The sequence below is a fragment of the Dermacentor albipictus genome, unplaced genomic scaffold, assembly GCF_038994185.2.
Source record: "Dermacentor albipictus isolate Rhodes 1998 colony unplaced genomic scaffold, USDA_Dalb.pri_finalv2 scaffold_11, whole genome shotgun sequence".
NCBI lineage: Eukaryota > Metazoa > Arthropoda > Arachnida > Ixodida > Ixodidae > Dermacentor > Dermacentor albipictus.
Window position 1 is genome coordinate 12,330,984 of NW_027225565.1, and position 65,217 is coordinate 12,396,200.

The 65,217-nt window shown below is 47.0% G+C and overlaps 1 protein-coding gene across 2 annotated transcripts; it reads right to left on the reverse strand.

Annotated features, from left to right (window-relative positions):
• Positions 1–17,012: 17,012 nt before the first annotated feature.
• On the reverse strand, positions 17,013–60,364 carry LOC139051327 (uncharacterized). 2 transcript variants are annotated; one of them, XM_070528338.1, is made up of 5 exons: positions 60,015–60,364; positions 57,108–57,307; positions 26,771–27,255; positions 24,059–24,301; positions 17,013–17,537 (listed from the first exon to the last, which is right to left on the reverse strand). In XM_070528338.1, exons 3-5 carry the CDS (start codon positions 27,190–27,192, stop codon positions 17,354–17,356), a joined length of 849 nt encoding a protein of 282 aa, XP_070384439.1. In that variant the 5' UTR covers positions 27,193–27,255; positions 57,108–57,307; positions 60,015–60,364; the 3' UTR covers positions 17,013–17,353. The 2 variants fall into 2 exon arrangements, with proteins under 2 accessions (XP_070384439.1, XP_070384440.1); XM_070528339.1 differs by lacking the exons at positions 57,108–57,307; positions 60,015–60,364 and adding an exon at positions 28,365–28,509.
• Between the last annotated feature and the right edge of the window lie 4,853 nt (positions 60,365–65,217).

Consider the following 65,217-nt stretch of genomic DNA (forward strand, 5'->3'; position numbering starts at 1 on the left):
ATAGGAGTGTCTCAAAACCGGCAGCCAGTAAAAAAAAAAAAGGGGGGGGGGGAGGGCAACACAATGGCGCGCATGTTGACTATTCGGATTTCCGTATTGAGAGACATGTAAAGCGCTGAAATTCTTTTATGTGACAGCCGCTGTACAGATTAGGGCAATATTTGTTGCATTTGATAGATAAAGTTACAGACTATCTAGTTCGGGAAGCACAATATCAAATTACGGCTGTGCATATTTCTCAAAATCATTCATAAGAACGGGTAAGTCGAAAAAATATGCACATGCAAATTTTACACATCTACAATTCTAAAGCAAAAACGGACAACGCACTTCTATCATGTGCATTCTTTAGAGCACATAAAGCGGGCAAACGGGATATGTGAAATAATAGTCTACGTGAAATTGTTACAGTGTTTACAAGTATCTTGCGAAACTCATTATAAAAATAGTAGTACAGTTTAGAAACGTGTGTCATAGATCACGTTTATTTGCTCTAGTCGTACTATCAGAAGTAGTTTAGTGATTGGAAATATTGTTTTTCCTTGCTGAATTACACAGTTGTAAACGCGGCGCTTGGCGTTCTTGCATTTTGAAAATATTGAACTTTAATATAAGAACACTGGCGGAGTAAGTAAGAAATGTGACTACTGCACTTGATGTTACCTTTCTCTTTGAAATGCAAGAAACCACATCGATATTACTGTTATGGTAGCAGAGTAAAAAGCAATCTGGCAGTTTCGCACGAGGCGGAGCATCGATTGCGATAGCAAATTATTAGGCTGCTAACGGAGGGAGGATAGTACATTTATCGGCCGTAAACTTGTAAACATTCGCGTATAAACTAAATCAACGAGAATGGTTTTATGCGCGCATAGGTAAACATGAACACATCTCACTCGATGACCGCGGACACTCGCTGTCAAAATGTTGGTGTCAAGAAGAGCGGCATATGCAGCGAGCTAATTGACTTTCGTGCCGTCTCTCACTTCAAGGCGTACTAAGCAGGGCAAGCACCGCGCACACTAAACCATCAGCCAACGGCACACCTACGACTATGTACCGACCGCCTGTCGCTTTCACGATAGGGCCGGCGCGACCGCGCACTTCCGTGCCATACGCAGACGCCGTCCGAGGAGAACGTGCCTTCTCCTCCATTCGCCCCTCTCTCGGGGCCTTGCGCACGATGAAAGACTGCGCGCTTGCTCCCCGTCTTCCACCCTTGAGCGAGCGAGATCGAGCAACCATCTCCGGCGCATCCTCGCACGCTCTCACTCGCACCTACAGAATGCAGCTCGCGACCACGCGGTTATCGCACCTTGGCTTTATACGGAATATCATGGCGACGATGACGGCGCAAATGCGCCTGGAAGTGTCTATATAATTGCTTTTGCAATGAAACGATCAGGGCTCCCGAGCCAAAGCTTAGGCATGCCACACATACTGTTAGCAGAGGTAAAGCGCTTGCAAAGGTGCGAAATCGTCAGGGCAGTCAATAATGCAAGATGTCAACATGAATTCCTCCTTGACTATCTGCAGACTCCGCGAAGCGCCTGCTGCCTCCACCTTCGAATGCGTATCACCTCTTTCTAGCGACTTGTATCGTTGTATCATTCTTTTCTTGTTGACTCGTATCAATCCCCGACCAGAAGGCAAGAAATGCCCACTCTGGCACTACGCAAACATCGTTGTGCAGGAAAGCGTGCCGTCTGCTTCTCCTTCATCATCATCATCATAATCATCATCATCCGAAGCATTTATCGGTTTCTGTTTACAGGGTCTTCTGTGGCAGTCTGTCTGGGTCTTTTTTGACGCTCTTTACTGGGTTTAGCTGGGCTGGGACCCTTTGTCCAGTACTCGAGTGGTTTCAGCTGCCATGCGTGCTCGCTGGACGAGACTAATTTGGTCCTAGAGGCCGTCGCCGGACTGCAGTGCTGCCATTGCTCCCCGCATGTATTTATGATTTTGGGGACTACTGTCATATGTTGGCATTCCCATGTCATCTGATACATGGGTATCAGGGGTATTCATGGGAATCTCCGGGTATTTAGCTGCGCATCTGGCTTGTTACACGTCTTACTGGGCACATTTGGGTTGGGCAAGGTTCCTGTCTGGAGCTGTCTCGAATCAGTTACCTCCGCCCTCGTGAGTGGTTTATGTGGGGGAGGATATCGTATCCTGTTTCCCCTGCAGTAGTGTGGCAATAAATCCGAGTATTCACTTGGAACAGACGGTGGACTTTCGAGTTGGGATTCTTCTGGTACACGGATTCTATACCGTTGAGCCACCCTGTCCGTCATCGTTCCCCGCCACTCCTGCATGTCCCCGCAGCCACGGGATCTTGTGTTCGATCGGTTGCGGTTGTGTTGTGGGGAGTGTTACGCCGCCTCTCATCTCAAGGACTACACGGAGTGTGCGGTGACCTGTTCTGCTGTTCAGGAAATGTTGGCAGACGTCTTGTGAATCAGTTGGAATGGTTATTGACTTGCTGGTTCTGAAGCCCTCCGCCGCAGCTAGAGCGACGGGTCCTTAGCTTGAGTCACGCTTGTTCAGTTTATATAGCCGCTTGTAAATGCGGAAAGGCTTGCGTTGATGATCATGTCCATTCTGAATCCTCGTTCGGGATTTTGTACGGCTGCGTCCACGTAGGCTAAGCCTTTTTGGTGGAGAACGTGCGTTTGATGTCAGTGCGTTGGTTGTCTTCAGCTGATGTCGCGTCCGTTGGGTTCCCTTTCTTTTTAATTATGTTTCGCAACTTTCGCAAAGCTTGTAACAGAACTTACAAAACATATTTCTTGTTAATAATTTTTGCACGGCATATCTGTGGAACGATAAACAAATGAAAGAAGGCTCCCTACTATTTGACCAAGTGAGACTGTCTTTGCCGTCCGCCCATGAGATGACGTGCAAGTGATGTTAACCAATAATTATAGATGTATCCCTGGGGCTAAATGTCATGTCTCTACACGACTAGTTCATTTATGAGACGGGGTTGGCACTGCTCACGAAGAGTACAAGCTTGGCCGGACTCCAGGCCTTCCTTCATAGCGCCCCTCCTCTTTGATGTCTCCTCGGACTTTATTCTAGCACTTTGACGGTACCCTACCACATACGTAATCAACAGATAATCAAAACAAGAAAGGATAGGGGAAATATTTCTTGTTTTACTTGGATTGTATAATTGACAAGCTAAAGGAAAATCAAAGTCGACGAAAAAACACGTAGTACGGTTAGAGTGTGTAGTGCAAATATTCAAGCGGTAGGCTGCAGTCTGGGCCAGGCGTTTTCACTCCCTTTCTCGTGATGCCTAAATCGCTTCAGCATTTTGAAGGTCGCGCTTATTTCATGATGTTTCATTGTGAAAAAAATATTTTTTCATAGCGTTCTCGTTTAAACTACTGCGCTCATATTTAATTCTCGAGCTCTCAGAGAAGTTCTGAGGATACTTTAGCGCATCCTAAGGTGCTATGAAGACGAAGGCATAACCGTGGCAGGACAGTACCGAAATAGTGAAGATAGTATAACGAGGACTGTGCGACGACGAAGACATGATGATAAAGGGATGACGGCCGAGCGTATGACGATGTTGCCTTGACGACAACAACATGACGATGACGGTATGTTGAGAATCGGATGAAGAATCTGCAATGACGACAATGGAAGGGCCATCAGGGCTTCACTATGACGATATGACAAGGACTGCATCACAATGAATGTATGTCAACGACGAAATGACGGCGATGGCATAGCGCTGGAATGTTCGCGACTGAATGACGACGGCGTCATTGCGGTGAAATGACGAAGGAATGACGTCGATTAAACGACAAAAGAGGTGTGACAAAAGGATGACGACGAGTGCATGATGATGATGGCATCATGACATCTGTATAATGAGGATCATGGGGAGAAGACCGCGTGACGAGCCTTGTTTGACGACGTTGTAGGACGATGATGGCGTGACAATGACAGCGTGACATCAATTGTATAAGAATTGGATGACGGCGATTACGTGAGATAGCTTGGCGACGACTTTGTGTGACGACGCTGATGAGAAAATGGCGGCGTCACAAGCACGGGGAGGCGACGACGGCCCACAACCAGTGGCACACACCCCTGGAAACTGCAGACTGCACAATCTCTGGGTACGGCGCGCTTGTGCGGACCGCGCCAACGACACAAAACATAGAAACGAGCTAAGCAAAACTAACGCTTAGAGATAACTTGCCGATTGTTATGCCCGAACCCACGCCCTCCGCAGAGAGCATGGGTACGGCTCATACCGCTCCTAGTGACCCGCTTTTTCATTTTACACTGTCTCTAATTACAACGGACCTGTATGCAACTATGATGCCATAGAATTTTCGTGTCCGCATACAAAAATTATCATCATCAATGGCTCGTACGCCCATAAGTAAGTAAAAAATGCAGTGGCTTATAGCCTCATCAGCGAGAGGCTACAAACACTCAGCAAAGTGAAGCGAACAGTTTTACATTCTTTCTAACCACGCGTGCAACCTACACAATGGCATGTCGAAAATGTCATCATGAATAGCTCATACCCCGTAGGCAATGGCTCATATCCCAGTTAGTAAGCAAGCAAATTCAATGGCTCATAGCCGCGTAAGGTAAATGGCTACTCACTTGCGATGCTACTATCTGTGAGTTCGTTGTGGGTGATTTCAATATGTATGTTTCTGGACGGAAAAGGTAGTGGTTTACCCGTTTCGTGTTGTAGGAATATTGCTTGCGATGCCAAACTGATCCGGCCCAACCGACCAACCAGTGGCGTAAGTGCATCAATTTGACATAATCATAGCACGTGTTTGCAGTTGTGAGTATACGCAGAGCAGTCTACATCACAGTGACTACAAAGCCATTGTGACCATCGTTATTAAGTGACAATCAAATATTATTCCAGCGCAGTGGTTCTCGGAGAGAGTAGACATTATTCGAAATTTCGAATATTTAAAAAAAACTTATCGAATACTTCACGTTGACCACTGTACACTGCTGGAAAAAAGAAAAATAAGTGTTTGCACTAACTGTTAAAGCGAAAATCTTGTTCTGTGAAGCTAAAGTCATGATAAAGGATTATCGTGACATTCGCGAAGAAGTAATGCCGATGTGACGCTGGTGGGGCCCGTATCTCAGAGGCCTCAGGAGTCCTCCGAGTCCACGCATAGTGGTCCCGCCGTGACCCCTGCCGCCTCCATGGTGGAAGCAGCAAGTGCTGTTCCATCGCCTTCAAGGGCCCTATAGACAGCAGACCAGCAGGCCGCCAAAATCACCCAAAACCCAAGGCCTGAGACACGTGTTTCGGTGTGCAACTCTCGGTTCTCCAGCGCCTCAGAGATAGCGATGCTAGTCGACGCAAAAACCCAGTGTTATCAACGCCGAACGACAAGCGCTCCCTCGAGCGCGGAAACAGGGACAAGGTCCCTATAACCACGTTAAATAAGAAAGCGATAACTTGAAAGTCATCGATATTTTCTTTCAGTCTTCCTCAGAACTACGTCACCGTACATAATTCTTATCTCTTATTCCCTCGTATTGCCATTTTTTACGTTTTACTTTCAAAATGGATTTTATTATCCAGGGGAATACCAGGGGGCTCTTACGGCACTTAGGTGGCATCAAGTCCATGTTAAGTACATTCTCTCCTGTGGCGTTGTGCTTATAGGAAACAAACCTAAGCGAAAAACATAAGATTCTTTTAAAAGGCTGTACGGTGCGACCGTATTCAGGCGAACCGGCTTTCGGGGGCTGTAGCCATTGTTCTGCAGGGTGGTTTCACAGCTAGAGAAGCTGTCATAAATAGCCACGTAGAAGCCGTTGCTATCGCAGTATTAGCACACAAAACCATCCCCATTTGCTCAATATACATTCCACCAAATTCTTGCTATTATACTGCCTTATATACTAACCAGGTTAAAAAAGAAAAAAAAAAGAAAAAAACCCTATGAACTCCCACAACCACGTTTTCTGTCTCCCTATTGCGAACTTTGCTTTTGTACGTCTGCGTTTCTGGCAGTTTCCCTATATTTCTTCCACGAATCTTCCAATCGCCTCTTACTAATCTCTATTGTTGACATGTTTACTTTTCCCCTGCTCTCGCTGAACCCAAGGGCTTCAAGGAGGCCAGTGCTGCCTACATCGACTTCTGGGAAGCCGTCTTCACGTTGTTCTAATAAAACATGCTCCATCGTTTCCCCAGCTTGACTGCAGCCAAACACACGCCTATTTTTCCTTGTTATATCTCGAATTATAGGTACCTGTTCTAAGCATCCTGATCTTGCCTCTAAAATTAATGAATTTCCCTTTGAGTTATCATAAGTTGTTTCGTTTGGTATTTGATAATTTGGTACCCAGCACGCCCCCTGACGCCGTCACCTTTCACTATCGCCACATGAAAACGCTGGTGGAAATACTTTTTATTTTCACTGCAAAATTAAGCGGTGGGATGGGCTACCACAGCATGGTAAAGTTTATATTGAAACTGCACATAGTCTTCTAGGACATGGCTACCGGTTCCAAGAATAATGTATATGTAGAAATACTATGCACGTTGTTAGTGACAGGCATTTTCTGTCCTCTTTAAAAAATGAGCTTTCGAATATGAAATTATAATAAATTCCGGGGTCCTATGAGCCTTAACCACGTTCTCATTATGAGGCACGCCACAGTGACTCTAAGAGGTGGATAAATTTTGAGCGCCTGCGGTTCCTCAACGTGCACCCAATGCGCGGTGCACGGGCGTTCTTGCATTTTGCTCCCATCGGAAACTGTGTATGTCAACTGGCAGTGATATACGTAGTAGTTGGAACGTGGAAGCATAGTGACCACCGCACTATGAAAAGAAGCACGTGCAGGTGAATTTGCCTTAAGATTAATTACTCGGTGGCCTGGGATCCATAGTTAGTGAACTAAACAGAAATTACGTGAATCTTGTGAATAACATGTGTTCAAAGGGGTCGAATTTGTGGACTTGTCCACTGCACTGCATACAGAAGTAGAATCAGTGGCAGTGATTATTCTTGCAGCTTTTATGGGGAATTTTCAGAAGCTAAAACTATATAACCAAGTGTTCTGCCTAGAAAAGAGCGCGTGTAGTCTGGAAGACGAAGCTTATTCGATGGGCTAGTGTAGAGAAGCCGAGTAGAATCCTGCGACTGCCTGCTCTTCACATGACGAAGCTTCGGTCGCTTTCTCAGGCGGTTTGAGCCGCTATAGAAAGCACTTTCATAAGGTTTGGTGGCGCTGGCCTGAGCTGAAATCAATCCAATCTTCCAATCACGGATGCTTGAGACATCGGGAGAATTCTTCACGTTGATATAAGACTCATCTTTGCGTCAGACCTGAAATTTCCATCCAAACCTCGTCTTTGCTGATGTATGTTCAGGAAACCAAAGAAGCCAAAACTTGAATGTGCTGACAGGATCACCAGGAGAGGAAATTTCCCTGGCCATTATTTCAGCGCTTTTTGGAGACGATAGAAAATGAAAGCTTTCCTTCATCCACTCCCGACTCCATTTAACGCGTTGAGGCGGTTCAGACTACGCCTACTGAGAGCGAATAGAGACACGTCAGCGCAGTATAACGTTGCAACAGCAATTGACGTTTATGGCCGCAGCCAAGGGTGCTTTATTTAAAAATGTGGGAGCGGAAGTTTTGTCGCAAAACGGAAGTCCCACCGCCGCCATCTTGGGAGGAGATAGTGAAACATTGTCTTATAGTGAAGAAAACAAATAGCTTTCGTCACTGTCCCTAGGAGTTTAATATGATTAATTTTCCAATGCAGGTAGAGGTCAATGTGCATATCTCCGTTGCTGGTTTCGCGATAAATTCTGAGTCTCGTGACAAATTCTATTGGGGTTCGTGCATCATCACTCAGCAGAAGATAATGCTTTACTCGAGAATAGCCAGCTTTTATTTCATAAACAACCTCGCATTAAATGAAGAGCCAATTCACTTGATCTGTATGTGGACATCACCCAACATTGCAGGGCTCTAAATGTTTTAACCTCTTAATGTTTAACGTGTCTAGAGATAAGCCGGAACCATGTAGTACCAAAATGTCAGTCTTTTTGCTCATTCTGGGCAATAATTTTGCATCCTTGCGGTCCTACAAACTACATAGAAGTAAACGCGGACAGCAAGGTTTTTCTACGTAAGCCCTACATACTAATTGCAACGAAAGCAGGCAGAAGCACCTCATTATGAACATCGGACGAGCTATGTTCGCATCAGCATAAATTTTGCTGACTTAAACTACGATGGCAAATAAATGCGAAGGTAAAATGTAGCCGGTTTTTTGCACAAAACACGTTCACTGGCAGCGCGGTAGCAAAAGAAAGGCGTTTGACGTTGCAGTTTCAATATTGGCGAGGTCCAAGCTGCAGAATGGCAGGATGCATGAGCTGGGTGGGTGGGGGGGGGGGGGGGGGGGGCAGAATATGACCACAAGGTATAAATGCTGGGCATAAAAGCAATCGCGCTGTGCACCCCTTTCACTACGCCACAGTTCTCTTTGTTTTGGACACTTAAGGAAATTTGCTTGAGGTAGACAAATATTCCATACCAAAATATCCCACGCTCCTTATATGACCCCATGCTCAAAGCTTCACATGTGTTTATTTGCCATCGATTTTCTGCTACCTGGGTTGATCCCAAGTTGTCTTATGGAAGGGATACTTGAAGTTCTTAAGTTTGTGAAAAAAGCTGCAATACTGAAAATTTTTACCTGTTGCAGAAAAGTCCCATAGGCGATACCAATGCGCACAAAAGGCAGCAGGCTTCGTTGATAAAAGACAGACAGTTCATACTACGAAAAGTGCAGTGACGTATTTGGTGATAAATAATTTATGCTGAACCCTTCGTTAAGCTACTGCGAGGGAGTTGGTTTAGTTCCCTTCGATGCAGTGAACTTGTGATTTCTGACAGGACGAACAAAATGACAAATTCCCTTCAGGTGACAAACTTTCCTATTACTTTATCGCCACTCCCATCAATCCGATCACACCGATTCAAATGTATACGGCTGCATTGGCGCACTTCGTTTTTGTGAATGGGGACGTAACAATATGGACTGCCGCGCACGCTGGTCTTGCCAGAAATGTAGCGGCTCACGCCAGCGCCCGAGGATTTACGGTCCGGGCGCAGACATTAGGTGAGCCAGATTCCGTTGCGGCAACGGCTACATTAACTGCGCGCTATCGCCTTCCAACTTTTCACGACATCTGTCCCCACTGCCGCTTAGAAAGTTTAATCTTGCCGCAGCTAATAAACAAATCCTCGCGCAGGTGCGAGGTGCTGTGGTGACAGCGCCACTCACACCTTACCCTCTCCTTCACCTCATCGACTCCTCTCCCTACCCTTCATCTAGCTGTTTATTTTTCTCCACAACCAAAGCCAGTTTTAATCACATCATGTGGGGGTAACCGAAGCACCCCCCACCCTTGTTCCTCCGTAAATTAATAGGCAGTGAAGAGCCTGGGGAGGCTGCCTTGCGATGCTCCTGGCGCGATATCGTGGGCTCGTTGAGAATGTTGCGAGGGACTACCATGCGTAGCACCCTCCCCCTTTTATCCCTCTGCCCCTTTTCTTCAAAAAAAAAAAAGTTTTCAGCCTCCCCTCCCCCTCCCACCACCACCACGTCGACGTCAATGCAGTATAAGCCGCACTTAAGCGGAAGTGCAAGATATATATAGGCGGATTAAGAGCTCTCCTTATCGGTATGACGAGCATACCCAAAAGTGTGCGCTTAGAAGTTGACGAGTTTTTATGTTCTCCTATATGTCATGAATTACAACTGAAAGAAATCATGGATGCATGCTCCAAGTTGCGCACAGGGTTACTTAAAGTGAAGTAAGAGTATCGACCTCCCCTGCTGGCACCGTTTAACCCAAGTTAAAGAATTCTGTAGATCGCAGGCACTGTGTGAATTCATGTAAGGAAGGTTTCTGTGGTTTCTGAAGGTTTCGTGCCTCATAATCAGAAAGTGGTTTTGGCACGTAAAACCCAATAATAAAAAAAAGGTTTCTGTGCTGGATGCTTTGATTGATGATAATTAGCGGTAATCTTTACTGTTAAGCGTAATTTCTTCGACGTTTAGTCCAACACGACATGGGTGAGTTGACGTTAAACATTACCTTGCGGCCACCGGTGCTGTTTTTCTGCTTAGTACACAGAACACGCATGGAGAGGTGTTTGCTTGAGACGTTGTTCTGCGCCATATCCTCCGTGAAGGTTAGCATTGTCATTGCCTCACACGGAAAATAGCATAGTGGCAGAAGTGTTAAACTGTATTTGAATTATGGGGCTGTAGCTGCAAAAACCATTATCGGATTATGAGGCACGCCTGAGTGGCAAACGCTGAAGTAATTTTGACCCCCTAGAATCTTTAATGTAACCTTTAACCTTAGTGTGCGAGCGTGTTTGTGTATCACTTCCGTGGAAAGGTGGATGCCGCGGACGGAATGGACCCCGCGATCTTGCACAATGTCATAGGCGTACAACTGCAGAGGCGGGCACAGCAGTGCAGGTTTCACTTGCGACGGTTTCTGTAGTTTCGCCCTGACGCCAGAGTACTTCACTGCGGCTTTGCGTCAGTACGCCGTGTGTCATTTGTCCGCTTGACATATTTGCGTGGTGTTTAGTTTTCAGAAGTAGGAGAAACCGTGCCGGACCTTGAACCTCAACTTACCAGTTTGGCCGCAAGGGCTGTCGTGTGAAGTAGTAGCGCTTCCTCGCCTTCTCACTTCGCCTTTTCCTTCTCCCACCCGCCCCCCATATATATACGTACATATGGGTACCGCGAGCGAAGAGTGTCAACGCAGTCATTCACTCATTTCGCGGCTGCGTCGTTTCTACCAATACCACCTGGAAGAAGCTAACGTCGAAGCACTGCCTGATGTCTGCGACCCTACCTCATCGAATGGAGCCGATCCAAATAACACGCCTCACCTTGGCCGTCAGGCTCGTCAAATAGTGCACCCAGTAGCTTTTGTGTGTTAGATGAGCCATAGTAAAATATTCTTGCGCGCACAATTGACAAGGACACAGTGAAGGAGACACACGAGCGCTTACTCACAACTATTTTATTTTCGGAAAGATACAGAACATATATACCCTAGCTATCAGCGCTGAGCATGTGCAACAAGAGTGGTCAGTAAAACATAAACAGATTAAACATAGATTAAGAAGGTTCAACCAGTATTTAAAAAAGCGAATTCATTTTCAGTGATCATGTTCATGTTCTGATGTTCATGTTCTGATGTTCTGATCATGTTCATGATCACGTTCATGTTCTTTTGGACGGGTGTTTATGCACCGACCGGTTTGTCCTATGTACATGTTGCCACAGGTCAATGGAAGCCGGTACACAACACCTATTCACAACACCGTTCTCTTGGTAAAGAAATTCATTCGCACTTATCGAACCACTGCATTCTATGTCATTGTGATCCGATATTTTTTAACACTGACGTTTTGTTTACAGATAAAAATAAACTAACGCGTGAAATCGCAGAAGCATTTCATATCAAAAAGTGCGCTGAAAGATGCATAAGCCAACCATCGGTTGTAATCACTGAAAACGAATTCGCTTTTTTAAATACTGGTTGAACCTTCTTAATCTATGTTTAATCTGTTTATTTTTTACTGACCACTCTTGTTGCACATGCTCAGCGCTGATAGCTAGGGTATATATGTTCTGTATCTTTCCGAAAATAAAATAGTTGTGAGTAAGCGCTCGTGTGTCCCCTTCACTGTGTCCTTGTCAATTGTGCGCGCAAGAATATTTCACTATGAATTCGTACCAACTCGCCCAACTATCAGTTCTGCTATAGATGAGCCAGTTCCCTTGTTGGATCAAGTTGTCTACAATTTCTCGTGCTCTCCAAAATCGCGTCACTGCGCATCTCTCCATCTAATATGAAAAAAGGTCCACATTTTATTAATGGCGTTATATAAACATCGGCGTGCCTAAGAAGTGTTGTGTTCCCAACAATCGGGGTAAAGCACGACGCAAAATGCTAGGTGCGTGCGTTCAGCTTTCCTCGCCATAATCGTCTGTGCTCTAAGTGGATACGCTGTATATACCACAAGATCTCATTACATTTCAGCACTACAGGGCGAGTATTGTCAAACCTTTTAATTCTTGTTCACCCGAACGCTCTCTAAAAATATGTCGTTCGCAGGGTATTTAACCACTACGAAAGAATGACTTCTAGCGAAAGTATTACCGTGTGTCAAGCAGACATATGTTACTTACATTCAGGCAGGCACGTACCCAGGGTGGGGAGGCCCGGGGGGGCCCGCCCCCCCCCCGAAGTCAAGTGGCACCCCCCCCCTCCCCCACCCACGCCACCACTCCTCACACATTCCTAAAGCACCGCCAGATCAATGTTGAGACTTGGCGGCTGTTCATCGGTCAGCATTATGCTGCCTTTTTCACACCTTTTAGATGGCGGTAGTTATCGGCATCTCTTGTAATGTGAAGGACAGTTTTCTCATACATTCGGCACCCACGCGATTACCTCGAGATGCATTCAGTTGTCACCATCTATTCAACCGTCACGCGCATAGTTGCTTTTGTTAGTTCAACCTTCTTTGTTTAGGCTGATCCTGGGACCAGGAGAGGGATGAGGCTGTTACTCAGCTGGTCTGTACTCTCATGGAACGAGTTGCGGCTGGAGAAAACGCCAATTGCGTTTAACTTATCCCTTTGCTTCATTATTTCCTTGAGTTACGGCTCGCCGCGACGCTGGCAGATGCCCGGAACCATATACACGTGATATAGGTTAGATAAGGTGGGAAATGAAATAATGTGAAAGAGCGTCCATCATGAAACCCTGCAATAACCCTTAAACCCATAAGCAAGATGACTGTCGCCCGTTACCTCGTCTGCTTTTCCCTAATTGTATAGCACTTTTCGTGCGAAATCTGCAACTGGAAACAAAAATCGCAAGGAGTTGAGAAATTAAGCGATCTACTAAGGGAGAGAGCGAAGGCAATAGCCAAACGGCAAGCAAAAACGAATAATAAAAAAGTTAACCGTTGTTTATGAGAATATTTATGGATCAACATCTTTTTATTTGAAAAATTGGCTGAGACTTAGATTGGTTAAGCCTAGTCAGATGCGAAGCATATTGGTGGCTAAACTTGTTAAGTAACTTGTCGCCGAGCCGCATACTGAGCACGTTGCTTGGCCAGACGTTCTTCCCGCTCTTCATCAGTCTCTGTAGCACGCCGCAACCTTCGCTTCTCATTCCAACGAGCAGCTCTGTCTCCAGGAGGCATCTCACCTCGTGAGTGTCTAGCAGAGGCAAGCGAAGCTGCTTATATACCGCCGCGACGCCGCGAGCGACGGCGCGAGTTGGAGCCCCCTTTCTCCTCTGTCGTGACGTCCCGGTCTCACGTGGTATGACATGAGTACTCAAGGTCATTGAAGGCGACACCGCCGCGCCTGAGGAGCTGGGTTGAGCTCTAGTAATATGCTTCGCATAAAAAGGAAGTAGAGAAAACGCCGCCGAAAGTGGAGAACAATTACTTGTTTTGAATGACGCTTCTACAGTTATCGGTCGAACCGCCTCACATAGCCACTTCTCTGCTGTGCTTATGTGGGTGTTTTTCTAACCTTTCGCGGTGAGCGCAGTACGTCTAGAATCGCAGAGTCCTGCGCTCTACGCGGTTGTATGGGACTGGCGGCCACACAGCGTTACGAAATTCGCGGAACTGTCAAAACTGATCAACAAGGCGAAAATAACTGATATTCGAAACTATAACATGAGAAAGAGTGAAGAAGCCGCAAAAAATGAAATTAGCCTGAAATCAGTAAAAAAGAAACCTGGCATAGGACAAACCATGATGTATGCACTAAAAGGTAAGAAGGATAATATCATCAGCAATCTCGAAGATATAGTAAAAGCAACGGAAGAATTCTAAGCTGACCTGTACACAGTACCCAGAGGAGTCACGATACATCACTTAGAAACAGTAATGAACGGGATACAGAAACTCTCCTATAACAAGCGATGAGGTCAGAAGGGTCCTGCAAGACATGAAACGATGAAGAGCGGAAGGAGAAGGTGGAATAACAGTAGATTTAATCAGAGATGGAGGAGACATAATGCTTGGAAAACTGGCGGCTCTTTATACGAAGTGTCTATCGACTGCAAGGGTCCCAGAAAACTGGAAGAATGCAGATATTATCCTAATCCACAAAAAAAGAGACGTTAAAGAATTGAAAAATTATAGGACCATTAGCTTGCTCCCAGTATTATAGAAATATTTACCAAAATAATCTCCAATAGAATAAGGGCAACAGTGGATTTTGTCAACCAAGAGAACAGGCTGGCTTCAGGAAGATATACATTACAATGGATCACATCCATGCCATCAATCAGGTTATCGCGAAATCTGCATAGTACAATAAGCCTCTCTATTTGGCTTATATAGATTACGAAAAGGCATTTGATTCAGTAGAGATACCAGCAATCATAGAGGCACTACGTAATCAAGGAGTACAGAACGCTTACGTAAAAAGCTTGGAAAATATTGCTACATGCGTGTGGTATTTGTTTGTTTGAACGAGGCGCGTAGGCGCCATCACTCCAGAAAACAGGAGGAAGAACGAACTGGGCTCACCCTGTGAATCTAACCAGTAAGCGCTGCAACCGTTGTTGTAGATATAACCTGTAAATAGTTGACTCGTCCTTCGCGCGACAATATCTACAGAGGTTCTACAGCTACCTTAATTCTACACAAGAAAAGCAGGGAGATACCTATAAAGAAAGGGGTCAGACAGGGAGACACAATTTATCCGAAGCTATTCACTGCGTGCTTAGAAGAATTCAAGCTGTTAAACTGGGAAGGCTTAGGCGTAAAGATCGACGGCAAATATCTCAGCAACCTTAGGTTTGCCGATGACATTGTCCTATTCAACAACAATGCAGACGAGTCACAACAAATGATTAGAGACCTTAACAGAGAGAGTGTAAGAGTGGGGTTGAATATTAATATGCAGAAGCTGAAGATAATAGCTGGGCAAAGGAACAAGAGATCAGAATCGCAGTCGGCCACTAGCGACTGTGAAGGAGTACGTTTACCTAGGTCAATTAATCACAGGGAACCCTGATCATGAGAAGAAAATTCACAGAAGAATAAGAATAGGTTGGATCGCATACGACAGGCATTGCCAGCTCCTGACTGGAAGCTTACCATTATTATTGAAAAGTAAGGTGTGCAAGTAGTGCATTTTGCCAGTGCTGACATATGGGGCAGAGACTTGAGAATGAGTTAAGGACCGCGCAAAGAGCGATCGAACGAAGATTGCTAGGCATAACGTTAAGAGAGAGAAAGAGAGTGGTTTAGATCAGAGAGCGAACGGGTATAGACGATATTCTAATTGACATTAAGAGGAAAAATTTAGCCGGGCAGGTCATGTAATGCGCCGGTTAGATAACCGTTGGACCATCAGGGTTACAGAATGGGTACCAAGAGAAAGGAAACGCAATCGAGGACGACAAAACACTAGGTGGAGCGATGAAATTCGGAAATTCGCGGGCGCTAGTTGGAATCGGCTGTTCGCAGGACTAGGGTTATTGGAGATCGCAGGGAGAGGCCTTCGTCCTGCAGTGGCCATAAAACAGGCTGATTATTATTATTATTATTATTATTATTATTATTATTATTATTATTATTATTATTATTATTATTATTATTATTATTATTATTATTATTATTATTATTATTATTATTATTATTATTATTATTATTATTATTATTATTATTATTATTATTATTATTATGGACGTGGTGGGCCCTCCCCGAAAAAAAAATCCTGGGTACGTGCCCGCATTCAGGTAACATCCCATACACACGAACACACGGTACCAGAATGAGAATGAAGGTTATTTGATGCAGAAGCATATTTAGACCAAATACAGAAGATAAATGTTTTGCAAAGGCATCAGCAGTGTTCGAGACATCCCCATTTTCATCATTATTACACACCTCTTGGGCGCTCTTTTTTCAAGAGTGAGAGCGCACGTAGCTCCAAAATATTTTGGTTTATCTATCTTGCTGGCTTCAGCACATTCAATGTGGATGAAGTGACGATTGTTACAATTACATTGCAAAGGTAATGACAGCGCCTAAATTCAAGCTTCTACATATCTAGGCCTCATTTGCCTCGCTTTTCTGTGTGTGCGGTCTTTCAGATTTATTGTCGTTTATAGTACTTCACAAAAGCAGTGAATGAATTTTGAGCCGTTTTCTAGGTAGGAATATGCGCAAGTCAAGTTTAATGACCTGCGTAAACCAAATAAATCAACGTCAGCTGTCACATCTACTAACGACCAGTACAAGTTTTAAAGATAGTGGTACAAGCCGAGGCAAAAGTTGACGCTGCGCTTTGTGTTCTTTAGGTAACGGAGACTGCGTTTGTGAGCTACCAGAGTTAAAGGAAAACTTAAGCAGGGGTCAAACTTATAATAGTAATAATAATAATAATAATAATAATAATAATAATAATAATAATTCGGGTAATCATATCCTTGTTGTTCTACTTCATCTTCATAATCACTACCCCGTGAGGAGTTGCCGTCTGCAAGTCCCTCTTAAGTGTGAGCGACACGAACACATTTCTCTGTATGCATGAGAGTATGCGTTCGTATCCTCCAAGGAATCCTTAAAAAGGAAGGCTGAATCCTGGCGCCTTTAGAAGGAACTCGTTTGGAGCAACGCGGCGTGCAATTCCAGCGAGCCCTTTGCTTCCGTGGATTAGATTACATTGCAGGATATTATAGCTGAGCACACGAACAGAACCACTTGTCTGCTCTGGCCACCATGTAACGAAGCAGGCTTCTCGAGATAACGTCCTAGTTTTTTGAACGGCATAATTATGGGGAAAAAAAAGTAGAAGCATAGTGAGAAATAGAGTGCCGGGCTCCTACAATTTCGCCTATTACCATCGCCCACATATAGCATGCTCAAGGAATGAAGATAGCTACGCATTTCGATCGCAAAAAACTGTATTTTAAGCTCATATCACGATACTACTTTCACACAAATACACCGAAAAAAATATAAAATGTTACGAAAGAAAAGTGCACCCACTCCCGGCAAGCGGCGCCACAGTTTCGTTGCACAATCGTCGCGGGATAGTGACACGGCGACTAGCTCGCAGCGGTTGCCGAGTACGTCGTCGCCAAGCCTTGCGCAAGGTGGCCATCCCGTGAACGCAGTGCAGCCGGCAGTGCGCCCGCATACGTCTATTGTAGCCATCGTGCCAGCGAACGCAGTGCACTTTGATGTCGCTGGTCACGTGGTCAGCAGAGAACGCACGGCCAGCGACTCAGCTTGGATCAGCACAGCTGAGGAGGCTTGATTGCCGCCTGCTGAGCTTGGGGTTGTTGTGCCGCTGCAGCTGTGACGAGGTGCAACCGAGCAGACGGTAGCCACAAGTGCGGCGATCCACGATACGACGGGCGACTCCTGTCGGGATTGTCGCACTGCCGTCTACTCTGTTCGCGGCGAACCTGATAGAAGAAGGGAAAAGATGCAATTGTGTGTGACTCAGCCACGAGGAGAGTCAATGTCCTCTTAGCAAATGAAAAAGTTAAAGAATTGTCACAGCAGGTGAACGAATACTCTATCGAGTTAAACAACATTTTGATGGTTTGAGCTTGTGTGAAGCTGCTAATGATGTCTTCTGCGCAGCTAATCCAATATAGTTCAAAGCAGCTACCATCCGTTGAATGTCTTCAGAACGAGTAAAGGACAGATTTATATTTTACACATCTAGGAAAGAAGGTTCACTATATGAAGGAGCTCTGCCATAGGAGCAGTTATGTGCTGATGAAGCTGTTATGTGCTGAAGAGACGGGGCTTGCAATACACAACAGCAGCATACGCGAACATGGATGAGTACGTATAATATTCGAATTACTTCAACCACTCTGCCCCTAACCGTAAACGGTGAAATCGAACGCTATGTCTAATGCTTTCTGCGATATGTATTACGTATTTGCAGTGGAAGTGAAATCGGCGTTGTAGAGCTTTGCGGACATGGAAACTCAGTTGTCGGAAGCACGCAAGGTAGAGGAAGGCTCATGAAAGAGAAAATTGTCATCCACCTGAAATTTCACATTTTTCTCAGAATTTTAAAAAGTGGTAGGTAAATAAAAATTCACTTTTTGAAATCTCGTTTTCACTGTTTCTTTTAAGTTCAACTGTAGCATGACGCTTTAAAGGAGACCCCTCACCGTTCTTCAGAAACAAAACTTCTCAGCTTATGAAAAAAATTCGACCTAGTCCGGAGAGATTGACCTCGTGACCTACGCCTTTTATTGGCGGTATTTCTACCGTCTGAGTTAACGAGGAAGTTAACAGATCGCAGCAGGAAGGTGAATTAATCGACATCTCCAAGCACGTAGTCACTGAACATCGGAAATCAGTTCTACTGAAGCGTGCAAGGTGGAGGAAGGTTCATGAAAGGGAGAATTGCCACCAACCCAAATCCATGTGTTTTGATTTGTCGATTGATTAGCCTTCATGCTGCGTGCATTTAAGCTAGCCTCCTGGTTATCTCAGATGGGCGAAAGACCATCCCAGAAAGGCGTTGGTACCTGCTTCGATCCGAGAACCTGGACAAATTTATCTTGAATTGTGAAGCTTTCTTTTATTGGCAGCTCATATGGACACGTAGCCGCCAGCGTCCCAAACGGCCGCTGGGCGAAGCTTGCGCATTTTCTTCAGAATGAGCGGGTTTCTCACGAATGCCTGAAGTACAGGGCAAATACTGGAAAAGGCAAGTGACAGAGACGTTCTAGAAAACAAGCCACACGAGAGAAATGCAATGATTAGGCTGTGGAAAGCTGGAATTTTGTTCACACAGGGGTTAAAGATCCAGCTTTGGAAGCATACGGAAATGACGAAACGTTTCGCTCGATTTTCGAGGCAAAAACTGGCACTGCATTAAAACTAGGGCAGGTGTCGATATAGTCGGTAAATCATCATCATCATCATCATCATCGTCGTCGTCGTCGTCGTCGTCGTTGTCGTCGTCGTGATCATCGTCATCATCATCATCATCATCATCCTTTTTTTGTCAACTGCAGGAGGATGGCCTCTCCCTGTGATCTCCAACCGATTCCAACTAGCACCCGCGAATTCCCTCATTTCATCACTTCACCTATTTACTTGGCTCGGAGGATCTACCCCCTCCCACACTACAAACTTAATAGACCTCTGGCTATGACACTAAGGCTTCTACAGACGGGGGCTTACCCAAACCCCCTACTTCTTCACAAGGTGTACCCCGAAATTCAGACAACAAATGCATGTGCACTATGCAATGACTTAGCGAATTTACCTCGCATGCTCTGGCAATGTCCCGCGTTACGCGGTGATGAAAACAACACTTCTTCACGTTGGGATGCGGTCCTACACAGTCCCAACCTCAAAGAACAGTTATGGGCTGTCCTACGGGCCCGCGACGTGGCGGTGAGACTCGGCCTCTCTGTCCCGACGTGGGAGCGGCCCGCTGCGCGCTAGTGCACGCCCTAAAGGACCCCAATAAAGTTTTTCATCCATCCATGCATCCATCGCTCCACCTAGTCTTCTGCCGTCCTCGACCGCCTGCACTTTCTCTTGCTAGCCATTGTGTAACCCTAATGGTACAGCAGTTATCCAACCGGCGCATTACATGACCTGCCCAGCTCCATTTCTTTCTCTTTATGTCAGTTAGAATATTATAGGGAAACTCAAACCTTAGTCTCGATTATTTTTTACGGTGTTACTGTTGAAATATTGTTATAAATATTGCTTTGACAAAAACGTAGCAATCTGTTGCACATTTAAGAAGTATTCGCGTTCATAGTAAGAGTGTACTCCTTCGACAACATACCTAAGTACATACATGCGTCTTTGTGCTACGTATATAAAAAAATAAAGAGAAAGAAAACTACTTTGCCAGTTCATGCGCAATGCACCTAAAACGCAGAATTTGGCCCGGCCATTGAGAGCAAGCAACCCAGGTTGCTCGAATGCTGCTTATACAGGCCTCTATAATTGTGGCAGAGAAGTGAAATAGCAAACAGGGGACGTACAATATAAAGATATTCCAATCTGTTTTTATTCCAATCTCGTGATGTCATATTTACGTATCCGTCGACGCAAGCATTGTTCGGTGAGCCGTGGCGTTGGTTACGGAGGCCAATGGAAAGCTATCGTAGTTATACGAGGTCACATTTGTTTGCTTCTGAAGCGAATAGCATTGCCTACCACGACACGTTTTTCTTGTCTAATTAGCGGACCAGAGGCGAGGAGTATACGTAGATGAGCCGAGCATTTCAGTGGGGCCGAGCTACCAACGTGAAAGTATGCAACCGGACGAGGATGGCGGTGCCGGCGTCGGCGATTGGCTCGCTTCCTTTTGCTTAGCTTTCGCTTTCTGGTAGTAGAATGCGGGGACGTGCTACGGAAGGGTGAAAATGCCGCTTAAACGAACCCTCAGGGTAACAAAGGTGGTAGAGCAATGTCGCGTACCCGTGAACAAAAGTATGCGGATCAGGGGGTCGCCAAAAAAACGGAATTTCTTCGTAATTACAGCGCGTAAACGGAAACTAATCAGTGCGCTAAAAAACTCGTAATGCCTCGGACTGCAGTCTTTAATTTTATTCTGCATTCACAGACACAGGATAAAATGAGTTTTATCGGCAATCCCTTTTTCGTATAATTTTGGTCACGGGTGTGGGTGCCGAAAGGGCTCGACAACATCATCTGCCACTCAAGATATCTTATTATGCACTTGTAAATCCGTTCTCCACTGCAGCTCCGCGCATCCAGTGCCGGAGCGATCGGCAGGCAGCCATCATCTATTCATTTCGAAATGGGGGAGTCTCCAGCTGTTCCGGAAAAGATTTAATTTTGTTACGTCACTTTGCAGTAACGAATTTTTGTGGTTTTGTGACATTGCGGGACCAGCAGACGAAAAGGGCACAGCCCAAACACATTTGACTAATAGCGGCTGATGGTGAAACAGGCGCAGAATCTGAAATGGGTATTTTTCTTTTGTTCGGTCTAATCAATCATAATACGTCATTTGAATAGAAGAGTTTTCCTGACGTCACGTGGCAGATGAACAAAGTGGGGGTGGCCCGAAAAAATTTTGACCAATCGTGGGGGCCTGAATGCAGAAACGGAATAGAATAATTTGGAATATATTTAGTTATTGCGCCTCCGGATCTTTGGGTAGGTCAGGGCAAAATGAAGCGAAGGCAAGCAAAATGTAAAATAAAAAAAATAATGCTAGGCATTGCTTTCACAATACGATTCATCGGACTTGACTGCCTCTTAGACGAAGCGTACGTTATTCTACCTCAACTACTTATTAATTTGCTGCTTCATTTGAAGAACAACCGCATGAAAACCTCGAACTGTAAAAATAACCTTGTTTAAAAAAGCGCGGTTAAGAGCAACCTTCGTTCAAAATATTTCATTTGAAATACAATTAGGCCTGTTTGTATAAAAATAATACGCCGTTTCGACACCGAAACCGACAAAAACGCTTCTCGCTCGCTGAAATGGCGCAGACCTGAAATCACTGAGAAACTCTCCTGAACTATTGGCGACATCTTAGAGTTTAGGTATCACCCGGGCACAATTGAAATATCGCAGGCCTTCGTTTGGGATTAGCGGCTACTTGCGGGATTTAATACAAAAAAAAACAAAACAGAAAAAAATGGCTGTGGCATAGGTAAGGTTAAGCCCAGGATGCGAAGCATACTAGCCTTTATTTTAGTTGTTGAACCACTGTTTAGCTTGGTGAACTGCTGTTGCTTGGCTATATTTGGTTGGGCTAGACGAAGAAACAACTCATGCGTTACTCTGCTTCGCCTTGGACGCCCCGCATTGGACGCGGTGAGCGTCGAGCAACGCAGCGTTCGGCGCGGCAACGAAATGTGCGCCTGAGCAAGCGACGCACGCCTGAGCCTTAGAAACAGCTCGTTTCTAAGGCAACACCGCATTCACTAGAGGCGCTTTTGTACCGCTTTGAAGCATCGTACTCGTGGCTCAGTGGTAGCGTCTTCGTCTCACACTCCGGAGACCCTGGCTCGATTCCCACCCAGCCCATCTTGCAAGAGTTGAGCCAAAGCCACTTCTCCTCTGTCGTGACGTCACGGTGTCACGTGGTATTCAAGGCGACACCGCCGCGCCTGAGGAGCTGGGTTGAGCTCTCGTAATATGCTTCGCATAAAAAAACAGATAATTACCAGCCAATCGTTGCCATCACCGCTATGATAGCCTGGTGCTACTCATTTAGAATCAGAGTAGCCAAGTTGAAACGTCGTTACGGCAGGGATTTAAATGGTACATACAGGGTCATGTGGTCTGAATACTTTAGTTTCCAAACCACCTCGACGCTTCGGGCGGTGCGGAGTGCAAGTCAGGGCTCAGTTTTCCATCGGCATCCAGACGTATATATCTGCACGAGAAACTGGCTACTCAGCGGGGTTTCTGGATTTTTCTCAAGACTAATGAAAGGGAAAATCAGTTGCGCAATAGCAGTATGCCTCCTAAGAGAACGAAATGACCTTTTTTGTCGCGTTCTCCTGGGTGGCGCATTTTCTTCCACATTCTACTGTCTTCAGTGCGCCCACAGGATACGCTGCGCATGTGGCTGTTGGCATCGGGAACCCGATGTCAGCCAAGGCACATCACCTAGGCTGACAAACACGCATGGGTTTCCTTTATCGCTTCGTTGTACAGTCGGGTGGGTAACAACTTTGCCGTTCTTTCGCTCCTTCGAGGACCCAATGACAGTGGCTCGTAGCTTCCACAAGGCGGTACTTTTTCTGTAATGTCATGCTTGAGCACCACATGGTCTAGCGACTGGTCGCACGGAACACAACAGATTGCGAGGGAAAATTGGCTACAGCGACTTTGGGCTTTCGCATATTATATACACGGCGGACAGACAACACGCTGCAGGACTTTCTCCATCGCTGCATTTTTAAGGTGGCGCGCTCGAAATATTAACTTATCAGTTTTATGCTAATGGTACTTCTAAAATAAAAATAAATTATGGGGTGCTACGTGCCAAAAGAACGATCTTATCATGAGGCACGCCCTAGTGGAGCACTCCGGAAATTTGGACCGCGTGGGTTTCTTTAACGTGCACCTAAATCTAAGTACACGGGTGTTTTCGCCCCTGTCGAAATGCGTCCGCCGCGGTCGGGATTCGATCGCACAACCTCATTCTTAGGAGCCCAGCCCCGTAGCCGCTAAGCAATTACGCCGAGTGTATAGTACTTCTATTTCTCGTCCTGTATGCTTTTATCTATAACACGTCATTTCGTATAAGAAATTTCTCGCATCTATTACTCCTGTTACATTGTGTCTCTTTCATGGTAGGTGTATATGCGTCAGGTGTCCAAGAGAAGTGAAACCGTAAAGAAGCCCGCAGCCTCTTACTTTCCTTTTCGTCTTCCAATTCATGAAATGTTACCAGTGGTGCTGTCCGCTTTATGACTCAATATATGCAGATTTTAGAAATATATCTTTTATGTATTACTCAGCTACAAATTTGTATACTTGGTGCAGCTTTCTTTTTTTCTTGTATGTTATTTTTCTAAGATATCAAGTTTTATGTGAGACAAAGAAAAGGCTGATTATGCGAACGAGAAATTAGCTCTTCCCATTTCGTATATTTATACATTGTCATTCTATCTCCTAACAGCTTTGGCGGTAAGGCCGAATTGCGCAGAACTGCGTACTAACGAACAGGCTACATGCCCCTCTACAAGCTCCTACATCGGTATTTGACGAAACTGCTACAATCCCTTCGTGAATGTATATTTAACGTTGAATGATTGCGCTGCATGATTACCTCAAACCGGCCTAGGTAGTAGTTGATCGTGACACCTTGGCTTGCACAAGCATATATGTGACTTACAATCACGGTGGCTCTTACGAGACAAGATGGCCTAACTGGAATAGTAATAAAAGAGGCCGAACAATGACCGCATTGTTTCAGCTGGACTTGTGTTTGGCTTACCTCGCGTGTAGCCTCCAAATGCAGCTGCTCGGTCCAGCCACGCCGTACGTGTCGCCGTTGCTCTCAGCCTTGATGGCGTTCAGCTTCGTCAACGCCCACGACAGCGTGTCACGTGGGTGGATGCGTAGCCTGCAACCCCAGACGTCGAGGCGGTACTCGGCAGAAGTCACGTGGTCGCACTCGACGAACTGGCCACTCATGGTCGCGCCCGCTTCCGCTCCCCGCGTACTCGGATCTTGGGTACTGCGTTGGCAATACATAACGACAGTGAACACTGCTGTTGAACTTCATGTTCGTCAAGCAAGTCTTCGACGAACGCTGCAGCTGCGTGTCCTGCTTTATTCTCTGTAAAGAGCGCCTTCTGAATCAAAATACTAACGATGTCATCACCCTTACTGGAAGCAGAAGAAATTGTGCTGAATACATGTAGTAATGTTTGTTCTGGAAATCCAACTGCCATCTATTAATATATACCATAATTTATCCTAACTCACCCTAACCATAATGAAAATGTTTCATTGATTGCCAAAAAATTGTTCTGCGTGTTCCAAGAGTTTCTATTTTCCCTTGTATTTAAAAGTTGATGTTAAGTCGAGACCGTGAAGTGCTTAAGGAGCGGTACTGAAGGTCAGCATTTCTCTATTCGATTTTATTTATTCAGACACGACTTCAATATAACCAATAAAGAAATGTACAAAAAATAAGAAAGCTTCCTAACACAATACTTCCCAGGTGCACTGCGATCACTACATTATGCACCACTCACATTACTGTCAGTTTTTCCTGCCGTAGTTTCAAGCACTTTTGTTGTGTGTTCAATTTTGACATTTTTTTCATAAAGGGGCAAAAGCCTGAACTTCATCCTTTGATACCCCGATTTTGTCTATGTGACTTAGTCTGATGTCGCAAAAGCTGCCCTTTGTGACAAAAAAGTGTCTCAAAGCACGTTTCTTAATTATTTATTTGCCTTTTTATTCTTATGCAATTTGTATTGTAGCAGACAGCGGCATTGTATATAAACAGGAGCTTCTATTTAGCACGTACCCAAATATGTTGTTGTGTATGTTGTTCTCGTAGCTATTATTATTATTATTATTATTATTATTATTATTATTATTATTATTATTATTATTATTATTATTATTATTATTATTATTATTATTATTATATGCATCCGTGCTAACTTCTTGTTACATAGGCTGGAACCCTTCCTGAAGCAATATCAAAGGAAGTCATACCGGCTAGCTGTGAAGGGAGTTGTAATCAGCTGGGAAACCAAACCTAAGAAGGAACGGGTGGACAAATAAAAGTGATAGACACTATATTCACGCGTAGATGATACAAATCCTCAAATTTGCGGACGGGTCCTTTTTGGAACATATCGTGTTCTCTCCTTCTCCAGGCTTTTTGTAAAGCTATAATTGCCCTTTCGGCGGGCTTTATCTTCCTTACGCCAGGCTAGTGCCAATGCGCGACATTGCCGAACTCACACAAGTCCATTCGATGCCCACAAACGTAACTCCTTGCTCGGCCTTGGGTAGTAAGGATTAAGCGATGAAATTCGTTGTATTTACGGAATATAGCGGAATACGACCGACTGAGTGAGCCCACATGTTCATTTGAAGCGTAAACGAGTTTAAAAACTAGTCGAATGCGTTCATAAAAATGTTTAGCACACAGTTTACGAATTTTTGACTCTGCAGCAAAAAGATTTCCCCTTTTTTGTATGCTGTTCCTGTTAGCACGGGTACCTGAAACAGATAAATGTGCCCTGTGAATTTATAGCTTATCTTAAGTTGTTCCAGTATTTACGATTGTTTTGCGTTAGCACAGCTTACAAATTAGCGGTGTTTTACATAACAGTTTATAAAATATGATGTTTATCCTCTTTACGTTTATCAACGTTTGCGTAACTTTAACGAACTGCGATATTTTTTTTTTGGTGTTAGAGTTGTAATTGATTTTCCTGAATTTAACATTGACTACGTAATGGACAAATCAGCCTCAGAGAGTGCGGAGATTCTGACCTTTTTCGTTAAAATGCAACAAAAAATACATTCTGTATATTGCATGCAAAGCAAAACAAATTGTCCGTTCCAATGAAGTTTGATTGGATCTCCTCTCTTACGGAATGGAGAATTTCAGCAGGGACAATAGCGTAGACCCCTCGAAATATATAAAGCAAGGTAACATGAAGCAGTTACGCTTCGCCGTGAAGTTTCCGAAGCATGTGATGCTTTAGCAGCGGCAAAGCATTGAGGATAAAATGAAATTTCGCGGATTTGCGTGCCATAATTCTGATCCGATTATAAGGGACGCCGCATTGCAAAAAAGTACAGATCTACAGATTAATTCTTCAGTCTATGGATTAATTTCAACCACCTGGAGATCTTTGCCGAGCACCCAATGCACGGTACAAGGGCGTTTTTGCATATCGCCCCCATTGAAATTCGGCCACTGCGTCTGGGATTTGATTGCACTAGATCGTGCTTAGAAGCACCACGCCAAAGCGACTAAGCAACCACGGCTGGTGCAAGCGCTCTTTACTGTACTGAAGAAGTTGCACGCTGTTTTTCTTTTCTTTGCGAGGCAAAACAACCCCTCAATGGGGTTTTTACAACAGTACAGAAATAAAATGAAATTTGTCTCTCCACTGAGGATGTTCGCAGTGGTCCTGATATATGATGTAGAAAACACCGAATTGAACGTTACCTCTGTATTAGTAGGCGCATGGTGAACCTCGAGGCTACCACCGTCTGGTGCCAGGCTCCTTGCACGGTCCACGGTACTTGCATGGTGTAACACTGAGCCACGGTGTCCTTGACACCCATATCAACGAGCGGGTACCACTGGGCCCTCGGGAACAGCCTCCTGGGTTGTCCTGTGAGGCTGCCGCAAGTGCGTTCATCGACCTTGGACCACGGCTTGAGCACGAGGTCCCGATTGCCTGGGAGGACGTCCTCGATGGCCAAGTTGCTGAACGCGTAGGACACGTCATCCTTGGCCGCATCTGGAAGTGCGGCGAGTGCAAACGAGGAAGGCGTCTTGCGGGATGGCGTCTCTTCCGAGATGGTTGACAGGCAGCCTTGGAGGAGACGGTGAATTTCGATGCCGCTAGGTACACCCATCCCCATGATTGGTAGTAGGACGATGCAGTTCCTTTCCGTGATGGTTCTAAGTGCGTCCACCACGATTAGCTGCGTGTCCGAAAGCGCGAGAGAGATTCTCTTTTGTCGCGTGGACCTCGCGTGCCAGCGCGCGAGAGAGTCGCCTCCGTGTCGTTCTTCTTTTTCTTCTCTTCCATTTCTAAACTTTGTGTATAGCGAGTCATGGAACTTTGCTGATAGGCTCTTTTTTTGGCCCACTCGCGAGCTGCAGCTGTAACTGAAATCAGCTGAATTAAGAGTGTGTCAAAAGCGGCAGCCAGTAAAAAAAGACTATTGGATTTCCGTATTGAAAGACATGTAAAACGCTGAAATACTTTTATGAGACAACCGCTGTACAGATTTGGGAAAAAATTGTTGCATTTAGTAGATAAAGTTACAAGCTATCTAGCTCGGTAAGCACAATATCAAATTATTGCTGTGCATATTTCTAAATATGAATGATTTATTTATTTATTTATTATTACCTCAAAGGCCCCAACGTGGGGTATTACATGAGGGATGGGTAACCACTTCAGTGGAATATAGACTCAATGGCAGCCTTGAAATGATGTGGATTGTAGTGGTGCATGGCGTCGGCGGGAAGGTCATTCCAGTCCCGGGCAGTCTTCACAAAGAAAGAATGTAGGTGCGCAGTGGTCCGGGCAGGCGGAGGATACACAGATTTTTCATGACATAATCGGCAAGATTGACGGTGTGCTGGAATGATGGCTGAAGGACTAGGAGCAGAATGATAAAATTTGTGATAAAGACACAGTCTGAAGACATGACGCCTTATATCTAGATTGGAAATTCCTGCTTTTATTTTTAGCTGAGACACACTAGTATGGTAGGAATAATCAGAATAAATAAAGCGAGCAGCACGATTCTGAACTGCTTCTAGAGTGTTAGAAAGGGTGGTTTGGTGTGGGTCCCAAACAGAGCATGCGTATTCTAGCTTAGGTCTGACAAAAGTTAGATAAGTTAGTATCTTTAAGGATGGTGGTACGAAGCGCAAGTTGCGGCGGAAGTAACCAAGTGTGCGATTGGCTTCGTTGGTGATGTTCGTAATATGAGAGGACCAAGAAAGGTTATTCGAGAGAGTGAGGCCAAGGTACTTGCATGACTCCACTGATGAGATTTCCGAGTTGCAAAGAACGTACTTAGGAGTATGATGAAGCTTCCGTCGATGAAAAGGTAGTAGTACAGTCTTTGTAGTGTTCAGTGACATTAGCCACATGCTGCACCAAGAGGTAACTTTGTCTAGATCATCTTGCAATGCGTGGTTGTCGGTATCAGCTAGGATTGAGCGATAAATGACACAATCGTCAGCAAAAAGGCGAATGTTAGATGAAAGATTAGCCGGTAAATCATTAATATATATAAGGAATAGGAGTGGCCCGAGAACTGTGCCCTGGGGTACACCGGAGAGAACAGGGCTCTTAGAGGAGGAGTGGTTGTTAGCATGCACAAACTGTTGTCTGTTAGTTAAGAAATTTCGGATCCAGTTCAAGACAAGGGGATTAAGGTGCAATCGAGAGAGTTTTAGGAGAAGTCGTTGATGCGGAACTTTGTCAAAAGCCTTTTCGAAATCTAAAAAGAGGGCATCAACTGGGATATTTTGATCAAGGTTAGAGCTTATGTCATTTATAAAGAGTGCTGATGATGAGAACGGCTAAGTCGAAACAATATACAGACGCGAAGTTTACACATCCATAATTCTCCAGCAAAAACAGACAACGCATATCTATGAAGTGCATCTCTTAGAGCACATAAAGTGGGCAAACGAGATATATGAAATCATAGCCTACGTGAAATTGTTTCTATGTTTACAAGTGTCTTGCGAAAGTCATAATAAAGAATAGTGGTGTGTTTCAGAAAGGTGTGTCATAGATCACGTTTGTCTGCTCTAGGCGTATTATTAGGTGTGGTTTAGTGATTGGTAATATTGTTTTTCTTTGCTGAATTACAGAATTGTAAACATGGCGCTTGGGTTTCATGTATTTTGAAGATATCGAACATTATGATACGAACACTGATGGAGTAAGTAAGAGATGTATTTGCTGCACTTTTTATTACATTTTTCTTTGAAATGCAACAAAGCGCATCGATATGACTGTTGTGGTTGCCTAGTAAAATGAAATGTGGCAGTTTCGCACGAGGCGAAGCATCGGCCGTAAACTTGTGAACATTCGCGTATTAACTAAGGTAACAAGCATGGTTTTATGCGTGCGCATGGAAACATCAACACGTCTCACTCGATGACCGCGGACACTCGCTGTCAAAATGTTGGCGTCACGAAGAGCGGCATATGCAGCGAGCGAATTGACTTTAGTGCTGTCCCTCACTTCAACGCGTACTAAGGAGTGAAAGCACCGCGCATGAAACTATCAACCAACGGCACACCTACGACTATGTACCGACGGCCTGTCGCCTTCGCGATAGGGCCGGCGCGACCGCGCTAAGCCGTGCCATACGCATACGCCGCCAGAGGAGAACGTCCTCCTTCCTCCCCTCTCCCGGGGCCTTGCGCACGATGGAAGACTTGCTCCCCGCCTTCCACCCTTGAGCGAGCGAGATCCAGCCACCATCTTCGGCTCATCCTCGCATGCTCTCACTCGTGCATAGCATGCAGCTCGCGGCCACGCCGTTACGGAATTTGGACTTTATACGGAATATCATGGCGACGGTGGCGGCGGAAATGTGCCTGGAAGTGTCTATTGGGGGCGAGCCCCACCACTGGAAAATCTGTCGCCACCGTTAGCATGACGTGGCATGAGGCAGCACTTGGACACCGCGGCCACGTCGGCTGCTTCGGAAGTATTCGGAAGCGCCTAAGCGAGCTGAAAACGAAAGTTTAAAGTCCCACCTGCGCTGTGGTTCTGATTAAATGGTTAGGCTTTCCCCCCTTGGTTGTCTGCTTGACAACATTTGAAATCACTGTAATAGAAAGTGGCTGCCTTATGAGGAGTGTAGCTTAGTAGGCTACTGCTCCGTACCGCAGTGCCGGACATACGCAATGGAGCCCGGTGTCAGCCTTAGTCACACGTAGCCGCAGGACAAGAAGTTGCGTGAACCTTGGCCCGCGAAACGTAGAACCGGCAAACAGCCATCGGCTACAACTCGGGTATGCAGCAAGCACAGACGCGAGGAAGATTTCTGCTGCGGCGCCCGGACTGTGATGTTCGATGAGTAGCAGAAAGCGCGCACTGAGACGCTCGCCCGCGCGCGCTGTTCGGCTAATGCCGCGACGATTTGGTCTATTAACTTGTTGATGCTAGATATTGGCAAGTTCACTGGAATGGAAAGGGAACGGTAAGAAGCATATTAAAAATTGGCATGGTATATGGTCATGTTTATGTCATGAATTAACGCACTAGATTACAAAAGAGAAGCAGCGGGATATCGCCCGCTGAGAATACCCATAGATATACAGTGCGACGCAACTTGAGAAGTAATATTGGAGCGTCCAAGAATTTAGGAAAAAAAAGATCGAATCGTCGTGACGGCGCATCAAAGTCGCCGTAGGAGTCAGTCTTTATAACGAAATTATTTTTAACAGCTCTGATAGCGTCCACGCAACAAAGGCTGTTCGTGCACTGTCAAATGATCATATTCTCCGGCCTAAAGCTCACGGCACGGCGCGACAACGCACTCGCAGCGACAGCAAAACATTGTGCGTGGACATGCATGCAGATGCGCAGTAGGTCGCCGCGAAGCCATGCGATCGCTACATTTAGGCTTCATTCTGTTATGCGCCATTTGGTTATACAGACAGCCCACACAGGAAGCCGGTTCGGGAGACTCCATCGCAGCGACCACGCGCAGTGGCTTTCACTGCACGTATTCGGTAAAGAGATAGCGTTTGTAAACAATTCTGTGCCTTCAGTTTTCCCAAGATTATTATTTTGACGGTTAGAAAGTTCGCTTGTTTTGAGAGTACTAACAGAAATGTCCAGGAAGGCTGCCGCGTGGTGCTCTTATTGAGCACCGTCACCCAAACCTATGAGACGCGCACCGCGTGATCCCTCATACTATGCAAGGAAGCCGCTTCCGACAGATGGCAACTCCGTAAGCCCTCCTCAATATAATTGCTTTTCCAATGAAATGATGAAGGCTCTCGAGCTAAAGCTTAGGCATGCCACATACTGTTAGCAGAGGTACAGCGCCTTAAAAGGTGTGAAAATGTCAGGGCAGTCAAGCAATGCAAGATGTCAACATGAATGCTTCCCTGTCTATCTGCAAACTCCGCGAAGCGCCTGCAGCCTGCATCTTCGAAGGCGTATCACCTCTTTCTAGTGACTTGTATCATTGTATCATTCTTGTATTGTTGACTTTTATCATTGCCCGTACAGAAGGCAAGAAGTGCCCACGCGGGCACTACGCACATGTCGTTCTGCAGGACAGCGCGCCGTCTGCTTCATCATTGTGATCATCATCCTGAACATCATCCAAAACATTAATTGGTTTCTATTTACAGAGTCTTTTGTGACAGTATGTCAGGGTCTTTTTGACGCTCTTAACTGGGTTTAGCAGGGGTGGGACCCAGGTCCAGGGCTCCAGCGCTTTTAGCTTCCACGCGTGCTCGCTGCACGAGACCAATTTGATCATATAGCAGCGGTCGCCGGCCAGCAGTGCCTGCCATTGCTTTCCACTTGGATTTATGACTTTGGGGACTGCTGTCATATGTAGGCATTCCCATGTGTTCTGATAAATTGTGGCCTCCAGGTATGTAGCTGCGCATCTGGCGGGGTACACCTTTTACTGAATAGATTTAGGTTGGGCACGGTTCCTGTCTGGAGCTGTCTCGTATCAGTGACCTCCAACCTCGTGAGTGATTGATGTGGGGGAGGATATCGTATCCTGGTTCTCCTGCAAGTGCGTGCCAATAAATCCGAGTATTCACTTGAAACAGACGGTGGACTTTCGAGTTTGGATTCTTCGGGCACTCGAATTGTATACCGTTGAGCCACCCTCTCAGTCTCTACGTTCCCCGCTATTCCTGCATATCCGCGCTACCACAGGATCTTGTGTTGGATTGGCTGTGGCTGTGTTATGTGGAGTGTTACGCGGTGGCCTATTCTGTAGTTCAGGAAATGTCGGCAGGCGTCTAGTGAATCAGTTGGAATGGTTAGTGATATGCTGGTTCTGAAGCCCTCCGCCGTAGCTAGAGCGACGGCTCCTAAGCTTGAATGATGCTTGTTCAGCTTATTGAGCAGCTTGTAATTTCGGGAAGGCTTGCTTTGATGACAATGGCCATGCATCCTAGTTCGGTATGTTCTGCGGCTGCGTTCACGTCCACTATGTCGTTTTTGGTGGAGAACGCGCGTTTGATGTCAGTGCGTTGGATGTCTTCAGCTGATATCGCGTCCGTTGGGTTCCCTTTCTTTAAGATATGTTTGCGAAACTTTCACAAAGCTTGTAACAGGACTTACAAAATATACTTCTTGTTAATAATTTTTTCACGGCTTATGCACTCTGTAGAACGATAAGCAAATGAAAGAAAGCTCCCCACGATTTGACCACGTGAGTCTGTCTTTGCCGTCCGCCCATGAGGTGACGTGCAAGTCATGTTAGTCAATGAAACTAGACGGGTCCCTGGGGTTAAATGTCATGTCTCCATATGACTAGTTCATTCATGAGACGGGGTCTGCAGAGCTCACGAAGAGTACAAGCTTGGCCGAACTCAGCGAATTCCTTCCTAGCGCCCCTGCTCTTTGATTTCTCAAAGTGCATTATTTTAGCACTTTGAAAGTGCCCTACCCCATATGGAATCAACAGATAATCAAACCAAGAAAACATAAGGGAAATATTTGTTGCTTTACTTGGAGTGTAAAATTGATAAGCTAAGGGAAAAGCAAAGTCGATGAAAAAACGCGTAGTATGCTTCGAGTGTGTAGTGCGAATATTCAAGCGGTAGGCTGCCGTATGGGCTAGGCGTATTCGCTCCCTCTCTCGTAATCCTTAAATCGCTTGGAAATTCGAAGGTCTGGCTTGTTTCATAACGTTTCAATGTGAAAAAAAAGACATGCTTCATAGCATTCTCGTTAAAACTACTACTCTCATATTTAATTCTCGAGCGCTCAAAGCAGTTCTAAGCATAATTTTGCGCAGCCGAAGGCTCTATGACAGTGACGGCATGACCGTGGCATAACGATTCTGAATCAATGAAGATAGTTTAATGAGGACAGTACGACGACGATGGCATGGTGATAATGGGATGACAACCGACCGTATGACGATGTTGCCTTGAGGACAACATGATGATCACGGTATGTTGAGAACCGGATGAAGAGTCTACAATGACGGCAATGGAAGGGCCATGATGTCTTCACTACGACGATATGACAAGGACTGCATGACAATGAACGTATGTCAATGACGAAATGACGGCGATGGCATAGCGCTTGCACGTTCGCGACCGAATGATGACGGCGTCATCGCGATGAAATGATGAAGGAATGACGTCGATGAAACGACAAAAGAGGTGTGACAATAGGATGACGACGAGTGTTTGATGATGATGGCATCACGACATCTGTGTGATGACGATCAGGTGAAGAAGACCGCGTGACGAGCCTTGTTTGACGTCGTTGTAGGACGAGGATGGTGTGACGATGACGGCGTGAGATCAACTGTATATTAATTGGATTCCGACGATTACGTGAGATAGCTTAGCGACGACTTGGTGGGACGACGCTGACGAGAAAATGACGGCGTCACAAGCACGGGGAGGCGACGACGGCCCACAACCAGTGGCACACACCCCTGGAAACTGCAGACTGCACAATCTCTGGGTTCGGCGCGCTTGTGCGGACGGGGTCAACGACCCAACACTGAGAAACGGGGTAAGGAAAACTAACACCTAAAAATAACTTGCCGATTGTTTTGCCCGAACCCACACCCTCCGCAGAGAGCATGGGTACTGCTCGTACGGCTCCTACTCACCCTCTTTTTTGTCTCACACTGTCTTTTAGTACAGCGGAGCTGTATGTAACCAGTGTGACATAGAATTTTCTTGTCTGCATACAAAAACTATCATTATCAATGGCTTATACGCCCGTAAGTAAGCAAAACATTTAGTGGCTTATAGCCCCATGAGCCAGAGGCTACAAGCACACAGCAAAGTGAAGCGAAAGGTTTTTACATCCTTTCTCATGACGCACGCAACACCACACTATGGCATGTCGAAAACTGTCATCATGAATTGCTCATACCCCGGTAGGCAATGGCGCATACCCCCGTTAGCAAGCAAGAGAGAGAGAGAGAGAAAGGCAAAGAAAAGACAGGGAGGTTAACCCGAGATTATCTCCGGTTGGCTATCCTGTACTGGGGGAGGGGCAAGGGGATGCAATAGGTGAGAGAGAGAAGGATAAAAAAAGAAAAGAAAAACCTAAATACACACACGCATGTACACACGAACTGTTTCTGTGGGCACTGTCACGCAGCCCACAAAGGCGTTCCTAGTCTTACGCAGCGTCACCGTACAGTCCTACGTCCCACAGTGTACAGTCACAATTTCTCAGAAAGTCCCGTATTTTTCAAGTATCGCAGCAGCGCCTTCATAGCAGATCGCGTTGATGTTCGCGTAGGCCAGTTTACAAGGATCTTGTTTTCTGACATTGGGCGCTTGTCCAGTTTCTCTAGGGTGGCTGAGAGGACCGCTCTTTGCGGGTTAAAAAGCAAGCAAGCAAATTGAATGGCTCATAGCTGCGTAAGGTAAATGGCTACTCAATTGCGATGGCACTATCTGTGTGGTCGTTGTGGGTGATTTCAATGTGTATGTTTCGCGACGGAAAAGGGAGTGATTTGCCCGTTTCGTGTTGTAGGAACATTGCTTGCGATGCCAAACCGATCCGGCCCAACCGACCAGCCAGTGGCGTACGTGCATCGATTTGACATAATCATAGCATGTGTTTGCAGTTGCGAGTATGCAGACCAGTGAACATCACAGTGACTACAAAGCCATTGTGACCGTCGTTACTAAGTGGCAATAGAATATTATTCCAGCGCAGTGGGTTGGTTCTCCAATAGAGTAGTCATGATTCGAAAATTCGAATATTTTTTTATATTATCGAATACTTTACGTTGTCCACTGTACACTGCTGGAAAAAAGAAAAAGAAGTGTGTACCAGTGAATATGCACTTGACGCCATGGCCCGCTCTGCCCACGCAAGGCAAATTGCCCGTGAGCGCCTTCTGAAATCCCAAGAGAATCAAAGGCGTTTGTACGACCGGTGTGAGGATTGGGGGGTCAATCCCATCGCTCGTAATTAATTGTCAATATTGGAGTCGGGCATGAATTAGATGGTAGCTGCCCCATGCCGTCATCCAACTTATCCACGCTGAGGACGTTGTTGAAGGGAAGGACTACTTCTGATCTAGAAAAACGAATATGGGTTTATTTACAGTATCTACATAAGGACGCTGCAATTCATCAGTCTAGCATGAATGCGAGAGAGAGTGCACTCGAGCAGCCGCACAACAGCAGTTTATAAACACTCGGTCCTCCCTCGATCCCAAGGTGAGGGAAACGTTCGACCAGTCATCGTAAACGAGTCGCCTCTCTGCGCGAGGGATTACACACACACACTTTCGCACAGGTTTACGGTCCTCAACCGACGTCAGACGGTCTTCGCAGAAATCGGGGCTGACGTCAGGAATGGTGCGTGGGAAGGGGCCTCGTACTACGGTCCCTCGGGAACTCCCTTGTTCACTGCAGACCGGGTCCGCGGTGGCGTGTTCAGTCATAAAGCCTGGTTCGCCGAACTCATCTCGGCTCCCGCGACGGAGAGATGAGGACGCGGCATTGTCTTCCGCACACAGTAGATTTAGTGACGCCGTTTGGCTAGAGCGTAACGCTGACTTTCCAAGAACAGTTGACGCCGCTGTCGCAACTGGCTGGCAAAACTTGCACCTCAGTGGGCCATTCTTAACACCGGCGACACCGAGTCGTGCACTTCCCGCCTAGTTCTTTGATGCTTCTATGGTCTGCGTCGCGTCAGGTCGGCCTGTCAGAAAAATTGCTGTCGCTTTACACAGGCCCATACTGAGTGTTTCGTGCCGTGACTCCCATCACCTACGAGATCGCCCATGACGTCCCATCTGCTTCCCAGTCCAGTGATATCGTGCACGTCACACGACTGAAGTAGTATCACTCTCTCAGCGGTGACATTTAGACGCTCCGGGACGTCGCTTCTGCCTCCAGGGGGATTATGCTACACGCGTGTGGCATTTGATTGTTTGAACGAAGCGCGTGAGCTCCATCACTCGAGGAAGAGAAGGAAGAATGAACTGCGCTCGCGCGGTAAAACTAATCGGTCAGCGCTGCAACTGCTTTTGTAAATATAACCCGTAAATAGTTGCTCGTCTTACTGACTCGTCCTTCGCGTAACAATATGTTATGATTCTTTTCTTTGATTTTCTTCAGTGATGGACGACTTTATTCGAACCAATTAAAGACAGTAACAAATATAAAAAAGGTATCCGAACATAATACATCCCCATTACAATGTGATAAGTATATCGAATGCCACGCGCTTTCTTCGCGCTCTTGGTACTTTCATCTACCACCGTTTCCAGAACTTAGGTTTTTTGTTCAATTTTCGCATTCTTTGTCAAAGGGGTAATAGCCTTCAGTTCCCTCTTTCATACCCCATTGTTATGACTCCCTGCGGTGTCGGAAAAAGAGGCCGTGTAGGAAAAAAATGCTCTTAATACACCTTTGTTTTATTTTTTTTTCCCTTGTTATTCTTACGCCATTCACATGGTAACAGGATTCACCCACATCGTATGCACAAGAGCAGCATTTGCGGATGCGTTAGGAATCTTTCTTTTTCCTTGTTCTATATTATTGTGCTAAGTTTTCCAAACATTTTTTCTCACCTGTGCACATACTGGAACGAGCATGCTGCAAATTGGAAGACGCATGCTGTAACTAACACTAAATGATAGCCTGGAACCAATCGTCGGTACTTAACCGTCCAACAAACAGATATGACCTTGATAGCATGGGACTTAAACTCAACTGCGGAGTCAATGTGTACCCAAAACTGCCGAGGCTCGTATGGATGAAGAGAAATTGTTGGCGCTATTTTAAGCGTAGGCAACGAAACTGCTCTGTTTAAGGAAAGATCGTCGTGGGCGCTTATGTCATTTTTTTTCTCTTTCTGTAGGATTTTGTTTTATTGCGACACGAATTATATGGACACTCCAGAGGCATCCTTGTCCCCGTTGCCGTTACCGCGATGTTCGGTATGAAGGGCGACAACAGCGTCCCCTCGCGTCGTGTGCTACATGTGTGAGCGAAAGCACGCAACGCAAGCCGGCGGTGGCCGCTCAACGAGGCTCGCGCGAAGGCAGGAAGCGGAGAGCAAACGCGCTTTCTTCCGTCGCACGAAAGGCCGTGAGGGGATGGGAGGGAGGGAAGGGGGCGGACGGCACGCGAGCATTTCGCGACCGCGCGCATGGGCACAACTGACGCTCGCGGCTCAAAAGTGGGAAGGCAAGCGATAGAGGGAGGGGATGGGCTACATACCCTCAGGTGAACGACAGTTAAGAACAATATAAAGCGGCCAGTGAACTGCTAACGTCAATGTATACACAGTTTTGTTTGTTTGTGAATACGCACACGGAGTGCTTAGGTCTTCTTTTTTTTTGTTGTTCAATCGCAGCTGCATGGGAGTTCCTCAAACACGTCTTTTCCTTGACATAGGTGTTGAAGCGTAGTATATGTCTTGGTAATATAGTCATACCCCTTTTCACACTAGCAAAGACGAACTTCAGAGATCACGTTATCTTTATTTACTAATTTCAAACTTCGTATGTAACGGGGGAAGCTAAGTGTGGAAGCACGTTGATATTGGATTAAACGCGTCAACTGTTCTTGTGCCAGATAATAAAGGAGTCATAAAAAGAATACAAAGACAGCAGCAAAGTGAGGAGAACGAATAGACCTGAACGAAAAAGGAACCGCTCCGATCGCCTTAGTTGTGGTGCCAGCCTTGCAGGAAACCTCTTTCGGAATTTCTCGTACCCCCAGCTAGTAATGGGCATTGAACTTGTCCTAATCCCTTCATAATAATGATAACAAGCAACATGTCATTGTCTTTCAGAATAAAGCAAACCAGCTGTTTGTCAACGAGAACCTGTACTTGGAGAGGAACAACGGGAATACTCAAAACGAAGTTACTGAAAGAATGACAACACATAAAAAAAGAACAAGGAACCCAAAAGGTTTTTCATATTCACAGCTCTCATAAATAAAAGCATGTAAATTTAGTATTCGATCAATTAAATCACTCTCCCAGAAGTACTAGAAAGCATGGAATACCTAGCACTGCACCCTCTCGTATTTTGGCACCGAAATCCACGGACATTTCATTTTCTTCGTCTACAGTTTACACATAGGCTTATCGGTGACAAGTTCAATTGAGAATAGATTTCAATGAAGACCATGGAAAGCAGTGCTTAAACAACGGAGCCCACATAATTGCATTAAAAATATTTTGAAGTGATCATTTTGTGGTGAAGAGGAAGACGAAGAAGGCGCTCTTGTTGCGGCTGTGCGCGTGATCAGCGTTTGTCGACTGCCAGCGCTACCAGACTGTGCCTAGTGCCTCATAATAAATCACCTTATTACATTTGGTGGAAGGTGCTCCACTCCCCGACCTCGCCCTGGAACTTCGCAGCCGAACTTTAACATCTGCTCCAGCCGCTACTATGACCGACGCTCCCAACAATCCACTCGGCGCATCTGCCGCTCCTGTCATGTGCGGCGCCATGCAACGGCAGCGGGACCCTCCTGTTTTTAGCGGATCAGGTGAGACTGACGTAGAAGACTGGCTCTCTACCTACGAGCGCGTCAGTGAACACAACAAGTGGGATGACCCGACGAAGCTCCGTAGCGTCATCTTCTATCTTGCTGACGTTGCGAACCTCTGGTTCCACAATCACGAACGGGAACTGCAAACCTGGTCCGCTTTCAAAACTGCATTCGCGGAAGTCTTCGGTCGGCCAGCCTTGCGAAAACTCCGTGCAGAACAACGCCTCCGCCAGCGCGCTCAACAGCCCGGCGAGACTTATACAAGTTACATAGAGGATGTCGTCGATATTTGCGCCCGCGTCGATTCCACCATGACTGAAGAGGACAAGGTGAAGCACATCCTCAAGGGCATCGAGGACGACGCATTTCAAATGCTCCTGGCGCGGAACCCTACTTCTGTGGCAGCTGTCGTCACTCTTTGCCAGAGCTTCGATGAGCTGCGTCGACAAAGGATCCTTGCGCGCAGCGCTCTCGCACCTGGCGACTCTCTCTCGGGCCTCACACTTTGCTCGAACACCACGCCAGCAGCATCGCTCTCTCTTGAGATTAAGGATTTCATTCGTGAGGAGGTGGCACGCCAATTGTCTATGCTGCCTCTCAATGATGGACCTCCCCAGCCTGACACATCTCTGGCTGCTCCCATTAGGCGGGCCATTCGCGAGGAACTTGCTGGGTCTTTACCTTTCGCCCACCCCTGCCCTCCCGTGGCTGCACCTCTGACCTATGCCGAAGTCGCCGGGCGACCTGCGCCGCCGACGTTCTCTTTTCCGGCGCCAATGCGACTTCAAGCTGCACCTCCTCCCGCGTCGCCTCCCGTTCCATCTCGACGCCCAGTTCAGACCCCTTGGCGCACACGCGACAACCGACCCATATGCTTCGCTTGCGGTGTCGCCGGCCACGTTGCGCGCTTCTGCCATCGTCGCATGCCACCTGGTAACGCTACTATCGCACCGCCTGGATATGCCTATTCCCATGACACCACCGGGCATGCGGCTCTTCCCGACCACGAGTTTTCGCCGCCTCCTCGACGCCCTGTCGGCACCCATCGTTCGCCATCACCACGTCGTCGCTCACTTTCCCCCTTACGTCGCCGCCAGTCACCTAGCGAGGGAAACTAGTTGCTGCAGTTCCGCAGGCACGAACTGCAAGCTTCGCGACTTCTACAAGGCCTGCACAGTCGCCACGCCATTTATTGGACGTTTTGGTCGAAGGAACCGCCGCAATTGCGCTTATTGATACTGGGGCTGCAGTTTCTGTTATCGACGAAAAGCTTTGTCGCAGCCTCCATAAGGTCACAACGCCGTTGTCTGGTATGCTTCTAAGCACCGCCACTGCGCAGCATATAGCCCCGCTCGCTCAATGTACTGCCAGGGTGGTCATCGACGGCATTGTCTATGTTGTTGAATTTCTCGTGTTGTCATCATGTTCACATGACATTATCCTCGGCTGGGACTTCTTGTCTCATCATCGCGCCATCATCGACTGTGCCCGGGCCGAAGTAGCGCTTTTCCCGCTTGCCGATGCCCCGCTGCCTGACCCTTCTGAACAGAAAGCCTCCAAGCTCATTATTGTGTGCGATACGGACATACCACCCGACATGTGTGCGCTTGTGCCCGTCTCTTGCTCTACCGCGCCAGACGCTACAGTACTTTTTACACCGTCGCCGATTTTTCTACGTCGCAAGGCCCTACCTCTCCCATTTGCCGTCCTCACCACTGCGTCTGGATTATCCTCAATGCTTGTGTGTAACCCGTCTCACTACCATGTGACGTTACTGCGCGGCGAATCACTCGGTCGTGTTCAGCCCCTTGACCCGCTTTACATTCTCGATGTTTCCGACGACACGGCCTGTTATGAACTCGACGCCCTCACTTCTCCCGTGCCATGCACATCATCATCATCATCATCGTCGTCGTCGTCATCGTCGTCAGACGTTCTTGAATCTGTCGTAGACGCCGATCTGCCGCCTCCATATCGCCAGCAAGTCTTCGCGCTTCTTCAGAATTTTCGCTCGTCGTTTGACTGTGACCAACTATCTCTGGGGCGTACGGCAACCGTCACTCACAGCGTACACACTGGTTCCCATCCTCCTTTACGCCAACGACCATACCGCGTGTCGGCAGCCGAGCGAAAGATCATTAACGAGCAGGTCGACGACATGCTGCACCGTGGCGTCATTCGCCCTTCCCACAGTCCTTGGTCGTCTCCTGTAGTATTAGTACGCAAGAAGGACGGGTCAATACGCTTCTGTGTGGATTACCATCGACTCAATAAGATCACTCGTAAAGATGTCTATCCGCTGCCTCGGATTGATGACGCCCTCGACTCCTTGCAAGGCGCGGAGTACTTCTCATCTTTGGATCTTCGCTCCGGCTATTGGCAAGTGCCCATGGCAGATGATGACTGTGTGAAGACAGCTTTCATCACGCCCGATGGCTTGTACGAATTTACCGTAATGCCATTCGGGCTCTGCAACGCGCCCGCTACTTTCGAGCGCATGATGGACACCATCCTTCGCAACTTCAAGTGGAAAACATGTCTGTGCTACCTTGATGACATCGTGGTGTTTTCGCCAGATTTCCCGACGCACCTCGTTCGCTTGCGTGAGATACTGACCTGCCTCACCTCTGCTGGTCTCCAACTTAACATCAAAAAGTACTGTTTTGCTGCTCGCAAGTTAACAATATTGGGTCACGTTGTATCGAAGGACGGCGTGCTTCCTGACCCAGCCAAGCTTCGCGCGGTCGCAGAGTTTCCGACGCCCACTACTCTTAAGGCACTCCGCAGCTTTATAGGGCTCTGCTCTTACTTTCGGCGTTTTGTGCGCAATTTCGCGACTATCATCGCACCACTGACCAATTTGCTTACCGCTACTAACGGCATCTCCGCGTGGTCAACTTCCTGTGACGAAGCCTTCCAGCAACTACGTCGCCTACTTACTTCGCCACCGATTCTTCGACACTACGATCCCACAGCGCCTACAGAGGTACATACGGACGCCAGCGGTATCGGACTTGGTGCAATCCTCGCACAACGGAAAGACGGCTATGACGAGTACGTCGTCGCGTATGCGAGCCGCACCTTAAAGAAGGCAGAAGCCCACTACTCAGTAACAGAAAAGGAGTGCTTGGCCATTATTTGTGCGCTCGTCAAATTTCGTCCATACCTATATGGTCGCCCTTTTGACATTGTCACCGACCACCATTCACTTTGCTGGCTGTCCTCGTTGAAGGATCCGTCAGGTCGCCTAGGGCGATGGGCACTCCGCTTACAAGAATATGATATCCGCGTTGTCTACCGATCGGGCAGAAAGCACTCTGACGCCGATGCGCTTTCTCGATCGCCGCTACCTTGTGATGTGGCTTCAGTGTCTCCGCTCTTCGCATCCATGTCAGCCTTCAACGTCGCTGATATGCCGGATGAGCAGCGTAAGGATCCCCTGCTATCAACTATGCTGAATTTCCTCCACGACCCATCCGCCACACCCCCTTCTCGAACACTTCGTCGCCAAGCCGCTCACTTTACTGTCCGCGACAACGTTCTTTACCGCAGAAATTATTTGCCTGATGGTCGCAAATGGCTCCTGGTGATACCACGACACGTGCGTTCTGACATATGCGCTTATTTTCATGCTGCTCCTCATAATGGTCACGCCGGTGTTCTGAAAACGTATACTCGGCTGAGGCAGCGTTTCTACTGGCACGGCATGTATCACTTCGTGCGCCAGTACGTACGCGCTTGCACGGCGTGCCAACGGCGGAAAATTCCACAGCGCCCACCTGGTGAGCTACAGCCGCTGCCCTGCCCGGCTCGGCCCTTCGATCGCGTCGGCATAGACCTGTACGGGCCACTTCCCTGCAGTTCCTCGGGTAACCGATGGATAATTGTAGGTGTCGACCACTTGACGCGCTACGCCGAGACTGCCGCACTCCCGGCAGCCTCTGCGCGCGAAGTTGCGTTCTTCATCTTGCGGAACTTCGTTCTTCGACATGGCGCACCACGCGAACTGCTCAGCGACAGGGGACGTGTCTTCTTGTCCGAAGTCATCCAAGCCCTTCTCGCTGCATGCAGCATCGTTCACCGCAAGTCTACAGCCTACCACCCGCAAACGAACGGCTTGACAGAGAGGTTCAACCGCACACTCGGTGACATGTTGACTATGTACGTCGCCTCGGATCACAGTAACTGGGACACTGTTTTGCCGTTCGTCACGTATGCCTATAATACGGCCACACAAGCTACCACTGGCTTTTCGCCCTTTTTTCTGCTGTATGGACGACAGCCCTCGTGTACTATGGACACAATGCTCCCATACCGACCCGACGCTTCCGAATGCACGCCTGTGTCTGAAGCCGCCAAATACGCCGAGGACTGTAGGCAGCTCGCGCGAGCCCTTACGGCCGCTGCTCAAGGTCGTCAAAAGCTGCGGCGTGACAGTGACGCGCTTACACCAGTTTTCCCGACTGGTACCCTTGTTTGGTTGTGGGTCCCGCCTCACAGCCCTGGCCTTTCGACCAAACTCCTTGCACGCTATGATGGCCCCTACCGCGTCATAGACCGTACCTCCGCTGTCACCTATGTTTTAGAACCTGTGACACCTTCACCCGACCATAGGCATCGCGGGCGTGACACGGTTCATGTCAACCGACTTAAGCCCTACTATGACCCCCTCATCCTACCTACGCCGTAAGTCGCCAGGATGGCTCCTCTTCTCTCCCGGAGGCAATTGTGGTGAAGAGGAAGACGAAGAAGGCGCTCTTGTTGCGGCTGTGCGCGTGATCAGCGTTTGTCGACCGCCAGCGCTACCAGACTGTGCCTAGTGCCTCATAATAAATCACCTTATTACAATTTGAATAATTCAAGCCGTTTCTTGACCAATAGCTTAGACGTAGCCAATCTGTTCGCACCCGCTATTCGTACTTAAACGATGAGGACGAAAAGAACGTTCCGAGGCGCTGCTATTTCTATTCCTTAACACTTATATTGCCTACGCATGATCCTATTTTATTTCAAACGTATCAGCCGCTTATTGACCAATCCCCGTGGTGAGCATGTGCGATATTGAGGAAATGATCATCATCCTGGTCATCAGTGATTGAAGTCTGCCAAGTACGGAAACGGCGATGTCACGGACGTGATTCCTCTGCTCTCTGCCCGCATTCCATCACGGGTGCCGTTTAAGTTGTCAACTTGATCACGCCCCGCTGCCACCACGACTGAGCAGCTGTATGGATCCGGGACTTTCTATTCGTGCCTTGGGAGACGGAACACTTGTACCAGCAACCATTCGCCTCCGCCAGCGTGGACGCTGCCACTCGGCAGCAGGTCGCCGTTCAGCAGAACGCGAACAGAAGCCACAACTGCTGCAAGGTGTGCGTCTTGCTAGAACGCTATACAAACTTGGGGAGTAACATCGCCTCCCGTGTTGACTATCATTTGCATGTAGTGACGTTGTCATCGCCAACGAGCGACCTGAATGTAGACGTATGTGAACGCAGGCCGATGGCTGTGGCGTTTGGCAGCTTTTTGTTCTCCCTCGCACCGGCATGTCACTTGCCTAAGCCACTGAAGGACAGCCTCGTTGGCACCGTGCACGTGCAGGCGTCGGTACTGCACCCGCCTGCTCAAGGAGGAACATTTCGGTGCCTTGCGTAGTAAGCTGCACTCCAAATCGAGCCACAATGGAGTACTGGTGCTGCCGATGGGCAGCAACACGACACCAAACATTCTTCGCTACTGTGTGTTTTATTATTTATTATTAGTTTTATTAATATTAGTTTTATTATGGTGTATTTCTTTTATTTCATAGTTCCATAAATAGAAATTTTTCGGAGACATACAAAGTGATTTTCAGTGCCGATATTGTTTGGTAAACTCTGATCAGTTTTCTCTAAGGGTCCTTTTAGCTTCGCTTTCTGGCCGCCTCCACCTTTCAGGATGGAAGAAGAGCCAGCACATCCCGTGTTTCACTTATTACATTCTGAACGTGGGCTGCCTCGCGTGTGACGACTGAGAAGACACGCCAAGGTTAGCTGTCCCATGTGAGAATGACAACAGTCGGAAAAGCGCTGGAAGACGGGCATAATACTTCATTTGGGGCCGCGGGCTCCGATTAGGGTCTTTGCGAAAGAGTGTTAGAGTGGCCTAGGCACATAGAATGTACTAACCTATTGAAGCTGCCGCTAATCTGTAGAATGGACTGTAGACAGGATGTTTAAGATACTACTGCGCACAAACGAAACCAGTGCACTCAGCGAAGCGTTAGTTTTGTTCGCTGTCCGAGTGGTTTGACTTATCAGGGCAACCGTCTTTGCAGGCGGCACTGCATACCTGCGATGCCACTTGAGTTTTGAACTGCAGCACATTCGCGGTCCGTGGCAACGCACCAGATGCGCGTTACGCGCCATGAAAGCGCTGCTGGTCTGCTGGCGGCACACAAGCCTTCACAAAACGCTGTACACGTCTTTATTGAATGTGCGTTCGTGTTTGTGACCGTATGTTCTGCTTGTCTGTATTTGTGATCACTGTGTACATCGTAATTATTGTTAAGCACCTGGAGAAGCATACAAGCTGATAGGCCAGGCTATAATCTCCTGCATGTGGTCCTGCATGGGGTCCTGCATGTGCATGTGGTCCATACAATGATTATGTCTGGTGTTGTTGGTAATGCGTGCTGGAAAATTCTTTGGACCCCAACAGAAATGCGGCTACGGGAATAATTTCTGCCGGTAGAATAAAAGAGGCAGATTCTAAATATTGTAAGTGTGTAAAATTGTAATCTATCTCTTTGAAGCTGCTTATCTATATTCATGAGAAATAAATCGAGGAAGTAAGGTAGGGACAGCATAAAATAGCAACACAATTACAAGAAGAGCTTTCCCTTTCTCACAGAAGTAATCGGAGGTCGATTGGAAAACCTTTCAATTCCTGTAGCCCAAAACCGATATTAAAGGCGGAGCACAACAGTACTATACAAGATCAACGCAAGATTGCGAAGCTTTCGTCACAAGTCGTTTTTGTTGAATGGGAAACCATTGGGAAAATCAAAGTGATCAAAAGACTACAGCTCATTACAAAAGTATTATAATGCAGTAGCTATAAGATCTGGTCTGCGGAAGTAAAAAAAAAGGAAATCCCTCCCATGTGTGTGCTATTCTTAGCAACTGAGTCATACAGACGCCAAAGGAGCATCTGCGAGTTTTCTCATCACTAGGAGTATTAAGAGGTTTGTTTGATTGTGGATAAATTTGCTGGTGGATAAATGTTGAGCACCGGGGATTCTTCAGCGTGCACCCAATGCGCGGTGTACGGGCGTTCTAGCATTTTGTTCCCACCGAAAGCTGCGTATTGTTGTGCCATTACCACAAGCCCGGATTCCGAATCTGCAAGATGCAGAATTTATCCTGCGAGCGCCCTAATTCTCCCTTCACAAGTCAAGATGCTGAGCCGTCAGGCAGCGGTGCTCTGCGGAGAAGCATCGGCGAACAGCATGTTCAGACATGCACACAAGTGCCAGACAGCCCGGCGCCGCACCTCCTTTTGCCTGGAGGTCACCGCGCGCGCGAACTTTTGAACCGGGTGGCCAGCGCGGTCGCTGGTTGGACCTCTCAGACGACCGTCGAGTGCTGACTTTGTATTGGGCCGTTTGAGTGACAATGGTTCCTCGGGGATTATAAAAGCCGCGACGCGCCGCCTGAAAAACCGGATCCGCCGACCCACCGGGAGCACAGTGCCGCTCTCGACTGGGGTGAGATGTGTCACGCGTTTTCGCCGGGCGTCGCCGTGCGGGAACCGTCGCGTTTGCTGTGAGATCTCGGCCCCAGTGCCGACCCGTTCATGTCCTGTATAATGACCTGTATATAGTGTATAAAGTCCCCTTTGTTCTTCTCATCGACGCCTGGCTCGGAGTCTTCGCTACCAACGCTCTGTCACGAAACGGGTGACGAGCGCTACGGGACCACAAAGTCGTAATCGTGGTGCAGCGGTGCAAAGTCGTAACAGTATGTCTAACTGGCAGTGATATACGTAGTAGTTGGAAGGTTGAAGCATAGTGACCACCGCACTATGAAAAGAAGCACGTGCAGGTGAAATTCCCTTAACATGAAAGGCTCGGTGGCCTGGTAGCCATAGTTAGTGAACTAAGCAGAGATGATGTGATGCTTACGAATAACATGTGTTCAAAGGGGCCAAATTTGGGTCTTGTCCACTGCACTGCAAACAAAAACAGAATCTGAGACAATAATTATTTTTGTAGCTTTTATCGGAAATTTTCAAAAGCTAAAACCATATAACCAAGTGTTCTGCCTAGAAAAGCGCGCCTGTAGTCAGAAAGACGAAGCTTATATGATAGGCTAGTCTATAGAGAAGCTGAGTACATTTCTGCTACTCCTTGCTGTCACATGAAGAAGCTTCGGTCGCTTTCTCATGAGTTTTCAGCCGCTATAGAAAGAACTTCCATAAAGTTTGGTGGCTCTGGCGTGAACTACAATCAATCCAATCTTCCAGTCAGGTGTGCTTGAGACATCGGAATAATTATTCACGTTGATATAGAACTCATCTTTGCGTCAGGCCCGAAATTTCCATCTAAACCCCGTTTTTGCCGATGTATCGTCAGGAAAGCAAGGAACCCAAAACTAGAATCTGCTAAAGGGATCACCAGGTGAGGAGAGTTGGCTGGTCTGCGCTTTTTTTTATGTCTGCGCTTTTTGGAGACGATGGAAAACGAAAGCTTTCCTTCATCCGCTTCCGACTTCTTTTACGCGTCGAGGCGGTTCAGGCTCTGCGTGCTGAGAGCGGATAGGGACAGGTCAGCGCACTATGACGTTGCAACAGCAATTGACCTTTATTGCCGCATATACAAGGATGTTTTTTTTTTAAGGGTGGAGTGAAAGTTTCTCGCAAAACTGAAGTTGGATCACAGCCGTCTTAGGAGTTGCACGGTGAAACATTAGCTTATTGAGAAGAAAACAAGTCGCTTTTCTCAGAGTCCCTAGGAATTTAATACGATTAATTTTCCCATGCATATGGAGGTCAACGTGCATATTTCTGATACTTGTTTTAGGGGGAAGTCTGAGCGTCCTGACAAAGTTTATTGAGGTTCCTGCATCATTACTTAGCAGAAGATAATGCTTTAGTCGAGAATCACCACCTGTTACTTTATAAATAACTTCGCAATAAATGAAGAGACGATGCACTTGATATGGACATTACCCAACACTGCAGGGTTCTAAATGCTTTAAACTCCTAATGTTTAACGTGTCTAGCGATAAGCCGGAACCATGAAGTACCAAAATGTCGTAGCTTATTGCTCTTTGTGGTAAGTTTACATTTTTGCGGCCACACAACCTACACAAAAGTTAAACCGGAAAGCAAGGATTTTCGACGTGCGCCCTGTATAAAAATTGCAATGAAAGCAGGCACAAGCACCTCATTCTGAAAATCTGATGAGTTACGTTCGCATCAGCAGAAATTTTGCTGACATAAACTGCAAAGGTGTACAAATGAGACAGTGGAATGTAACTGGTTTATTGCGCAAAACAAGTCTGCTGGCAGGGATGTAGAAAAAGCATACGGTATTTGAGGCTTCAAGTTCCAATATCAGTGAAGTCCAAGCTGCAGAATGGCGGAATGTTTGAGCTGTGGCGCAGAAAATTACCGTCAAGTTATAAATGCTGTCCATAAAATCAATTGTGCTGCACCCCCGCGTTTACTTCGTCACATTTTCTCTTAATTTGGACACTTCAAGAAAATTGTACCAGAAAAATATACCATACCAATATATCCCACGTGACGTTATGATCCGATGCTCAAAGCGTCGCACCTTTTGGGTTCATCCCACTGTGGGTCATCGAAGAAGAGGTAAACCAAATGCAAAAGATACTGAAGTTCAAGTTCTTACGTTGGTGAAATAAGCTGCAATATGGAAAATTTTCCCCTGTTGCAAAAAAGTCCCACAGGCGATACCCATGGGCACGAAAGGCAGCACGCTTCGTTGAGAAAATACAGACACTTCATACTACAAAAGTACAATGACCTCTTGGTTGATAAATAACTTATGCTGAACCCTTGGTTAACCTACTGTGAGGGAGTTGGTTTGAAAGCGTTGCGCTTTGGGCGAGTTGGTTGTACATGGTTCTTATTAGACTTTTGCGCGCACAAAGACAGGACGTCGAACGAAGAAGGGAGACACAACATGCCCATGTTGTGTGTCCCTTCCTCGTTCGACGTCCTGTCTTTGTGCGCGCAAAAGTCTAATAAGAGTTGGTTTATTTCCTTTCGATGCAGTGAAGTTGTGATTTCTGACAGGACGAACAAAATGACAAGTTCCCATGAGGTGACAAACTTTTCAGTTCCTTTATCGTGATTCCGGCCAACCCAATCACACATATTCAAGTGTATACGACTGCATTGGCGAACTTCGTTTCTGTGAATGGGAACATAACTATATGGACTGCCCCGAACGCCGCCATTATGAACGGTGATCAAGCGTGCTCCGGCGGTGGCTATGTTTGGCGCGGCGGCGCAGCCCGTACCTTTCAAGCTATCTGCGAAAGCGGCAGAGTGCGGCATGTGCTGGGAGCTCCGTAGTAGTAGTAGTGATTTTGAAAAAGAAATAAAGAGAAAAGTGCAATGCCGTAACTGTCTCTCAAGGGAGGGCACCTCAACAGCACTGCACAGGGTAAGGGGAGTGGGGAGAAAAAGATTAGAGAGAGAATGAAGGAGAGCAGTAAAAAAAAAAAACAAGAAGGATAAAGAAGAAGCAATGCAAGGCTTACAGCCGCGCTCTCAGCTGTGTTTCGCAGCAAAAGTCAAGGAGGGCAGGAAGCACTCTTTGGACGATAGAGGCGTGCGCTGCGGGAAAGAGAAGAGCCGCCTCCGTGTCGCAAGGCAGTCCCACGCGACGATACTAAAGCCCCTCAATCTCCCAAAGTAGCGCCATTCACTTCTCTCCTCCTCCGCTCGGCGCGGCCTCGACGGTGGCGCCGCCGGCAGTGGGCCTGCCGTAGCAGACGACGGCTAACACGCTACGGGAGGAAATCCGCGGAAAAGTTCGTTCGAGTCCTGCGGAGCAGTTTTTTCAAACTAGATCTTGCTTTGTCAGTCGGTAACTGGCCTTAAGAATGTCGTGTCGGATTTGCGGAAGAAATAGAGAAAAGCACCATTATTCAAGGCGTATTTAAGGCGTAAAGCGCGCGCACGTTGAAAGTTCGTGTTGCTGAAACACGACACAAGCACGCGGTGTGCTCAGACACGCGAGTAATTACCAGAGTTTCAGGTTTTGACAGCGCGAAAGTATGTGCACGTGGTTTCGTAGGTTAATTTACGTACCTGCAGGATGCTTTTGTTCGGCCGGCGCGTGAGAGATTCCGACTGTCTGCGGTCAGCAATGCCTGGCAGCAGGGCCGTTTCTGTTCCGCGCCTTTTACAGATGTACGTAGCTCATGCACAGGCTGTGGTGGCCATGAGCAACGTTTTCACACATAGGCGGTATAGATAATTTTAACAACTTACCAGCATATGAAATCGTTATTTATTTATTACAGTGCAAATGGTTAGAATTTGATAGAAAAGAAAGAAGGAACTTGATGGGACAACTGGAAAGAGGTTCAGAAAATAATTATCCCCCTCCCTCATTGGCACCAGCAACACTTTTGTTGAAGTGCTAATTTTATCTCTGTATACTACGTGCGTCTGTATTCTTTTGCGTTGTAAGTTTTCACAAGGAAGCAGTGTTGCGTTAACTGGAACAGTCAAGGCACACAAGACAGAAGAAAAGTTGATTCTTGGGTTTTACATCCCAACACCACGATCTCATAAGGCACGCCATAATGGGGGCTCTGGATTAATTTTTTTTTGCAGCTGGGGTTCTTTAACGCACCCCCAATGCACTGGACACGGGCCCGTTTTGACACGGGCGTCGAAAGAAGAGGTTGGAGGAGCCGTGTCACTTAACAAAGCCGCGCGTTCTTTGCCACTTGCTCGAAGTCAGCCCGCCCGATCTTGTGAATCCACACTTTTCTTCGTTTTGCGTTGCGCCCGGCGGATGATAAAACAAAAAGCTTTTTGCCGTCACTGGGTCTGTTGTGGCAACCGTAGGCGCAGCAGCACGGCATCGCAATTAAGCACTCGGCCCTAACACATTGTATAAAACTACCGCGCTCCTTCAAACCGCCTGCCGTACTTCGTCGCGGAGGCCCAAAAATGGGGGTCGCAGGCCCAAGATTGGGGGTCGCAGCGCGCTGGAAAGAAAAGATATACAAAAGCGCGGCGCCTGCTCTGCGCCGGAAAGAAAAAAATATACAAAAGCGCGGGGCCCGCTTTCACGTGACACAGATTGGCCAATGGGGGAGCGGAGGAGGCTGGGGCGACAGGAGGAGTGGAAAAGGAAGCGCCTGGGTGAGCGGGGTGGCGGAAAGCTCTAAGAATGGCGCTTCTTTTGGAAAATTGAGGGGCTTTAGACGATACGACGCACAAAGCGCAGTGCGCTCAACATCGAAGGATGGGCACCCTAGCAGGAGGTGCTCGAGAGTCTCTTCTTCGCCGCATTCCGCACATGCGGGGCTGCCAGTTCCGTGCAGTCTGTGCAAACGGGAGGCCGTGCTGTAGCAGCCGACGCGTAGCGGCAGGAGGAAAGAGCGGTCCCAGCGGGAGAGGCGGCGCGGGGGAGGAGGCGAAGGGGCATCCCCGCAGCAACACGTGCGTCAGGATGATGCGCGCGGAGGGTGCGCAGTATGGTCGCCTTGGCAACGTCGAAGCGAGTGACAGAGTCGGCGAGGGGGAAGCGAGTCGCGAGAGCTTCCTTCGCACGAGAGCTCCGTGAGCGCTGTGTCATAGAGAAAGACGGGGCTTGCCGCGCCCGGCTTATTGACGCAGTAAGCGAAAACCGGCTCGGCCGTGTGACGCAATTGCGCGTGTAGTACATGCGTGTACTACGTCGTAGCGCCTAAGACAGACAAGTTTTCCCACATTCTGTGGCCCCCAACATTATTGTAACTAAAGTCGTTATATTTGGGGTAGTTTAGAAGCACGGTTGCCGCGCCCGGCTTATTGACGCAGTTAGCGAAAAGCAGCTCGGCGGTGTGCCGCAGTTAGTTTCGCGTGTACTGAATCTTACTGGTAGAAGTTCGTGACGCATTCTCTGACCCGAAAAAGTATTGTAAATTATTTGGTAACTTTTGGGGATACCTTGAGGCTTGCTCGCCGCGCCTGGGGTTGTGAAGCTGTTAGCAAAAAAGCAAGCCGGCCATAGTGCGTGTACTGAATTTTAGTGGGACAAGTTTGTGACGCATTTTATAGCCCTGCAACAACATATATCATATTTCGGTACTCACGCTTCTCGAAAACGTGACGAGCGATTGCCGAGAGTGATAACACGGGAGTGTTGCATGCGCCGGCAGGACGCGTAAAAGATAACACGGAGGAGCTCAAGAACATGACATTTATGTATTCTGAGTGATTGAAAACAGGCTTTGCACCCACGAGTCTCACTTGAGTGCGATTAGAAGGCATTCTGCGAGCGTGTAACATGGTCTGGCTGAGCCTGTGTTGTAGCCACCTTTGTGTACTTGGCATACAATCGTGTCGACTGAGGCCAAGTTGTTTTGGAAACGCGCAGTCACCCGTGTATTTGTGCAGTTAAAGCGCAGGAAATAATGCCCGGAAAAGGAGGGGTGCTTGAAAGGCGGATGTTCAGATTTTATGGCATTGTTTGGGAGGAGTCTTTGCTGCGAAATGTACCTAAAAGTGAATTTATCTGTAATGCCGCTCATTCACCACGTACGCACGTTTCGCCTCTACACGCAATACTCCTGTTAGGTCAATATACCGAAATTATACATGCTTGTAATTTACTTTCTTTCAGCTGATGGAATCCGGTGGAGCATCGTACGGCAACGACTGCTGCTTACTTGGTGCCACAACTTTGGATGAATGCAGAAGCCTGGAACGAGCATTTATATAGAGCAAAATAAACATTTCATCATTTCAGAAGACGTCTTTCGTTCTCTTTATGAAATTGCAGCCGACAGATTCGGCGCAGTCTTGTAAAGGCCAATCGCAATCATTTCTACTTAATAATGAAACGATTCCACGCCAAGGCCACGCGGGGTTCAGCAGAAGCGAAAAAAAAAATGAATGCCGCGCCTAGCAGCGGAGCTGGCGCGGCGTGTACCAACTGGTGTTCAAAACGCGCGTGCCCAAAACCGAAACCGGAAAAAGTCAACAACATCCGCTTGGTGCGCTACAGTCAATTCGGCCGCTGGGTTCTATGGGAGTGTCCGCTCTTGTTGAAAATTCATTCTCTATGGCTGTGTTCTCGCCGATTCGTTGGCGTTGAAGAGAGAGGCAGCACGTAAGTCAATTCGCTCGTTGCGGCGGGCGGTATGTTGAAAGCGATCGTCTTACGGGAGGGACGGAGAGACGGTTTTCCCGTTGAGTAAGGATAGAAATGCGTACGCATTTAAAGCCATCAGATTTCAGTGTGCCCTTAATATCTACGAATTCGTAAGCGCCATTGAAGACGAGCTGTTGCCTAGAGGACGTGTTCGAATAGGTCTCCTTTTGCAGCTACGCAGTGCTGAGTCAGCTTTACCACATCTTCAGTGGCTTTCTTGATGGCCGACGCCAGCATTCTAAGGCAGACATCCGTTATCCTTGCCTTGAGCTCTCCTGACGTCCGTCTCAATTTTTAACATAACCCCGAAGAAAGAAATCGAGTGGAGTGAGGTCAGGTGACCTAGCCGGCCAATTTACAGGCCTGTGCCTTCCAATCTATTGCGCATGAAAAGTCGCATTCAGCCAGTTTCGTGCTTGCCTGCTGCTGTGTGCTGGTGCCCCACTTTGCTGATACCACAGAAGTGGAAGACGTGACAGCTGGACTTCGCTGAGAAACTCATCCACCACTCCTTGACGGATTTCGTCCACATAACGCTGTCCAGTCAGTTTGTGAGCGAAGAAGCCGGGACCAACTACAGCAGCGGCGTAAATTCCGTACCACACATTGAGCAACCACTATAGTACTGGTGCCGAGTCTGCTTTACCCAGAGTGGATTGAAGTCATTCCGCTAGCCTGCATTATGCAAATTTATCCAGCCGTTTCCACGAAAATTGCCTTCATCTGTGTACATGATGTTGCTCAAAAAAGTCCGGTGACTCATCAGGCTTTTGTGAGGACCCAGTTAAATAAATCTAGATGATTTTGCAGCTCCTTATCTTCCGAGCATTGATGCTGGCTTAGGTGCTACGAGTGAAAGACCGAGTGATTTAGAATCCTCCAAACTGATGACTTGGGAATTGGTACCTGGGCGGCCACGTTCCGCACGCTAGCGTGAGGGTTTGAGGCCATGAATACTACAACATCTGTGCGTAGGCTAGGACTCAATGATGGAGTCCTCCGCCGCTGTTTCTGGAAGCTGCCGGTTTGTCTCAGGTTTTCATAATTTCTTACAATAGTTGTTGGGTTTCGTCTACCGCAACACTTCCATTACTGATATATATTTGCAGCCAGGCACGTATCCAGTATATTTTTTCGGGGAAGGGCGCCCAACCCAAGGTAATTCTTATGCAATAGAGGGGAGATGTACCTTTACTAGTACAACTGTGAATAATTTCCCACCATTCGCCATAAAGACGCGCAAACCCACAAAAGAGAAATGAAATAAGGTATATCTCACAGGTATGCCTGTCAGATACACCTCTCCTGTATACTTGACAAACAAGAAACCACATCAAATGGACTCGCGCAGGAAGATAACGACCAAGAACAAGTGAACCAGCGAAAGTATAAAATGAAGATTTCTACTAGCGTTTTTTGAATTAGCTCTGGAATCATTATAGAGGAATATATATTAACGGAACAATCACAGTTCTTTTGGTTCTTGTGTTTACTGATCTACCAAGTTCATTGCGAACACCGACTCGTATTGTTATTGAGGCATACATCCTTCATGTGCATTCACACGCCATTGATAAAAGACTCTGCCGAAGGGATGACTGAAGTCTGCAGGTTTTTTGCAGGGTCAAAAAAATCACGCAATACAATTTCAAGTGTGATGAACATCATCAACTTATTTATTCTCCAGGCAAAATTTATAAATACCTTAAGAAAAAATGTTTAATTGGCTACCTCCATCTCTTTCAAAAATATAATAAATTTTGTCCTGTGTGTATATTTAAAAATATTGTATATGTGCATGGTATTTACAGTGGAAATTTAAAACAATGCTGAAGTGAGAAAATACGGATGAGGTAGGCGCTGCTAGCACTTGTAATGCGCTTGTCCTCCTATTGTCGGGATTTTCAGAAAGAAAGGGAAAGTATGAATTAAAAGCCGTGCACAACCGCGCCAACAATAATGCAGTACGTAAACTATTAGCCACAGCGAAATCTTAGGTGAAAAGCTAGAGCCAAGTCAAAAGAAACATCAAATGATTTGGGTTCCATAACTCTGGCAATGGCATTTTTTAGGTGCTCTTTGGCGTCTCCGGGGAGGGGGAGGGCTCTGCCCCTCCGGAAAACGCCAGAGGGGACTCGGGCCCCGGAGCCTCCCCCTCCCGTAAACGGCGCCTATGCGTCCAATTATTTGTCTTTTCACACAGCCAAGCTGACTGCGCGTCGCTAATGTCTCTGGAACATGGGCTCGCCGAAAAACGCGAAATCGAAGGAGTTATGTGCAGCGCCAGCCTGAGCATGTGAAACGTAAGCGCGCAGCGGACCGTAAGCAAAACTCGGCGGAGCTCCGCCCGATGGCAGCTCATGCACAGTCGAGCCGGCCGAACCGTGTATTCCGCGCTCGTTCAAATCACGTGCGCGTGCTTTCCGAAACAAACTCGATGCATCAAACCAGGCGTGTGTGGCGAAAGTGTGAAACGCCTCACCTCTGCCATCGGTGGCCCTTCTGACTCGTACTTTGGGCGTAGCTATCGACCAAATGTTAGCGTGACGTCTCTGGTGCCAGAAATGTGTGACCCCGCGATACCAGAAGTTAGCGGCATGTTTGGTGTAATCCTAAATTGAAAAAAGAAAGCCGCGTAACCACGATGAAGCGTAATTTCGCTTATGAAGCTAGGCCTCAATCATTATAGACGGTTTTCTTTTTTAATTATGGTTTTCAAGTAGCCTATAGAGTGAGTTCTGTCTCACTCTAGCTCAAGGCTCTGTCTCTTCGAGTTTTTTTCGACTTCAGGGGGGAGGGTATTGGGAAGAGAGGACCACAATTTAGCCTGTCGCTACAAATAGGCATGTTTTAGAGATTATTTTGAAAAGAAGAACGGAATATATGTTGAGTATCATCAAACATTCGTAACTTCTATCCCGCGAAGCTAAGATGTGTTTGTTGACGTTATTTGGCAAGCGAGAGAATGAAATCTATCTAATAATTATTTATGTAATGGTCTGTCCAGTCGTATTACACGTGTAGTTGTCTTGAGTTTACATCGTCTTTATGTGTTTGAAATAAGGTCCCCTTAAGTGTGATTGCTATATTGACCTGGCATGCGCTCTAGCACATTAACGTTCGCGCAATGCTTATTTTAAGGGCTCATTATCGCTTTGGCAGCAGATAAGTAGAGAGATTTCTGTGGACACCATAAATGCGAAAAATCTCTTTTTTTATTTAAAGAATAGATAAGGTACATTGCAGGCAACAACCCGCTGCCGAGATAACAGGCCAGAACACATGCTTTTAGAGTAAGGAAGATTGTGCTTAAATATATATGAAACGTTGTTAAGGCTTCAAAAATACGCCTTTAGTTACGATGCACGCAACCGCAATTAGCAAACAATTATAGAGAAAGCGCTTCATTTGCTCTAATTAGAGGAATGGAATGGCTCAGCTCACCGATCCCACTGAGTGCGGATTGTCCAACTCTCACCATTCCGACAAGCAAGAAAATGAGTGAAATTACGGAGGTTTCCACCCTACAGAATGGAGTGGGAATGGAATGGAGGGCCCTGCTCCAATCAACTTTGCAGCCACGACGGGTCAACCACTTCCGAGAACAGCATGCAAGATTTTCGAACGCCACAAGTAAAGCTTCACTTCAAACGTCACGGGAGAAATGACATGCACAAACGGATGACTTACGCTGCCCTTGTGCTTCTTTCTCCTTTGTCGTCACTGACCCGGTTTTCTGGCCCCGTCGACCTTGGCTCCCCTGGGACGGGGCCCGAGGTGGCCGAAGGATCCAGAGGGAGACGGGGAACACGCAGCGTCCACCTTCCTCCGCGGTGGCCTTATCGTCGCCCTCCCAGCCGCTAGCGCTGCCGACGAGACTTCTTCACTTCCTTTCGCCATCCATGCGCACACAGAGACATCAGAAGGTTAGAAAAAAAAGAAAAGAAAAAAGAAAGGCGGGGAGAAAATTGGTTACGAGAAATGTTCGCCGAAAAGGGCCCCGTAACTATCTAGTTTGCACACACCGTAGAGCTTTAAACAGCAGAATAAAACGCCTTATGACCGATCGCATTTTTGTGTCATTAAGTTGTGTCACATCTCGACTAATGAGATACGCTGTCACTTAACTGAACCAGCAGAGAACAGCACGTAGATTCCTGACTGGCTGAAAGAATTAATGATATACGGTCTGCGAGAGACGCCGCCCTGGAAGGCTCGAGATTCTTTGACGTTCACCATTGCAATGCGTTGCACCCGCGGTCGAGAAACGACTCTACGACCTCGCGCACAGGAGCAAAAGCTGCAAAGAAATCCCTAGGGTTCCACTGGTGATGAGGAGCGAAGAGCCTGCGTTGTTTCTTTTTTTATTATATTTTTATTTTCTAGCATCGTGCTGCATTCAGATGGATACCAGCTCTCCCTTTCGACAGTCGTCGAGGATGCCGGGTTAGTTCGGACTAAAAATCGAGCCAGCGGTTCCACGTGGTCATGCATTAGCAGCGGGACTGTACGTATTATTCACCTGTTTGGTTCGCACAAAACAGCACACACAAGTGTTTGGTCGCACAAACACTAGTGCGAACACCATGAGTGCACTACGAGAGAGTGTGTGCAGTGCGTTATGTGAACCTCCGGATAATATATATATATATATATATATATATATATATATATATATATATATATATATATATATATATATATATATATATATATATATATATATATTTGCGGGTTTATAAGGTAGTCTCTACTTTTCCGAGTTACTGAACATCGAAAATTCGCTGGCAGTGTTTTCAGTCACAGGCGAGGTAAAAGCCGCTTACGGAACAGTGCTGACTATCAGTAAACCGATACTTATAATTGGACATAGCCTATACTTACCTAAACTCCGCAGTCATCACCGTCATCATCTTATTAATGTTAACTGCAGGACCAAGGCCTCTCTCATCGATCTTCAATTAGCCCTGTCTGAAGTATGAAGCGAGCGAGATAGCAGCTCGATAAGGATACCGGCTTCATGCACGGCCGATGGTGAGGCACAGACAGTGTCGTCATTGACGGCCGTCGGCTAAACGCGTGACATTCGCGCTGTTCGGCAGTTTTTGTTTTCGGGGTGAATTTTCCCGGAATTTCAGAACGCTGTAGAAATTGGGCAGCGCCAACATTTTTGGATATCAGGAAACGTTTATGAACATTCTCTGACAAGTGGCTTCAAATCTTGCGTTAGGACCAATCGTGGCTCTTTCGGATAAAAAGTTAATATAATGTGCATAATTACTTGTCTAATTACGATTTTCAGTGATTTTAATATGTACTACTTTACGGTAAAAGCAACCCTGAAAAAAATTGTTTCGTTATCGCATCTTCCCTATTTTTATGTAATTGGGAACGCATTTCTAAAACGCCCTGTTATAGGGCACCATGTGATCATATTTAGTTATTTACGGCTAGTTATAAAGCGTAAGTTTATTCCATAGTTTTTTTATTGCAATGGCCCGACCGTATTCCACTTTCTTTTGCGGAAGCAAATAAATGTGTCGATGGCGGCGTACTTTTCATGAAAATATTTTTCTGTCTTCGTTTTCGAAGAGAATGGCAGTGAAAAATAAGGAACTCTATATAGCACGACCATGGCTAACTACAGCGTCGCAACGTCACAACCAGTTGCCCTCTGGAATGTCGTTGTCTAACTGGCAACACGGATCCTGACAATGGCTTCAAGAAATTGTCAGTTATTGTTGCGGGCTACTCTTGGGGCAACCGAACTTTTCCTGGACCCTCTCTCGGCGGTTGTCTTTAGAAAAATTAACGCTCGCCCACCGTGAGGGAAGTAGATAGCCAGCTGTCTTGACAAGGCTTGCGGTTTACCTGAATGACTTATCAAGAGGGCGGCGGGCTTTGGATCGTGACGGACGGAAGTCACGCAAGGTTACATGACTTGCAATGTACGAGACGTGCACCGACGCTCAAGGCGATCATCATTTTTCCGAATTCAAGCTTTCAATGTGCTTCCGGTCTCCGTACTTGGCAGCGCGCTGCATGCCATTTCTCGTCTGCGTCGGAGTCACAGTCGCTCTATATATTGGTGACGACAACGGGGTGTTTGTTCCACGTACACCGTATCATAATCATAATAAAGGTGGGTGGGATAAACCTGCATCGTGATCGCATGACGGGATTTTTTTTTTTGCCGTGGAAGTTATTTATTATATAGCATGGATTGTAACTATGGTGCACTTAGTGCACCATTGTTGCAGTCAGCACTTAGTGGTCCCTCAGCCTCGCTACACTAGAGACTATGGGATGTATACCGTCGACTTGAGAAATTGTACGTCACTGTGCAGCCACGACCGAAGCGGACTCAGCTTGTCTTGTAGCAGCGGCACTCTCATTCTATTGGCACTGTCCTACTTTCAAAGAGTGAAAACCTTACAAAATATAAGAAGGGTGTATATGTAGCCTCACAGCAGCCAGTGTGCCAGCCACCGCGGAGCACCGCAAGAAGTTCGTAACACCGGCGCAGCTATAGAGCTCGGTTGCGCGCGACGATGGGGTGCCCTTTTGTTGGTGGCACAGGTGGGTCCAATCGCTTACCTTAGTCGCGCCGTGAAAGGCTTACGGGATCGGAACCGCGCGGTTCGTCGTGGGGAGCTTCGGCTGGAGGCGGCCTGTTCGCGGGCCGCTGCGCCGCACGAGCCGTGACGTCTGCGGCCTTCTGCTTCGTCGGGTCCTCGTGTGGCTCGACAGAGGCCGGCGCCTCGCGCGGCGTGCCCGTCTCCGTCACACCGGGGAAGTCGTCCACGACATTCGCGTGGCGCTGGGGCGCCTCGACCGAGGCGAGCGCTTTCGGCTGGTCGCTTTTGCTGCTCAGGGAGGAGATGCCTGTGGACGACTTGGCCGATTTGCGAGCCTTGCCGCTTGTAGCCGACCTCAGATCAGGTGCCGATGGTTCCATTTCTTGGGGTGGGGGGTGGGGGGGAGGTTATTGTCGATGGCGATGTCAATTGCTCGACACGCGGCACTTGCCCGTGAGAAATATTGGCTACACGTCGATAAAAAATTGTGTCTGGAGAAAAAAAATGGCATCGAGAAAAAAAAAATGTGTCTGGAGTTCCGCGAGGACAAGACGCGAAGGCCAAACAAGGAAAGGGGAGGGGCAAAAAGAAGGAAGATCAGGGAGTCGTAGAGAATCAGGGCGATTTCCTCGTTAAATTCTTAAAATTTATCCAAATTTATTTCTTCAGCTATTCGAAATTTCTCAGTAGAGATTTTTTTCAGATTCGGACAATCTTTTTCTTAAATCACACGATCCTTGGCCAATCCCCCATAGTGGGTGAAAGCCACTCTCGGAGTAAAGGGAAGCAAAGCAGACCATAAAAACGGAGGTACGGCAGTAGTTAGAAGAATATATGGCAAAGCGGAGTCGCAGCAGGGACGGCAACGTAACCTGCTGGATACGCCAATGAGTTGGCGCAGTGCTGGGCGAATTTTCACGTGGTTGAGACGAACACTATACAGCTCCAAACGGTAATAAATTTTAACAGTCATTTTTATGCCCCGCTCATCTTAGTCGGCTTCACCTACTTCTGCATAACGGGCCAGGATCACGGATATCTTTGGCCACTGCGGGCTTGTGACATCTATTCTCGGAGAACAGGAGTGACTAAAATTGCTGGAATATTCCCTGAAAACAAATGAGCTTCCATCTAAACGAACATGTTTGTGTTCCATTGCGTCAGAGCGAAGATGATGTAGCTACTGCATGAGAGCGCGTGGCGCGTACATTTAGACAAAGTGTTTGTAAAAAACCGGTATCGAGTGCTGCTGCAAGATAGACTCATCAGATATGACTTGTGGCGCTACTAAGCCAGTACTTTCAACTGGCAAACTTTCATTGACTATGAAGGAAGGAAGGAAGGAAGGAAGGAAGGAAGGGGATAAATTTATTGAAGGCCAGCACAAAGGCCCACGAAAGGAGCGCACTTGCTCCGTTAACGCCCGTTGTTGATGCGCCGTGACCTTACTCTTGCGCACCTTTAGGCGGCTACAAAATTGCGCGTCGAAAAGCTAGTAAATGAGTCCTTCAATGCGCGTACGCTTACGCGAGCAGTGGCGGCTTTTGAAGAGATAGATGCCCGCTTTACACTTTCACAAATCTGCAGCCCATCTTAATGGAAAATAGCGCTGTATTTTCTTCACTGACCGGGTTTCGCGTCCCAAAGGTTGTACCAGCATGCATTACAAATTAAGTTTAATTGTGAGTTTGAAACGTACCGCAGCTGCCTAGTGGGTTATGAGGAACGCAGTTGTAGACGGCTACGGATAAATTTTCACGACCAGGGGTTCCTTAACGTGGGCCTAAACCAGTGATATTCACCCAGTGAGACCCGTAGGTAACGTATACCTTCCAGAAGTGCTTGGATTTAAAGTGGACGGAATGAACCGGTCTGCAGTCGAGATAAGAACGATAAATTTAGAGTATGGGTGCAAAAAAAAAGCAAGGAAGAGATTGATACGACCGGATCCGTTAGAGGCATAGGTAGGGGTACGAGGTAGATCGAGAAAGTTTGAGGCAGAGAAAAAAATTAGAGAGGTGTATACAAAAGAAATTTACTTGTCATCCCGGCCCTGCGAAAATGCATCTCCACCGAAGCTGTTGCGAACCCATCACAATAACTGCTGGGGGGGTATGCAATGCTTTATTGATGGTGAGGATGCTTGTTTTGAGCTTGTTCTTTATTGAAACGTACGTTGTTTGTTGTATGGGGAATTTCAATTATTGGTATGCAATATTCGCTTCACTTTGCTGAGCTCTCGTATAGCCTCTGCCTCACGGGGTTATGAGCCACTGCATTTCTGCTTGCTTACCGGGGCATGAGCCATTGATTATGATGTTGATGATGATGATGATGACGAGGATGATGATAGATGGTTGTTCTGGAGCTTGTCCTTTATTGAAACTTACGCTGTACTGTACGTTGCATGCGTGGTCTTGCTACCGATGAATACACATGATATCACCGAATAAGTGCCGTCAACGTCGTCTTAGGAAGAGTAATTACGAATATGTTAGAAGAAATGCCTAGACTAGTGAACGAAGTCACCAAACACACGGGTGAATAAAAGTGCGAGTTAGCACTGTACCGCCGATGTAATTCCGCTGCAGACGTCGGCGAAATGCCTGCTTGGCAATACCTGCTTGGAAATATACAAAACTAGATCTTACCAACTTTTCAGTATTTTTTTTTTCGATTGTTACGGAAGAGTAGAGCCACACGATATTGTTAGAAGCAGGGCAGCGCCGGCCAAGGTAGATGCATGCGCTGACGGCAAGGCCGGGTTTACTCCTTTGCGGTGTAATTGTACTCATATACGCAAAAGATAAGAGAAATAAGTCAATTTCGTACAATATACAGACGCAAAAAGGCACTGTGCGTGGTAAGTCTGCTCAGACAGCATCAAGGTGTAATTACTTCACAAATATGATGCACATTTTTTCTGTGAAAATCGAACAGCAAAATCATATTGTAACCAACAGTTACAACAGCCGTTTCTACGAAAACTAATTTATTCTGGGGGAACCTGTGCCCGTCAACAAAAACCGACTGAACAATCAGCAACAACAAAAGCGTCCCTCGAGCTTCGCTCCTTCGAACGTCGTTCTCCTCTTTGTGGCCTGCTGTCGCGTGCCAATCGTACGATTCTCGCGCACGAGCCGACGGCCTGTCAGCACCGGCCGAGCGTTGCCTTGCGGCGCTTTGCTTGACGCTCGCGGTGTGGCGGCTACGCAGTTGGGATATGTCGGTCGTCTTTTTCTTCTCGCAATGCTGGCGGCAATATGCAGTAGCTACCAGCAATCCTCGCTCTGAGCCACGTGTTTTCTAACACATTTCCCAAGCAACCGCAAAATCGAAGATGTCCTGGCATGTTCTCATTACAATAAGACACGGCGTGATTTAAGCCCCTTAAAAACGAGTCCAGGCGAAAACCTCGTATTAAAAAAAAACAATTACCAACAGTGTTACATGAAGGAACTACGTAGTAACAGTACAACATGTGCGAAGTGCACGCGTAAAATAGATACGATAACTCCGTGACAACTGGTGAGATGATTTAAAGGGCCGCGTACAGCATAGTCAGTCCTTGCATGCCTCAGGAGCTGAGGAACACAACACGATGCACTCTTACAATCGTGCACTCTACAGTGACAGCAGCAAGGAAAAGAAGCGGTAAATGATAAAGGCGGCAAGTGGTGTTCACAACGTAAGCCAAATGCCACACTGCGGACACACCGAACCAAAACATGGATGTAGGCCGTGATCGACTTCATCGCTTAACCACGTAAACATTACCGAGTGCAACGCAGATCAACAGGACAAAAAAAAAGCGTGATGGCAAGTGATTTCCCCCCGAACGGCGGCGATACATTCCTACCGTTGATCCTGCCAATGAGGCCTAATCATGTCACCGGCAAGTTTTTGCAGGTTTTTAAGCACGCCACCGCTCAACGCTCGTTCTTCGACATTCCTTGAATATTTGGCCACCCCACATATGCGACGGGTATAATCACTATCTCTCCCTTTCTGCTACTTCTCAAGAACCTGCGCGTCCAAGCAGACTGAATGGCACTCGCTCTGCCGTTACCGTTTCAACGCCAGATGTAATAAATCGCTTTACGGTTTAAAAAAGACAACGATTCCACTCTGTGAAGATGGAATGGCTGCGAAAGCTGACGACAGTTAAAGCTCTCAAACGAAAAGCAAAGTGCTTTCGCTGCCATTCCATCTTCACAGAGTGGAATGGTTGTCATTTTTTGTGTTGCGAGTCTGGCGTCGTTGCTCGTTCGGAGGTGCCTGGGCTCGCGATTGTCGTTTTCGTTCAACATCGCGGGAACGTTCTTCGTCGGTAGTCGTTTCGCGCCGGTGCAATTTACATTCTCGTTGCTGTTCCTACCGGCGCTCCTCGTACGAATGTTGTTCTTCGGGTGTACGAGCTATACGTGTCCTCCCTATCGATAACGCCACTGCTTTTAGCGCCGATACCTCTCCTACTTATATACTGAGATAACCTTGGCGTCACGCTATTGTTGTAATCTCTTCCGCATTTTCACACCTGCGCCGCCGCACTCCACCCGTATGGACTTGCAAGACATCGCTAAGTCCGTTTCTGTTGCCGGACGCCGAAAAAACTACGGAAGGTTAGTCATGCACAGCTTTTGCTCTAATTTGGCACCTCGATGATGATGATGATGATGATGATGATGACGATGACATGGCGTTTTTTTTTTCTTATTGTATCGGGCGGACGAATAGGTTACCTCCTAGCCTGTTCCTGAAGTCAATGCGCCCTCGTCTGGGAGAGTGCAAAACGATTTGCTCCTGTCGTGTGAGTTTGCCGCTGATCCTTGACCAAATCAGCACTCTCACGCAGCACGAACGTTAGCGCTAATTGCCGTAAATACATAAGTCGTTAGAAGGGTATCGTTTCTCGGGCGATGTTAGTTAAAATTTGTTGAAATTTGGCGGATATTTGAAATACCATTTCTGAAAAATTGCACCCATTCACTTACGCTGGTGTATTGGCGTGAACTTCGAAAGAGTGCCGAAGGGGCAATGTCCAAAATTCCTAGACGGGGCACTGTGAAATTAAAGACGAAATTGTGGCACTCCCAGAACAAATGCAGAAGGTGCAGCCGAAACAAGGAGACCCAGTGTCTGATGGATGATTCGTGCTTGTGGTTATATTTCGTGTGTTGCTATGTTCACCGATGCTTTAGGATGTGCCTCAACTGGCATAA

What these genes read in the sequence shown, in the direction of transcription:
- LOC139051327 (XM_070528338.1), bottom strand. Translation starts at nt 27,192, where the DNA reads ATGGGGATGGGTGTACCTAGCGGCATCGAAATTCACCGTCTCCTCCAA. An exon ending in ATGCGCCTACTAATACAGAG is followed by an intron (nt 24,302 to 26,770) that starts GTAACGTTCAAT and finishes TTGCCAACGCAG; the next exon opens with TACCCAAGATCCGAGTACGC. An exon ending in ATTTGGAGGCTACACGCGAG is followed by an intron (nt 17,538 to 24,058) that starts GTAAGCCAAACA and finishes TTCTTCTATCAG; the next exon opens with GTTCGCCGCGAACAGAGTAG.